Source organism: Cajanus cajan, chromosome 6, assembly GCF_000230855.2.
Source record: "Cajanus cajan strain Asha chromosome 6, NIPB_CcT2T_4, whole genome shotgun sequence".
In the NCBI taxonomy this organism is placed as follows: domain Eukaryota; kingdom Viridiplantae; phylum Streptophyta; class Magnoliopsida; order Fabales; family Fabaceae; genus Cajanus; species Cajanus cajan.
In genome coordinates, this window is record NC_138522.1 from 13927460 (window position 1) to 13993184 (window position 65725).

The 65725-nt window shown below is 36.1% G+C and overlaps 2 protein-coding genes across 13 annotated transcripts; one reads left to right on the forward strand and one right to left on the reverse strand.

Annotated features, from left to right (window-relative positions):
• Positions 1-10838: 10838 nt before the first annotated feature.
• LOC109814484 (hexosyltransferase GAUT11) lies at positions 10839-15172 on the forward strand. Of its 2 annotated transcripts, none has more exons than XM_020378924.3 (2): positions 10839-11316; positions 13373-15172. In XM_020378924.3, exons 1-2 carry the CDS (start codon positions 11161-11163, stop codon positions 14822-14824), a joined length of 1608 nt encoding a protein of 535 aa, XP_020234513.1. In that variant the 5' UTR covers positions 10839-11160; the 3' UTR covers positions 14825-15172. The 2 variants fall into 2 exon arrangements, with proteins under 2 accessions (XP_020234513.1, XP_082932910.1); XM_083076784.1 differs by lacking the exon at positions 10839-11316 and adding an exon at positions 11346-11653.
• LOC109814480 (isoaspartyl peptidase/L-asparaginase) lies at positions 14948-41609 on the reverse strand. Of its 11 annotated transcripts, none has more exons than XM_020378918.3 (28): positions 41335-41604; positions 40611-41267; positions 40188-40296; positions 39992-40089; positions 38112-38267; positions 37714-37782; positions 37363-37485; positions 37125-37274; positions 36867-36998; positions 36711-36790; positions 36506-36600; positions 36354-36421; positions 36052-36153; positions 35871-35944; positions 34892-34999; positions 34634-34709; positions 32370-32506; positions 32101-32260; positions 31831-32007; positions 31562-31678; positions 31289-31444; positions 30807-30974; positions 30575-30687; positions 29147-29270; positions 28850-28945; positions 28642-28704; positions 28453-28558; positions 19808-19945 (listed from the first exon to the last, which is right to left on the reverse strand). In XM_020378918.3, the coding sequence occupies exons 1-27, from the start codon at positions 41491-41493 to the stop codon at positions 28535-28537; spliced, it is 3591 nt and encodes a 1196-aa protein (XP_020234507.1). In that variant the 5' UTR covers positions 41494-41604; the 3' UTR covers positions 19808-19945; positions 28453-28534. The 11 variants fall into 11 exon arrangements, with proteins under 11 accessions (XP_082932909.1, XP_020234507.1, XP_029130414.1 ...); XM_029274581.2 differs by lacking the exon at positions 19808-19945 and adding an exon at positions 28028-28249; XM_083076778.1 differs by lacking the exons at positions 19808-19945; positions 37714-37782 and having other exon boundaries at positions 28255-28558.
• Between the last annotated feature and the right edge of the window lie 24116 nt (positions 41610-65725).

A 65725-nucleotide genomic window follows, 5' to 3' on the forward strand; every position in this document is an offset into this window, starting at 1 on the left:
AATCTTAAGTAAGTTTTTATTAATTTTAGTTTTGAAAAACTTTTTTTAGCTTATGCGATAGTGACAGACACAGTTAATAAAATTTTGTAAGAAATTGAGGCATTTGGATAACTATCTACTGTAACGCCATGGAAATATAGGGCTATTTGGTAAATATACTTTATGTATATATATATGTATATATATATATATATATATATATATATATATGTATGTATATGTTGTTTATATTTGGATTGGATTATGGAGGTGTGGATTTGAAATGTACTAACCTTTGTGTATGTTGTATATTTAGGTGGTTTTGATTAGTTATTTGGATTCAGAAGTGATTTCACAGAATGAGATGAGATATTGTTGTTTTGAGATTATATACGCATGTGTATGCATGAGTGTGGTGAATGATGCATTGTACATCATTATACTGAATTGGTACTAAGAGGGAAGAAGACTGATCACGTTCCTTCTCATCTTAGTTAAGTTAAGTATTGTGCCATGCAACTCATTATTCCAAGAGTATGTATATGAATGTGATGTTTGCTTGTATGTTAATACATGTTGCATTTCATATGGTGGTGAGTTGTGAGTATTGCACGGAAAAGAGTAGGAATGGTAGGCAATTGGAGGATAGGAACATAAGATAAATTTGGTCTTTCTGAGTGAAATTGATGTTGTTTTAGAGCATAGGAAGTTGAAATACTTCAAGGCGTAGGATATTTGAGGTGAATAGGTGCTAAGGGTAAAATTTGGAAATTTTTTAAAATTGCTATATATAGGGACTTAGGACTGGACGATTTCATTTGCCAGACAGAAACAGTTTCTAGAGAGAAAGTAGAGAGAGAAGCTCTGGTCCAAAGGGAAGCTGAGGATACATTTGGGAAGTTTATCAAGCCGGGATCCATCTTCACAACTGGAGTTTCGAGAGATTTAGCCTCTAAAACCTTGAAAAGTGAGATTGAAGTTTGAGTTGGGATTTGATGATCTTGTTCAAATCTTGCATTTTTAAGGTTTCTAAGGTAAGGGTAGTACTTATAAGACTTAATCTAGTATGTATGGATTTGAAATATCACATTGATTCCATGTTTTATGCATGATTGGGGTTAGATTGAGCTGGAGAGGGTTTGGTTAGGTTTCTTCATGATTTCCTATGATTATTATGGATTAATGGTTAATACTTGATTTTATCACTTAATATGTTGTTTTTGAATGGTGTTTTTACCCTATAATGGTTTGGAATCGTGTAATTTGGTATGGGATTCAAATTTGGAGGATTTTAGGGTGAAAATTGAAGTTTTTGAACTTTTGACGCGCTGTCTGATGCATGCACGCTGAGCACACTGAAGAAAAAAGCTTTCTGTCTAGAGCGCATTGAGCGCATATAGCCATGGGCTGAGCACATTTTGAAATGGGTTGGGCGCACGGGTCTACACGCTGAGTGGGTAGCTTCTAGTGGCTCTCTGTCTCAAGCACGTTGAGCGCATGAGTCTATGCATTGAGCACATGTAGCCAAGGGTTGAGCACATGTGGTCATGTGCTGAGCGGGCAAAGCCTGATAGGCTCCTAGTTTTGGTTGCACTAAGCGTAAATACCATTACACTGGGCACGTGGTCTCTTTGAGGAAAACCCTTTATAATTGTGTTTTTATGAAAATTTTAAATGTTGAATCATATCTCTTTTGATGTTATATATTTGGTATGGAATATGGCATAGTTATAGGAAAGATTGTATGTAATTATGGAGTATGTTTATGTGTGTGTTTGGTTTGGAAAGCTAATAGGACTTAGAGGAGTAAGGTTATGGTATGGATTAAGAGATCTCTTGGTGAGATCAGGATATATAGTCTTTGGGAAAATATGGAATTTGGGGGTCCCATGGTGAAGATCCCAATATAGAGCTTTTCCAAAGATTATATAATAAACCACTTCAAATGTTAGGTGGATTCTGAAGTACTCCTCTAAGCATTCTATTTGCTACCGGTTTGGGACAAGGTAGAGTCATACCGATGGATGAAGTGGCCAGGATCACCAGGATTACGTGACGACGTAATCCAACTGTATATCTTCCATGAGAGGTTAGGTGTGTGACATGGGCATGTGACATGTTCACAAATTCAACACTTGGTTTGGATGTGTTGATGCCACCATTTGGTTTGGATGTGTTGGCTACTTCATGGGATTATACAGTGGTGTGACTTTGGTTTGGATATGGAATATGTATGCATTTGGTATGGATTGTATACATTGGTTATGGATTCTTTATTAGTATGGATTATCTATGCATTGGTATGGATAAATGTCGATGATAAATATCTGGTTTGATGATATTTCAATTATATGTATTATGGTTGGATTTATACGTGCTAACCCTTATATTTCCATAATGTGAACTGTGATAATCGCACTATGTGGGGGAGCAGATCAGGTGTGAGGCTTTGGAATGGCAAGGAGTCTTTTGGTAGCTGCTTTGAGAAATGGCTAAACTTAGAGCTTGATCAGTACCTAGGGTGTCTTATTTTGATGTTTCCATGATGTTGTAACTATATTATCTTTTTGGATGACTGTATAACCTTATGAATGATAACTCTCTTATAAAATTACGTTTTATATGATGAAAACAACTTATACATTTTTAGCTATTTTTCATCTTTTTGTAGAACTCGAAAATAATGAATATATGCGTTGAACAAATCCAAGAAAGGAAACAACCTGAACACAAGAATGTGTCATATCACTAAGCGTAAGATTGAGACTATGACAAGCACAAGGCATATATGATGCTCTTGGATTTATTCCAAGAAACCTCATTTGAACTCTTTGGTGTTTTCCTGTCATATTAGAACCATTATCATAACCTTGACCCCTCACATCATCAATATTAAGATCAAGGGACTTTAACGCATCTCATAATTCATTAAAAAGTTTTAATCCAGATGTGTCATCTACTTTTAAAAACTCTAAAAAAAGTACTCTTCAATTTTTATTTTATTATTTGACATATTTACATATCGTACTATTAAAGTCATTTGTTCTTGGTAACTTAAATTAGGGGTACAATCAAGAATTACAAAAAATATTTTGCTTTCTTTAATAATTTTTATAATGGAACTTCTAACTATGACACCCTCTACCCCGACATTATATACAATAATTATAAGATAAAATTAGAATGAATAAAAACTTTCTCAATTACATAAGTCTCAATTAACAAAGAGGTAAAGGATTCACATTCACATACATAATCATAATTCACTTGCGAAAATTACAAAAAAAATAAAGTTAAAGGTTTTCCAAAATAAAAGAAAGAAACTAAAGTCCTATACTAGTCCTAAATATGCCCTGATGTCACATATCATCAGAGCACGCCCAACCTAAGCCTAAGTCTCATCACCAACATCTTCATGTTGATGATCACCTGCAACATAATTTAAACACATACAAAGAGTAACAAGGGAGTGAGAAACATCTCACTTAGGTTCAGGTGCAAAAATAAATGTTAGACAGCACACACACAATAAACATAATACAAGTCACAAGCACAAATTACATATAAATAATACACATACACAATCAGTATCACATGCACATTCATTTATCATGCAATGATGTCATGGACTCCACTCATAAATGCATGCATGTGGCGCCAGTCACATATCTCATCACATATCACATGGTATGCTATCGAAGCAACATACCTGGAGTAGTCTAGGAGTACTTGTTGGCTTAACCACGCACTCTCAACTAGAAAGATGTACTACTAGGGTCTCGTCGGGATAGCGAAGCTGTGCAAGATATGTCCTATGCACGGACACGAGCAGAAATGGGCCTTCCAAACCACGCTATCCCCTAGGACTCCTCCAAGATGTTTCACACTTAGAGGGTCTTCCCTAACGGTTTACTACATATCATACCCCATCACATAAATGCATACGATGCATGTCACATATTCACAAACTCATGGACTCAATATTTCACTTATCATATCACATCAGGTCTCATGTCACTTGTTCACATTTCACATTTCTCATACTCATAGTCACAAGGCCACACATAAGAGATTCTCATCCTCTTCATGCTCATAGGAAACACATCACTTGCATTAACATAATAATAAGAAAGTTCTCACACCATTAGCACCTTCAAACATGGCTTAAAACTTATCTATTTTTGAAATTAAACACATATTCACACCCAGCAAACATCAAGGAACTCAATAGAAAACTCAAACATTAAAACAGAAAATATTCATATTTTGCCTGTTTCTCGTAGGGTTTCCCGTAGGAACCCATAGAGCACTCTAGTCCCTATCAAAACATATTCAAACTCAAAATTAAACACATATTCATACTTAGTAATCATCAAAAAATACAACAAAAAACTTAGAACTCAAAACAAAAAACATTCAAAATTTGTCTATTTCTCACGGGGTTTTCCGTAGGAACCCATAGAGCACCCTAATCCATATCAAAATTTATCTATTCTCAAAATTGAACACATATTCAAACTTAGAATCACACAAGGAACGTAACAAAACAATCAGAAAGTAAAACAGAAAGCTTTTATAAAGTGCATGTTCCTATACACATACATCGGGCAAAGGATTAGGGGTCAATCTGACTATCCAACAATTATTTCTACACTCCCGAGTGAGGTTTCTCACTCCTCCCTTACCTTGATGAGCAAAAGATAAAGCACGGGCAAAATTTGTTTGGTCTCCTTCTCTTGGTTCTCTTTAGTCTTCAGAGTGTAGAAAGAAAATGAGTCATGAAAAGTGAATACATGAAATGACTTGGTAACTTCTGATAACCTCCCTTTATCCCTTTTTTTCTCAATTAATAAAATAAATATTAATAATAAATATCAAAAGACCTCCACGTCCTTCCTTCCCTTCTTATCACATAAATAATAGCCTAATATAATTAAAATACAACTCTTCCCTTTTAATTAAATAACATAAGCATCATAAAATAAAATACATTTCACAAAATTACCTTCATAATACTAATCAAAATAATAATCATAAAATCTTGTCTCGTGCATAAATATAATTTATATAATAGATTAAATAATATTCAAAACTCTAAAATAAATACATTAAAAACAATCAAAATACACTTTCTCTATTTTAATTAAAAATAACACATGCTAAGCCTTTAATAAAATACATTTCATAAAACCTGTCCCATATCAAATAATCAAATATTAATTAAAAATCATGTTTTATATTAAAATAGAGTTCACATAAAATAGATAAATAATATAAAATATATTTCTCCCTTTTGATAAAAATAACATATGTTTTATATATAAAAAAAATAAAGCTCATATCAAATAGCTAAATAATATTAAAATTCATTCTAATAAACACATTAAAACATTAAAATAAATACTACATATTATTAATATAATTTTTATGAAAATCAGGGTGTTACACTAACACTATTGGCCAACAATGAGATCAATTCATTTTGAATTTCATGCCCAAGATAACGATAATGAATTTCACGATTTTGAATATGTTTAAATGATCTTGCATTATCAAATCAAATTCTTTAATCATTTAAATTAATCCCAAAAAATTACCATTGCTATCTTGATATAATTTTTCATTGGATCCTCCTAAAGTCAAATTATGTTTAGCAAGACATTTCACAATAGATAATATTCTAAATAAAACTTGTCTCCAACGTTCTTTCTCTTTATGAACCTCTTGTTGCAAATTCTTATCAATTGTTGATTTTTATCCAATCTTACTCTCATTTCATTCCAAGTATTCATGTTAGTCATATGCTCAAAACTATTCTCATGTTGTTTAAGTCTATCACTAATACGTTTCAAATCTCTAAAGCCCTCATTTGCTAATGAAACCTTTTTATTATCATATTAGAACAACTTACAACAAAAAAAAATATACACAATCAACATGTTTCGAATAAACTAACCATTTCCTATCACTAGTTTCACCATTACTCAACTTTCTAGAATAATAAGTATATAAAAAGTGTCTAGAGAAGTGTTATCTAAGGGAAAAACAAGATCCATTTCTCTTATAGGCCCCTTTTCAACAAAAATATCCCTTGCTTTGTTGTAAGATTACCTCAATTTCTAGAATCATAAATTTCTAAAGGAGGAATTAATTGTTCTTTGTCAATTCCAATATTTTCAATATTAGATGATTCATTTGGTACATCATTAGGTTCACTTAAAATCATTAACTTCATCATTTTCACTTTCATTGTTTTCATTATGCAAAATATTTTATTGATTAAGATTTTCATGAGAACCTACCTTTTTAAAAATAAATTTATCAAGAGCTCCTTGATATGATTTTATTAACTCTTCCTCTTGTTTTTTCCTTTTTCCTTTTTTCACTTCCAGAGAAAGATATTTTAGGAAGCATACTATAAAAGATAAATTAAATAGTAAATTAACACAAAAATGAACAATAGAACCTGTAAGTAGAAGTTGTGACACCCTTTACCCCAACATAAATATAAAATGACTATAACATGTAAATTTTGAGTAAATAAAACTTCCTTAATCAAAATAATGTTTCAATTAACATAAGAGTAAAGGATTTACATTCACAAACAAAAATCATGGTTTAAATGCAGAAATTACAAGGGAAATAAACTAAAGGTTTTTCAAAATGACACAATGAAATGAAATTATAAACTAGTCCTATCTATACCCTTATGTCACATGCCCTATCAGAGCACGCCCAAATGAAGCCTAAGCTTCATCACCAACATCCTCATGCTAATGATCACCTACAACACAATTTACAACATACGCAAACAAATAGGGAAATGAGAAACATCCCACTCAGGTACAGGTGCAGAAATAACTGTTAAGCAACACATATACAATCATAACAAGTACAACACGAGTTACACCTTAGCCAAGCACAACACAAGTTACACATAAAATAGTAACACATGCAAAATCACTTATCATGCAATGATGTCATGGACTCGACTTATAAATGCATGCATGTGGAACTAGTCATAAATATCATCATATATCACTGGTATGCTGCTGAAACAACACACTTGGAGTAGTCTAGGAGTACATGCAGGGAGCTACCCATACACTCTGATGGAAATCTAATCCCCAAGGATCCTTTGGAAGAGGTAAGACCAAGAAGGGTGAAGGTTGATCCATAGGAGAGCTCACACTTGAAGACCATTGGGCCTTTAACTATAGAGGAGGCTTCTATAGAGTAAGTGCTTCTTAGACCTATGCTCAATATGAGCATCGAGTATGATTCATCTTTTTAGTCTCATAGTCTCTATTGTACATACCTTGTATAGTTTGAGTTCTTGTACCTTGTATATAGTAGATACTTGTATAGGTGTATTTTGCCTTTGTATTTGTAAGACACCTTTTCCTTTTCTTATTAGGTCATTCCTTTAGGATTTTAAGGTATGTTGTTTGGAGACTTTTGCTCTATTTGACCTTGTATTAAGGGTCATTGATTTTCATAATTTTAGTAGTAAAAGTGGGGTGACAAATAGTAAAGTGTGTAGGTGAAGCTAGCAATTGGGCCTATAGTGGACTTAAGCTAATTTTTACACATTGGGCTTGTTTTGTTCCATTTAATCCAAGGAATTGATTTAGTTAGGTCTCACCCTCATTAGGTAAACCTAACTAAAGCAATTCCAACATTTTTGGACTGGATTAAGTGAAGGAAAACAAGATGGCCACCCAACTCTTCTAGCTTCTCCCACACACTTGGTTAGCTTGAGCTATAAGCTTCTAGCTTAGCTTGCTCCACAAGCTTTAAAGCTTAGCTTGTTTCACAAGCTTCCAAGTTATTAGATCGATTAGCTTGAGTGTAAGAAGGCTAACCATGGTTCTCCTTGAACCATAGTTAGCCTATCTTGCACCACAAGCCACCTCTCCACTATATAAGTCTTTTTCTTCACTTTGTAAACACTTTTAATGCAATATATGAGAGAAATCCGAATTTTCCTCTGAATTTTCTCTCTTCCAAAAGTTCCAACCTCTTTGATATTTATCCATTCCTCTTATCCTCTTCAAATAAGACTGTGGTGAGGATTGAAGTGGCTAATCTTCCTCCAAGGAGTGGCACCACTTGAGAGTGTTCTTCACCTTCTAAGGTAAACCTTAGAGCTTCTACCTCCATTGGAAGCTTCAACAAAGCTTAAAGAGAACCAAAGAGTCGAAGATATAGGGAGGAGCTTGGAGAAGACACCAACACCAATCCGGTTCTTCAACAAGTTTTCCATCACACTCTCAATTAGAAGGATGTATTTCTAGGGTTTCGTCAGGATAGCGAAGCTGCGCAAGTTACGTCCCATGCATACAAACAGGCAGAACTAAGACATCCAAACTGCATTATCCCCTAGGAATCCCACAAGTTGTTACACAAGGAGGGTCTTCCCTAATGGTGTACTCAACATCGTACCCCATCACATAAATGCACATGATGCATGTCACACATTCACAACGTCATGGACTCATCACTTTACTTGTCATGGAATTTCATGTCTTATCTTATTTCATCTCGTTTCACATTCTCATAGTCATAGTCATATGGTCACACACACATCAGTTCTAACATTCATAGTATTCACAACAGCACATAATTCACATCAGATTAGTAGTTGTACATCACATAGTCAATTAACCATTTATAAGCATATAAAACACGTAAAACATCAACTGAGGTTGTGCCTGGCGCGCCTCAACTTGCGCCTAGCGAACTACATCTCGCACCAAAAGCAAAGCAACATGCCCAACATGCCCTTGAGTGCGCCCGACGATTTTAATGCCACGTCTAAAGCAGAGAAACATGCCCGACGCAGCTCCATACGCTAGTGTAACTTTTTCGCGCTCGGCTCAACTTTTTGATGCTCAATGCGAAGAATTACGCTTGGCGCCCCAACACAAACATGCAAAATCAGATTTTGCAATCACGCAATTTTTCACATGTAAGCACATATTTAAACAATTTATTCAGTACAAATACTTCAAAGAATGTCCAACACACAAATTCATACTCAATTTCACATTAAACACTTCAATTCTTGTCAGATGATCATGTCCTAAATTATTTCTCATAAGGTTTCCCACAGGCACCTATAAAGTACTCTAATCCATATCAAAACATATTCAAACTCAAAACTAAACATACATTCATGCTCAGTAAGCATCAAGGGAACATAGCAAAAACATCAAACATCAAAGCAAAAAACTTTCACAATTAGCTTGTTCCTATAAGCATACCTTAGGCAAGGGATTAATGGTCAATTCTATTATCCAACAAATATTTTCACACCCCCGAGCGAGGTTTCCCACTCCCCCTTATCTGGATGAGTAGAAGATGAAGTACATGTGGTTTCCTGGTGATCTCTTCCTCCTGGTTCTCTTGAATCTTTAGAGCGCATAGAAAAGAAATGCAAGAGTAAAGTAAGGGGAAATGATAAGCGTGAAAATTAATCCCTAACAACTCTTTTTTACTTAATAATAATAATATTATTAATATTAATATTAATAAATAAAAAAATTACCACTACGTCCTCCCTTCTACCTTTATAAAACAATTAAAAACAATCAAAATACACTTTCTCTTTTTAATTAAAATAACATATACTTAACTTTAATAAAATACATTTCATAAAAACATGTCTCATTTCAAATAATCAAATATTAATTAAAAATCATGCTTTATATTAAAATAGAGCTCTCATAAAATAAATAAATAATATAAAATATACTTTTCATTTTTAGTAAAAATAACATATTTTATATAAACGCAAATTGATTTGGTTAATCACACAGAATGATATTACAAAAATACTAAGGTACATTGGTAAGTAAAATCTCTCAATTACTCATTAATACATATGATTAAGGGTGTTCATCAATCTACAAGAACCTTAACTTACAAAGTACATCCTAATGAATTTAACTATCATCTAGATCACAAATTAACCAAACAATATAACAACTATATTTATAAATTAATATAAAACCTAATTGAATTGTCAATTTCAGTGCTAGAACAAAAATGGACAATTTAGGGATTTCTTCCACTACCCAATCTCTATCGTAATCCCACATATGAATGAATTCATTTTCCTCCTCGTATCTTATTGCGATGATAAGAATAGTCTAATGCAGTTTGAGACAATTCTAAGTACTTCTCCCCAGAGCTCTCCCCTTCTTTTCCTTCTTTCTTTCAGTCCTTCAGAACATAAAATGAGGCAGAACCTAACCTCTCTTTTAAAAGCTCATTGAACTGGGTCAACCTGACTCATTTCCCTTTTCCTATTAAATCAAATAAATTAATATAATAAAATAATTCTCCATGTATAGAAATAAATAATAATTATGACCATAAGAATGAAGTATCAAATCATCTTAGATTAATATAAAATTTTATATATATGATCTAAGAGATATGAACTTTCAATCTAAGGTTGAATTTTCAAAATTGACATTTAATATAAAATTATTAAGCGGTGTAACACTTAATAAAAAGGTGTAACACTTAGTAAAAGTTACACCGGTATCATTTGAACCCTCCTCATATATATATATGAAATTATTTAATTAAAGAGAAATAAAAGGTAATAAATTAAATGATAAGTCCTACCTTCTTATTTATTTATACTTATTTATTTATCTCTCGTCTTTCTTACATATACTTATTTATTTATTAATCTCTCCTTTCTTTTACATATATTTTATTTCTTACATCTTTCTTTTCAACCAAACAATTAAATTTATATTCTATTTCTTATATATTTTTATTCATTTATTTATTTATTTTTATATTTCTGACTTATTTATTTCCTTTGATTTATGTCTTGTACACCAAAGAGAAGCAAAGTGTAGGCGAAAGTGTGTGATCACAGTCACATGCGATCATGTGCCGGCGCTTCCTCCCCAATCTTTTTTGTCTTGTATTCCTTATTCCGTCGGTTCTCTAAATCCGAAGCAACCAACTTTGCATAGTCTCAATATTCTGCACTCTCTGCCGTTTCACTGTCACTCCCTACAAAGCTAACAACAGATCACCAACTGCCTTCTCTCTCTCTTTTCTCCTCATTCTCGCTCCCAGGAGCCCCAGGCACGTGCATGTCACGTGCATGTCACGTGCGTGCGTCTCTCTCCTTCTCCCATTCGCCGGTCATAAATGCGGCGGCGCCCCGCCGAGTTTCGCCGCCCGGTGCGGCGCCGGTGGTTCTCTCATTGGATCTGCTTGCTTCTCGCCGCTTTCTCTCTCGCGGCTTTGGTTCTCTTCCTCGTGCAACACAATCACCGTGAAGATCGCCTCCAACACCCTCTTATGGTAAAACGACGTCGTATTTGGTGCACTCTCTGCTTTTAATTTTTTTTTCCCTTCCTTTTAATCAATCCGTTTCAGTGAATGAATGAACGCTTCTGTTGTTGTAGTTTTATTAGTTTCTTACAATTTGGTGTGCGAAGAGTGATTTTTGTTTCGTTTGCATTGGCAATTGGCAACCGTAGCAAGATCTTGAATGTTTCGTTAGCAATTGCGAATTTTTAAGCAATTGAATTGGCGACTGTCAATGTGCGTCGAGCGCGATCTCGAATCTCGCTGTTCGTGTTTCACTTTTTTGCGTGCACATGTTGAATATCCGTGGAACTGGAGATTCTTTCGCTAGGTTTGTTCAATTTGTGTTGTTGTGTTCCTTTTACTGTGATTACTTCCGGTTTTTGTTCTTTTGGGTGAAGGATTAAGTGCCACGGGGTTGCTGCTTGGAGAATTATTTCTTGTTTCTGATCGTCTATGTAGGATGTAGAGCAGAGTGAGTTGAATTTAGGTAGTTACTTGCATGATTGAAGTTTTGGGAGTCAATTGTGGTGGTTACTTTTGGATATGATTTAGTGGTGTATTTGTGAAAAATCACCTTTTTTTGCTATTTGTTGTTCTGAAGTCGAGCTTAACCTAGGTATAGATGGATCTTCCTGTGGTTCGTGAAGTTATGTATGCTATATTTGATTGATGCTAAGGCAATTGTCTAGTAGTTAGACTGCTATTTATGTTAACTCCGGCTATTAGATGTGCTATGTAAACGGAAAGAAAACTTGTTATTTCCTTTGTTCCAGAATGACTGCAGTGTAAGGTTTTTGCACACAGATTAAGAACAATTAATATATTAGTTTTTGATACAATTTTACTAAAATAACTGCACTTTCTCAATATATGCATTGTTTTTAATTGTGGTGGTTGAAGTATTTATGAGGGGGCAAATTGGCAAAAAAAAAAAAAAAAACATTGAAAAACTGAGAACATCAGTCATTTTGAAAGTTAATTCAAATGCTAAACTGCAGTCATTTTGAGATGGAGGGTAGATTAAACTATGATTTTCTAATTGTGCATTGTTTTGGGCATAGTACTATTGTCTATGGGTGGATGAACTATTTCCCTATTGTAAGAGGAAACTTTTCTTTCTAATATATTTTGTTGACCTTTAATGGAAAAATGACTGAAGAACAGATGTTGATATATGGTAATTAAACTCATTTACTGTTGGCTACTGTTCAGTGTGTGTTTGGACACACATCCAATAAGCATGTAAGATAACAAAATAATATCAAATGTATTCATTTATACAGAAGCTATAGTTTATAGCTTCTGATGGACATGTGTTAAGTGCGCGTCAACACCAAAACAAATATAGTTTTCACTCTCTTATTATTCCACTTGCAACCGTTCACTTAGGCATTGCCTCTTTTGCCAAAGTTGTTATTACATTGCCAATTCCTTGTAGAATCCAGTCATCATTTCTTATGTCACCAGTTCTTGTGGCTAATTCCTATAGTCATTCTGCTCTTCAGTATTAAACTAATAGATTTAGTCCATTTCACTAGTTTGTGGTTATATATCTATTTATGTTGCATAGAAAATTTGCCTTTCAACATTGTGTTGTTAACTATAATCTTTTAAATTTATGTTTATATTGCTGTCTTCATAATTTTGGTTGTTCATTAGTTATTCTTTTTCAGTCATCCAACATTGAGGAAAATATCTAAAACTTGTATTTTTTTTTTTTTTTTTTGTGAAAGCTTCTTCATGATTATGGTGTTAATTTTGTATCAACAAATGGTAACAAAAAAAGGTTAAAAAACAATTGCACACTCAAGTTTTTGGGTAAAATTATAAACAGTAATTGGTCATTTGAATAGTTAAACATGAAGTGTTAAACATGGCAAGTTTGCCTCGGTTGCAATGCTAGAACAATTTTACATTGTTGTGAAGTTATTTTTGTGCTCCATATGATTGAATGATTGTTGTGCTTTAAGTGACATTTCTATTTTTCTGTTAGTTATTTCCTTCCCCCACCCCTGGGTACTTACAGTGCAAGCTACTTACTTTGCAGGAGAGAAATGCTAAAGTTGAACATTTTCCTAAGAAATTGAATTTTACTGAAGAAGTTTTAAGTGCAACATCCTTTTCACGGCAATTATCAGAGCAAATGATTCTGGCCAAGGCTTATGTGATTATTGCCAAAGAGCACAATAATCTTCACCTAGCCTGGGAGCTTAGTTCAAAGATTAGAAGTTGCCAGCTTTTGCTTTCAAAAGCTGCCATGACTGGTGAGCCTGTGACCATGGAGGAGGCTGAGCCAATCATTAAAAGCATGTCTTCTCTAATTTTCAAGGCACAAGATGTCCATTATGACATTGCAACCACTATAGCAACAATGAAATCACATATTCAAGCACTTGAAGAGCGTGCGAATGCAGCAACAATTCAAAGCACTGTGTTTGCTCAAATATCAGCTGAAGCATTACCCAAAAGTCTTCATTGCTTAAATGTGAAACTTATGGCTGATTGGCTAAAGATGCCATCACTGCAAGAACTCTCACGTGTGAGGAGAAACTCCCCCCGGCTCACAGATAACAATCTATATCATTTCTGCATTTTTTCAGATAATGTCATGGCTACATCTGTAGTTGTTAACTCTACAGTCATCAATGCTGACCATCCAAAACAGTTAGTCTTTCACATTGTTACTAATGGTATCAATTATGGAGCAATGCAAGCATGGTTCCTCAGTAATGACTTTAAAGGGGTTACCATAGAGGTGCAGAGTATTGAGGATTTTCATTGGTTGAATGAATCTTATTCTCCAATTGTCAAACAGCTACACAGTCCAGAATCACGGCCCCTTTATTTTGGACCTTATCAAGGTGTAAATTTTGAGCCAAAGTTGCAGAACCCCAAGTCTTTGTCTTTACTAAATCATCTTCGGTTTTACATCCCTGAGATTTATCCACTGCTTGAGAAGGTTGTTTTCGTTGATGATGATGTTGTTGTCCAGAAGGACCTAACCCCACTTTTCTCACTGGATTTGCATGGAAATGTGAATGGTGCTGTTGAAACTTGTCTAGAAGCATTTCATAGGTACTACAAGTATCTCAACTTCTCAAATTCAATTATAAGCTCAAAGTTTGATCCACAGGCATGTGGATGGGCACTTGGTATGAATGTTTTTGACTTGGTTGCATGGAGGAAAGCAAATGTGACTGCAAGGTATCATTATTGGCAGGAGCAGAATGCTGATGGGACACTCTGGAAGCTTGGTACACTTCCCCCTGCCCTTCTAAGTTTTTATGGTTTGACAGAACCACTAGACAGAAGATGGCATGTTTTAGGATTGGGTTATGACCTAAATATTGACAACCGCCTGATTGAAAGTGCAGCAGTTATTCACTTTAATGGGAACATGAAACCGTGGCTCAAGTTAGCTATAGGCAGGTATAAGCCATTATGGAACAAGTTCATAAATCAAAGTCACCCTCATCTTCAAGATTGTGCCACAGGTTAAAATGCACTACTTCTCAATTGCTTATGGATTACGCAATTTCAGATTATTTTGATCCCTTGATCTGTGATTGCAGTAGCCATTATTGTAGAGTCAAAAGTAGAAAGTTTTGACTTTGCTAGGAACTTTCTTTTGTTTTTTTTTTGTTTTTTTTTTTCCTTTTATTTTTCAGTGTCTTGAAATAGAAGAGAATGATTATTATACACTAAAAAAGTTTAAACGCGTTAGGTGAAGAGGTGGGAGAATTCATTCTTGGCTTTTTGGGCTATCTTTTCTTCTTCTCCAAGTTGTAGATTTATTTGTTATTTCAAATAGTGATGTAATTCAATGGAAACATTTTTTTCCCTTTCTCGTTGGTTATTTCTTAATATCAAATATATTAATCGATTGTTTATTTGCTAAGCGAGCCATATTTTGTTTCATGTGGTGGTCCTTTAGAAACTAAAACATGGATCTAATATATGCGTGTTGTCATGTTACTCTCTTTGACAACTAGAGAAGCAAGAAAAGGATTAAGGAACAACTAGTCAGGAAAACAAATTACCACTATACTATGAAAAATGAGAGCCCAGGTTTGCATGACTTTAATGTTATGATGTTTCCATTTTCTCAACCAGGTGATGCGTGTAAACTGCTGTGTTTTGCTTTCAATTTAAGTATGAGTTGTAAGAACTAAAGCGAAGCTTTTGCTTTGCTGCTGATGTTCCTAACCAGTTCCAATTAGACTGTTTTTGGTAATTTTATATTTAAAAAATTGAAGCTTTTGTCTTGAGAATTAACATGTCCGTTATCAAATTTTTCGATGATTTATATAGACCGTTACAAAATTAAGGATGCGAAACCAAGTTTTTGACTTTTTATTTTGAACCAAGTTAAACAGCAACTAGTTTTGTTTGATAAAAATATTTTGCCTCTAAAAATCAATTTTATTGAATCACAAAATGACAGAAAATCATGATAGCATTTGGACGGAGATGACCTTTGAAATAAACACACCATGATGTTGCTTGCAAAATCATGAATTATAAGGTGATTAAACAGGAAGATAATAATCTGGAACACATTAATCACAGAAAACAGATTAGTGCCTTGAAAAATCTGAGACAAAATCTAGGAAGCAGACCAAATTGCAACCTCTGAATATCCATCTTCAGTAGCACAAGCTCGGAACATGCCTGCTGTGTTATAAGGCATAGCAAGTTCTCCTGCAGCAGACACAGCAACCAAACCAACAGTGCCTTTCGGTGTGCGTTCATGCACAACACAATCAGCAGCTTCTTTTAGAGAAACACCTTTGAATTCCATCAATGCTGCAACGTCTCTTGCAACAGTGGCACGTAGTATTGCTTCACCTTTGCCTGTTGCAGAGACAGCACAAAGCTCGTTGGCATATGTGCCAGCACCTATGATGGGTGAGTCGCCAATTCGACCAACCATTTTGTTCACTAGTCCACCAGTGGATGTAGCAGAGGCTAGGTTCCCATTACTGTCAACAGCCACACACCCTACAGTTCCTAGTTGACTATCACCATTAGCAACAATTGGTGTTTCTCCCTTGGTACCATTTTGGAGGGGTCGAGTACTGTGATCAATCTATATATTTTGAAACACAGATGATATCAATATGACAATATCTTAAGGTGGAAAATAAAATAAATTGCTGGTGATTGATGTAACAAATAACCATAGGATAAAACTTAAAAAGAATTTGTTAGAGAATTTTATTATTGTTCTCTAATTAGAATTAGAACTTCATCTCGGTAATATACATAGTAAAGATTTGACCAATAAAGGTTGGTTTAGTTAGTAATAAGTGGACTCATCACATAAGGACATAAGTTCAATTGATGTAATAACTTTGTTGGTAGGTAATATGTAAATATTTGGCCAATGTAAAACTTTGTTTGTAAATTATATAAGCATTCCTGTAAATGTTCTTTGCACCTTGAGATTTATCCTAACTCTAATGAGAAACTCCATTCATCTAATTTTTTTTTATAAAAATAAAATAAAATAATAGAGATTTACATTGAATTTAAAGGTCAGTATAAATTATCGAAACAAAATTTCAATTCTAATGAAAAATAACATAAATAGTACCTCAGGAAATAGTGTGTATAAGCTTTGTCCATCAACTACTCTTTCTTAAGGTGAAAACTTACAAACTAAGCCTACTCCTCGGACATAGAAGTAGGCAAAATCAAATACCTGGACCGTGTTGGATTCTTTTGCTTGCTGTAGTCTCTCAATATTTTCAGCAGTAATGAAATGGGTTGAATCTAAAGTCTCAACACCCTGAAAATAAGAATGTTATGATCATCGATGAAGGATGAGCCACAAGCAACAAGTATTCAATGTAAAACCAGAAAGGCACCAGCAACAATTGATGGTTGGTTTGCTTGTTATTCAAGTCATAAAAGCAGCTTTGTGTATATATATCATCTTGTTTATGCTTCATAATGGTGAGAACCTTGGGTATCCAATTGTATCTTCTTTCTCCTTTTCTTAGCTTCTATTTTACTATTTTCTCCCTCAAATTTATGATTATTGAATGTGAGACAGCAGAAAAAACTATTCATTATAATATGCCAATGATGTTTCATAAGTACCTCAATGGAAGGAAAAGAGAATTTCCCACAGAAAAACCAGATTTTACCTTAAATTATGGATGGTTGAAACTGGTATCCAAAGCTAAATTAATTTAGCATCAATTCATTTGCCTAATGAAGCACAAATACAAGATCCAAAAACAAAAGCCATACTCTAATTCTAGAAGCTCTGAATGACTCTGATGAATCATCTATCATTGTTATTAATTAAAGGAATAACTTATTCAAACGTTTTCATCAGGAACATGTTAATTTTCTTCTTCTTCATAGAAACAATAACACTGCACACAATCACAAACTTTGGAGAAAGTTCAACACAAGGGATGAGTAAACAGGTTAAAATCATAAACGAAACTCACTTGTTGTTTTGCAAATTCCTCTGCTCCATCAAATGCCAGATATACATGAGGAGTCTTCTCCATAACCAATTTTGCTAAAGAAATGGCATTGACAACTGTTTTGAGACCAGAAACAGCTCCACATTTTTTTGTCCTGCCATCCATAATAGAAGCTTCCATTTCAACTGTGCCTTTGTTGGTCAGCACAGATCCCCTACCCGCGTTGAATTGAGGAATATTTTCTAATTCACGTACCTAAATAGAAGAAGAAAAGTACAACAAACATGCTAGAGAGTGAAAATCATTGGAGTTCAATTAGGATAGCAATAACTCTAAAATACTCTGAAACTCGATCCAATAATTAATTCGTTAACATCTTTCATAAATCAAAGTACTCAAATTCAAGTTAAAAATTGAGTTTCATGAATAAATGAATTAGATTTGAGCAATTCGATTCGTTTAATTCATAAATAGAGTCGATATATAAATATATAACATATAATTAACTTTCTATTCAATTTCGGCTAACTAAAATTTAAAAAAATCTTAAAAATTTTGTTATGAGTTAATAATAATAAAAGAAGTGAACAATTTAGAATTTTATAGTTATGGATTAAATTTTTATTATTTTATGTAAGGTGAAGTAGATTTTATTTATACACTCTTTAATTGTAATTATGTTTCTTTAAAATCATACCTTGTAACCTTGCAAAGTTAAAAGAATAAATTATGTTTTCTTTTAAGAAAAATTAAACCATCTTTTTTTTAATCTAAAATCTATTATTAAATTAAAATTTTAAAATGCAAAAGATTATAAAAAATGACTCTTGATTCATGTGATTTGAATTAACAAATTAAACTGAACTATTAGTAGGCAAACTAAGTTGTATTTAAGTAAAAAAAAAATATCAATATTAAACAACCAAATATTATCAAGACAATTTAAGTTAAATCGAACATAGCTCAATTTGACTCATTTCAAATCCTAAGTGCAATGTTGAGAATTATTAAAGAATTAAGTACGAATATTTTAAGAGTCCAAAAACAAAGAAGGCCTTTTTTATTTCTCTCCATGAAATGTATTAAAATCTATGGAAATATGTGTTTGGATGGGAAGATATATTAAAGATGGTTATTCAAGTTTTCTAATAGAAATTAATTATCAATAAAATTAATAGATATTTTATACTAATAACATGATTAAAAAAATCTATGAAAATATGACTATAAATATTGTTTTGCATTCCCTTCTTATACCGTGCAGAGAAAAGAAAAAAAAAAAAATTGGTCTACCAGAAAACCAACTTAACACCACATTTGATCCAAAATCCTAACATATTAAGCTTATACATCTTTCACACTATATGCTGTTCTAACTTGCTCACTCCTACCGAACATGAGACTTTATATTTATACTTGTACTCCAACACAAACTCTGCTGCATTGTTGTGACATTCTAATTCTTATATCCATTTTTCTATTTTTTTTTCTTTAGAATCACTAGTATTTCCATATATTCAGTTCATATTAAACAGCCCATAAAAAAACCTTTCAGATGCGAAAATGAGAGTGTTGTACATGTATGGCTCACAGTAATAACTTCTGCCTCAATACCAAAAACATAATAATAATAATAAATAACTTATGCTCAAGATTCGAACTCATTCCAACTTTAATAATAATAATTAATAAGTGTCTCAAAAGTGATTGTTGCGTTATATTGTTTCTAAAAAAAATAATTATAAAGAATTTTATAAAATTATTAATTTCTTTCATTTATTTGTTGGTTTCTCTCCATCTATGTAAAAAAATAAAAAAAAAATGAGACTATTATTATGAAACAGAAAAAGATATATATCTATATATATTAACTACTAAAAGGAAACCTGATATAATAAAGTTTAGATCACATCTTAATCATTGACTATTTTTGTTCATAAAAGGGACTTGAAATTGACCACTTACCACAAGCTCTACTACATCCAATGGAGGCATGTTGGCTTGAAGAGCCTCAACCCCGATTTGCAGGCAGTGGCGGAGGGCTTGCTCTCGGGGTTGGCGGTGCTCCGGCGGCAGTGAAAGTGGGATGTCTCCGGCACCGCCGTGTAGAGCTATAGCCCAACCCATCTTCACCACCACACAGCCTCTCTAGCAATACTTGTTAAGTTACTCTTTGCCTGTTAATATAATAATGTGCAGCCCTATTAATGCACCATTACTTGCATGAAACCCAAAGATTCCCTTATTAAAGTAATATATAAGGGGAAATTTTCCATGATCTAATAAAATGTACATCATGCACTGACAGTTCAATATTAATTAAGATCATGTTTGGAGGACACATGCACGTGCCCATTAATATTTAGAGAGACAAAGAAATGCAGAGAGAAATAATAGTTATAATGGAAATATTATGTGATAAAAGATAAAGATAGGAGGGTCAAATGAGTATTGTAATAAAGGGTGTGTTCATGTATCTTTGTCTATCAAGTTAACTTTTGATAGTATTAGATCTTTATCTGTCAAAAATCAAACTTATTATAGTTTTGTATTAATAATATCATAAGTAAACAATTTTATTGATATAAAAATTGATATATTTTCTATTATATTTGTATTAATAATTTAATTTTGTTAACATTGACCTTTTTATACATTAAATGAGAATATTTTAGTAGCATGTATGTTAATTTAAATGATTTAAAAGTAAAGCAAAATTATATATATGTTAATCAAACAATTTACACGAGTACACGAGTATTAATTTTACTTTTGTTAGATCAATTAGATGTTTAATATGTAATATATATATATAAAGGTAATTTATTATTTTTGTGTACATAATTTTTTTAAGATGTTTTTTACTCTTTATTTATTGTGATAATTGTACACTTCTTTCTTTTAGAGTAGAATAACTCAATAACTTTATTTTATTAATTTAAATAAAAATTATTATTTGTCAAAAATAAACTGCATATCCCATAACTGTTTTGTAACTTTCACACCTTAGAACATTATTAACAAGGCACATAATGCCTTTTTTCACTAGTTATTTATTGTTTATATTTCACTTAATATTATTACCTTATTTATAATTATTTATGTATATAATAGACTGTCTCATTATTAAAAGTAATACAAGAAACTCTCTATTCTCTCTCTTATGTTGTTTCCTCTATACTTTCTTTCCTCTCGAAGCTCAAGAACAAGTATTCTTTTTCAAACAAGTCTCTACAGGCTCAACCTTATAACAATGGTTATGAAAGTTATAAAGAGATTGTGTTCATCTCACTAGAATGTTATTCAACCAATTACAGAGTAATGAATGTTCAAGAAAGAATAGGTTTACATAGAGTGAGTTTCTATACAAATGTATCTATGTAAAATTAGCATTTCTATCTTTCTTGTACTTTGAAACTTCTTATATAATAGCTCAGAGAAGATGATGTTGCAATATTTTGAGTCCAACTCGCAAGTTACTTTCATCTATCTTCATCATCTTTCCTTGTGATAGTAGGTGACCATTTGGCTCATTTAATGCGAACATTAAATGTATTTCATCAAATGGTACCTCTTACTTGATCAAAGAAGCTACTTATCAACGTTTCATACCAAATGAAATTTGCAAAAGCAATGTCAATGCAGAGTAGCTCTAGTAGTACTTTATATGCTTTTCTTTATGATTTTAGAGATTTGGTTTTGACGGAAAACAGATTTGTGAGTTTCGAAATGGTCTTTTAATTTGATTTGTTAAGGATGAAGCATTCAAATCAAACTTTATCATTAGTCTTAATAAATAATAAATATTCAATGTATATGAGACAAATCGTATGTTTCACCTTATTAACAATATCTTACAAACGATCTTCATCTTACACTTTATCTAATAAATCTTTCAAAGATATGTTTCAAAGACATTTTTACAGACGTTTTATCTATATAAAAACGCTTTTTTTTGTAAACATTAAAACTTTGAGGGAATCGTCTTTTGACTTAACAATATCCAAACTCCTCTACAAGTGTTTCTTAAGGGCACAAAGTGTTTAAAGAGACAAACAGAAAATATGAGTAACAAATATGTTAGACTAAATAGTCTCTCTTTTGATTAATCATAGGCTTCTTGAGCAAATAGGGACAAAAAGCTAAAAGCTTAAAACCTTTTATATCATAAAAGCCATTTTATTATGTTTTCATCCATTAACCATTAATAACCTTTAAAAAATTGAGTGCTACATACTTTAACCCTAATCCCATGTGTGGATAGAGTTAGGTTCATATAACAATTAGACATATGACTTCACTAATTTGACTTGGTGTGACTAAACTTTCAAACTAAAAACCACATAGTAATTTAACATAAGCTGGCAATAATAACTAAAAGAAAACATTGGAAAAATGTAAGGTAAAATAACAAAAAGAATGTAAGAACTATAAAATTAGTCGATGTTATATTTGTAAGAACTTAAAATATATTAATTAATTATAATTTATTTATTATAAATTTTATTTATATAAAAATAAAATATTAAAATAATGATTAATGAATATAAATATAATATTTATGCAATTAGATCTCCCACAAAGACACGTAGCGTGGTGTTGGAGTGTTTCCACATCGAGAAAAAACTCTTTAATATTTTTTTTAATAAACTACTTCGTGTTTCCCGTTTTGTTTTCAAATACATTGGCACTCTTGATTTCTTTAATTGCAATGAAGAAGTTGAACCAGACCAACTTATTTGTCAGCTAGTCCTGCGTCCTGTTTGGAAGAGGCCTTTCTGTCTGTTTAGCTTAAAATTAGTAAAATCAATTTTAAATTATTACATGTGATTGAAATATGTATTTAAATTAAATCACAAACATCGACAAATCTATTTAGCTTAAATAAGGTCTCTAATTCGAATCTTGTATTTGTATGAAAAAAAACATAATTAAAAAAAGAAAATTCTTCTAAAAATTGTCAGTCAAATTTTATGAATCTAATAAATACTTGTAATAGTAATTTAGTTAAAAAAATCAATCATTCTTATTGAAACACATGTATTGCCTCCCACTTCCACCACAGGCCTTAATTTCCACATCAAGTTTGTCCCCATACAGGTATTACAACCTATGAAAGTAGCTTTGTTGAACTCGTCATCTAATAAAATTATCTTTAACCTCAGTTTCCCATATATTTATCGGTCCAATTTAGCACAAAGAATATATACCTTAATATATTCGAAATACAAAGCCTAGGTACTCGATCGGCATAAGCCGGCAATTTCTATTATAATTATTTTCTTTCTAAAAAAATAACATTTACTTGCAAAACCAAATCTATGAATCCTCTCCTTTAAGTACCATTTAGTCTCACCACGATCAGCACAACTGAAGTGAAGATAACCAAATCAAAGGTGAACATGTCTTGTAAAGGTAACATGCGTATACGTTAATTTATCGTTGTACTAAATTACCAATTGATGTCGCCGTTACGCATGCAAAGATTGAAAAGGTGAAAGATTATAAATAGTGTCTTAATTAAGTGTAAAAAATGGATGCAGGTAAAAGCTCGTGGCAGGAATTGATTGGCATCAATGGACAAGCAGCAACACAAATCATCATGAAAGAAAATCCAAGAGTGAAGGCCTTTACTCTTCCAGAAGGATCAGTGGTGACAGCTGATTTCAGGTGTGACAGGGTTCGAGTCTTTATTGACTATAAGGAAAATGTGACTCGGGTGCCCAAAATTGGTTAACTGAATCAAGAGTCGTTCAAGTTTGACATGGTTTACTTTTAATGTTTGTGTTTGGATTCTGAAAATGTGATAGCTAATCAAAATAAAAATGTTTAATAAGTAGCTCCACTTTGTGCCTCTTCTATTGTGTTGAGCATGTGTTTAACTTAAGTATTGTTTGATTGATAATGGATTTACAATCGCTTGAATTTGAATTTTAGTGTAATTATTTGTTGTCTTATAGGTTTAATGATAATGCAATGTCAGGAAAAAAATTTACAACATCATCAAATCATAAATCATTGTTCATACAACTTTTAAGATATTTATTATAAAAGTTAACAAATTTAAATAAATAGTAATTTACAATTAGATGACAATGTAAAATTATTTTACACTATCAACACATTCCCATTAAACCTTAATTATTTGTTATCTTATTCTACATTAAAAATGAGAATTACAAAGTTTGCATATATCTTTTTTAAAATAAAAAAGATAGAACGCATGTTCAATCAATTTATATCTATATAACAACGACAATATATAATTTTTTTACTCATTTGTCGATTTTGTAGCGCCTTCATTAATCTCATAGGAAATATCCAATTATTTTATGTTACACAAATTTTACCATTAAAGCATAAATTTGCAAGAAAACATAATTCATCATTGTTGTTTAACCATTCTATTGTCATCATTATTGTTGTTTAACCATTAAAGCATAACACTTCTCTCACCACTATCATCATTGTTGTTTAACCATTCTATTGTTATCATCATTATTATCACAATTAATATTGTCATTAATACAAGCATTACTACTGCTGCCAAAAACATCATTATCACAATTGTCAACACTATTGTAAAACAACAATTACCGTCATCGTTGTCATTATTACTATCATTATAATCACTATCACCACTACCATCATTATAATAACTATCATCATTATCATTACTTCCACCTTGGAGGTGGGTTACACGCCAAGAAAAAATTATAAGTACTACTCCCTCCGTTTTTTATTCATAGTTATTTTGTCAGAATTTGTCGTTTTTTTTCATTGTTATTTTACTAAAATCAATGACATTAATTTTTTTTTCTCATTTTTACCCTTGATAATTAATGTATGTTTATTGAACAATGTGCCTATTTATTTCTAATGTCTACTTATTTTTTCTCCAACTACTTATGTAAAGTTAATGTTACATTTAAAAAGGCAATATGTTTCCAACGAACTACTATAAAAAAAATAGAAGGTAGAATAGGAAAGTAAGTAATAAATATTTTTGAAAACTAAAATATCAATCATTTCCTTAAGTCTCGTGCAAAACCTTAAACGACTATGAATAAAAAACGGAAGAAGTATTTCTTAAGAGTTAATCATCCTTATACTGCCAGTGTAAAATTTTTTACACTGACAACCAATCATATCTTTTTAAAGTTGCTTATTTTATTATTATTTCATTAAATAAGTAATTGATATGTCACTATTAAAAGATATGATTGGTTGCCAGTGTAAAAAAACTTTACACTGACAGTGTATAAGTGATTAACTCATTTCTTAAACACATTTGACATCTTTCAAAATTTTCAATCCCAAAACACGTTTACAATCTTTCAGTTCCGGTATACCGGAACCTTTTCAAAGGCATATATTTCTGTTGTGTACACTTTTCAATCAATATTTCTCTTTCAAGAATGGTAACAAAATTGATTGAATTTGACTCCTTTGAAATTTATTACTTTCTCAGTTGCTCAAGCATTAACACTTGATTCCGAGAAGAAAATAGAGAGAAAAACACAAGAGAAAATGATAAGAAAGAATAATTTTTTATATTGTTTGGTACTAGAAAAAAGGGAAGAAACAAGAAAGTAATGCAAGAGAATGTTGAGTTCTGTAGAAAAGTGAAAAGAAAAAAAATATGTAAAACATGTTAGGTTGTAAATTGTGAAACACTGGACATTTCAGTTCACTAATAAGATTGTTTAATCACAATAAAAGTGTTTTAGTTTATTACTTACTAGTATTTTTCAATTTTTATCCCCAATGTTTTAATAAAACTCTGTCTATATTCTCTCTTAATTTAGGAAAGAAGCCATAATTATTATACTATTTTTTTGAAATTTTTTAAAACTACATTGTTTTTGTATACAAAATAAAAACAATTTATATAAAGATTATATTAACATGTTCTTTTATGTTATTTAATATGAGTTAATCACTTATACACTGTCAGTGTAAAGTTTTTTTACACTGGCAACCAATTATATCTTTTAATTGTGTCATGTCGCTATAAACACATTTACTTTTAATAGTGACATGACACAATTAAAATATATAATTGATTGTCAGTGTAAAAAAACTTTACACTGGCAGTGTATAGGTGATTAACTCATTTAATATATCATCTATTTCTGAATTATTATATTCACATTCAATGTAATTTATTTTTAATATTTTGAATTACTAGGATTGACCTAGTCAAGGGTGGAGGGAGGGGTAGACCTGGATGGACCATGGTCCCCCCATTAATTCAAAATGTATTAAAATTACTTTTAAAAAAAATTGTCCCCCCTCCTAAAACTTAATAAAAAAAATAGGCTAAAACCCTATTTTAGTCCCTTATAATTTTTTTTTGTTTCAATTTAGTCCCTCATTAATTTTTGGTCTCAATTTGGTCTCAAACTAATTAATTGGTTTCAATTTAGTCCTAAATTAATTAATTGGTTTCAATGTGGGACTTTCCGTCCAAATTGCTTTAACGGTGTTAACTTTTGGCCACGTGGACGCCACGTAAATGCATACGTGACATCCACGTGGATGAGAATTTTTTTGAAAACACCTGGACCCAGAACGCCCCGTTCTGAAACCGGAACGGGCCGTTCTGGGTGCACTTTTGGTGTGTTAATTTTGCATTCAGAACGGCCCGTTCCAAGTGCAAAATTAACACACTCAAAATGCACCAGAACGGCCCGTTCCAGTTTCAGAACGGGCTGTTCCGGTTTTATTTTATTTTTTTATATATAAAATATTAATAATTTTATAAAATATATATTATTAATTATATTTTAATTATGTTATTATATCCAATAAAATAAATATATTAATATTTTTTTTTATATTTTTTTTTATTATGTTTATCTTATTAATTTTTATCATTTTATTCCTTTAATCTTAAATAAGTTGCAAAAAATTATAAAGTGATATTCCTTTTATCTTATTAATTATTATATTTTTTAATAAAATTAATTAAGAATATTGATTTAATTGCATTTTTTATCTCTCAAGTATTACAATTGTGCAGTTTTATGATCTCCAAGATTTTAATTGCATAATTTTAGTCCTTAAAGAATTGCAATTGCGCGATTTTGGTCCTTCAATTTTTAATTGAACAATTTTAGTCCCTCAAATATCATAATAGTATGATTTTTGTTTCTCCCATTAAAAATTAATAATTTTAATATATATATATATAATGTTTTAAAATTAAATAATTATTTATCTATTCAAATTAACGTATATTATAATTTTCGATATTATATCAATAATATTATTAATATATTTATAGATAAACTAATAATTTGATAAATATAACTTGTTATATATTAATATATTTTTACAAAAATATAAGTATATTAATTAGAAATATATATTTGATCTTATATATTTATATTTTTGTAAAAGTATATTAATATATATTAAGTTATATTTATCAAATTATTAGTTTATTTATAAAAAGGGTAAAAACATTATTGATATTAATTTATCAGTAATATTAAAATACTAATAATATATAAATTTTATTTATTTAGCAATAGTAAATATATATCATTTGATACATTAAAAAAAATAATATACGTTAATTTAAATAAACAAACAATTATATAATTTTAAAACATTATATATATATATTAAAATTTTAAAATTATTAAATTTTTAATGAGAAAGACTAAAATTCTACAATTATGATATTTGAGAGATTAAAATTGTTCAATTAAAAATTGTAAGACTAAAATTACACAATTATAATCTTTTAAGGACTAAAATTACTCAATTAAAACCTTAGAGATCAAAATTGCATAATTATAATATCAAAAATACAATTAAGTAAAGAATATTTTATTCACAGTTCTGGAACGGGCCGTTTTGAAAGCAGAACGGCCCGTTCTGATTTCAGAACAGCCCGTTCTGCTTCACTGGTGGTGTTTTAATTTTGCAACCAGAACGGCCTGTTCCGGTTTCAGAACGGGCCGTTCCGGGTCCAGGTGTATTAAAAAGAATTTTCTCATCCACGTGGATGCCACGTATGCATCTACGTGGCATCCACGTGGCCAAAAGTTAACTCCATTTAAATAATTTGGACGGAAGTCCCACATTGAAACTAATTAATTAATTTGGGACTAAATTGAAACCAATTAATTAATTTGGGACCAATTTTGAAACAAAAAAGATTATAAGGGACCAAAATAGGGTTTTAGCCAAAAAAATATTATAAATTAATATATGAAAATTATCATGTTAGTTTGCACTTAGAAAAAGAAAAGGAGAAAAATATGTAAGATTGATATAATATAATGTGATAGAAAGAAAAAAAAAAGTGTAAATGATAATAAATTATTTATGATGTTAGAATATTTACATTTAAAAAAAATTGATCCCCCTCAAGCCAAATTTTGGCTCCACCCCAGGGCCTAGTGATGAGATATTGGAGTAATATGCACAAGATCTTAGTTCAAACTTTGTTATCATCGTTGAAATTCCTACGGATAAAAAATGTAATTTATTTTGAGAGAGAAATGATGAGGTACATTTAACTGTTTTCCTAACTAACCACAAAGAAGACAATAAGAACAAGTTCAAAAGTGAGAGTGAGTAAATACCTTATTTAAAGCAAAATAAGGCACGCGTACCTTAATTTAAAGGGCATCGTAATATTAATTCACTAAAATTTAAGAGTAAATACCTTATTCACTTTTAAGAGGAAAACTTCATAAGAGCTTTTTCCCTACTTGCCTTCAGAATAGACGAGCACATTCTTTCAAGCACTAGTTCCCTGCATCCAGAATACCCTGAAAGGATAACTTCCCGGGTCATCAAAGTGGAGTTTGAAATGCAATTATCCACTAAAAATCATGAGGTTCAATCAAGTCACCTTGATGATCACGATGGCAGCATCCTTGTGTAAAACCTCGTTATACTCTTGGCAAGCAAAGCTCTACAATATGCAAAAGCTTTATGAAAACTAGATGCCAAATTTGGATGCAATTTAAAAAGAAATAAAACTATCAAGCAATTGTCAAACTAATTTTCTTCTAAACTAAAAATAGCCGACAAGTTCAAATTGAAAAAACAATCCAGACCTGAACACAATTAGGGCAACCTACTTCCGCTGAGCAGCAGCAACATGTGAGAAGCTCTAGTGCAGCTGCCAGAAACTTTGTGAAATAAGGTTGAACCTATCAAAAATATTACGAGGTGAAGTCTGGTCATTAATTGGCACTAAGAAAGATTGTTAAACCATAAACTGGTACTACCAATCTATTATAACAGGTTAATTTAATACCCAAAACCACAAAAGCATCAGATAAGTATCAAGTATTAACGGAAATATAAAGGAAACAACATATCTAAATTGCTAGACTGGTCACGTTATAAACCTGTACTGAAATTCCACACCCTCCAGGATGTTGATCATATATTAGAATTCTTTCAGGGTAATAACGGCTATCATGAGGGTTTGGACACTCAGGAGCCAAGTCAGACAAGTTGCATGTGATATGTCTGCAAATAAAAGCATAATAATATTTAGACATAAAATTTATAGGAAATACATGTCATGAAAAAGAATACCAACGTCATGTAGTAGAAACAGAAAAAAGTTTTAATGTCTTCGTATAAACCCAACTAATTTAGCATGAAAGAATGTAGTAGGGGGACTGCCAGGCTAGCAAATTTTCACTTTTCATGTTAACTTTAATCAATACAAGGTTGAGTGCAGAAAAGAGTATAATTTGTAGACTCCGACGTCTCAATGAGGAGAAATTCTCAGCCACATTCCTTACTTCAAAAACATGCATAAACAAACTCAAGAAAATGGAAGAATCTGAGTACACACCAACAATCAATTATAAATTACTTCCGGTCCTTTATATAAGACCTAGTTATCTAATTTATCAGGATTAAAAAGTTAGTTAATTTGATTGATAACATTAGATTTGTTTTAAATTTATATTTTTTTACAAAACTAACCTTAACATCATTGAGATACTCCACCAACTTCATATAAAAATTAAGACAAATGACTTTAACTAAGGGTATATTTTGTAAAAAAAATAATTAATGCAATAAATATTTTAGATTAGTTCTTATAAAAAAGACCAAGGAATAATTTTGATTTGGATCTTACAAAAAGGAATGGGGAGAGTAATTATTTCTTATAATCATATTTCATCTACAGGGTACCAACAGGCAATTAATGAGAAACCAACATCTTGCTAGGATCAGAAGTGGCATTCAAATGATTGAAACTCCTAATGCTAACAATATGATACATTAACATGGAGATCTAAAGCTTTTACCAAAACTTATGTATCTGCTGGAATAATATGACTAATAACAATGAACATTTTTAAGATTTGCTCAAATTACACCCACCTTTATTTCTTTCAAAAATTACACTAACCTCCCCTGTTTGTCATACACCTTGTTTAAAATTTTGTCAATAGGTAAATCCACACTGTAGCTTTACATACAGGTGAAAAATAAAGATAAGGAACATCATTGTAATTCATGAAAAAGTGGTGAGCTGTGTGTAATTGAGAAAAATAAACCCAGGAGAGGTATCGTAATTGACTCTAGCAATAATATTGTTGATAATAATTAATGTGAATGGGTGAGAAGGAAAATTACAAATGCTAAATGCCATGATATTTAAAGCAAAAACAATTTAAAAAGGGCTCAGCATATCCAGCCACACCAAATACAAAGTTTATGCGCAACAGAACACAGAACTTGGATCGAAGAAATAAGACTTTTGTATATCACATGCAGATTCCAAAACGTCAAAATTAACTCAAGAAGCTTACAAAGGCACGACATGTAAAATTGCATGTGAAGCAGCATGCAAGCCTCCTCGGAAATCATAATTTTGCTTGGTTACTGCTTCTTTTATTGGCTGTGGCACAGGAACCCAAACTGCCTACATAGAGGTATAGAACATACCAACGTTAAAACAAACACAGATGCCACATGAGAATAACTAAAAGAAATTCATTACAAAAATAATAATATTAATAAACTATAAAAGAACTCATTCACCTGTGACTCGTACGAGTATTGAGGAAGTGCAAGGTCAACAGTATCAAAGATTTGATTGCTTCCTCTCCAAATACGATAAAAGCCAAACCAAGTAGTTGTTACTTTGCATACATCAGCCCGGGCATTTGATTTCAGAAACATGTTGGTTTCTACCTTGATTGGATAAGCCTGGCAATAGAAGAAACATGAGCTTTGGAATACATAAACATCATTATTCCTAGTTTCTGGAATTATATAAACTACGTATTATTCTACACAATTTATGCAGAACATTAAGCTGGTAGAGTTTTACTTTACTGACAGGCAGTCAGGCCTGAGCAATAAGTTAACAATAAATCATAATTTTCCAAAGGATCTGTGTACATGAGCTTGCACAAGTCTAAAGAACAAGAATCAATAGTGTCCAAATTTTAACTATAGTTATAAGCTATAAAACTAATAAAGATAACCCAAAGATCTCTAGGGAACGAGAGATTACATACAATATTACCCCCAATGACATGAATATCAGTGTAATCTCGAGTCTTTGTATAATACTTTAGATCAGCCTCTTTGCAGAAAGCAGTTTTGTTGGATAGATCTAATTTTTCAACCAAATAAGTTTTCCCCTGGCACATATACACAGCACCTTCATATACCTGAATCAAGTTAAATACACTTTATGAGATAGGGACAAGAAAAAAGAAGCCAAATTACCCATTCATCAAGTAAGCAAAATCCTCTTTTCACTTGTATCATTAACTAGAAGTCACAACCTGAAAGAATGCCTTGCTTTCCTCTATCTCTTCAAGGACTTCATTTTTTTTCAGATCTACAACACTGTATCTTACAGTTTCTATTGCTCGGATATTGACAACATGTGAAGGTAATTTCTGGAACCAAGAAGGCACCATGAGTAAACAAGAAAAAATAGTAATCTTAGAATCTCCAAATATTTTATAGAGCTCAATAATGAAGAAGTCAACTAGAACAGACAGACATGAAACCTATTTTTTTTTTTGTTTCCTTCAGAAATCACATATACCTCAGGACCAATGTAGTTCCATATTTTAGAAGAATCAGATGATAGAGCAGAACTCAAGTATCCTCTAGCTTTTAGAGAAATTATAACACTCTCCAAGCAAGGACCAAAATATTGCTCATCATAGCTCACATTCAGAGGGTGTTCATGAGCTGCACAGGCCAAATGTTGTTCAAGAACCTGAACAAAGCCTGTCATAATTAGCGTATAACCTTCCATTCATTCAAATTCAAAATAGATAATTTTAAAAAAGAATATATCAAAGTTAAGAACCTGCTTGTTTTGGGAATCAACATGACAACATTCAATTGGTCTTTCAAAAAGTTTCTTGGGATGTTTCATGAAGTATTGATCAAGAGGCCCACCAAATGCAACATAGACAGCAAGTGATGGTCTATTTCTCCTCCCACCTCTACCCGCTTGTTGCCACAAGCTAAAAGTATAAATGATTTAAAGGAAATTAGATAATTCCTCAAATACAAAGCTATTAAAAACATTTAATTAGTCATGGATATTGGATATTAAAGTAACTGGGCAAATACCTTGCAATACTACCAGGAAATCCTAGATGCAGAGTGGCATCAATTTCTCCAACATCAATGCCCAACTCAAGAGCATTAGTTGCAGCAACACCACATATTTTACCACCAAAAAATGAACTCTCTATTTTTCTCCTTTCCTGTCAATGTGAAGCAGCCAATATGAAGTCTTGGAGAACCATGTGATGACCAAAAATTGATCAACCCATTAATCAAACAAAACAAAAGAATTAGCCCCACAAACAGATTGAAATGATAAATGGTTAAAATAAGAATCTAATTTACATGGAGGTTGATTACTTTTATTAAAACTACATTAGTAATTTAGTATATAAAAAAGATTCAACTAAAGAGGTGTTTGGTATACAAGAAGTTTTTAGTTTCCCAAGAATTTGAAAATGCGAATGTTAGCTTCCCATATTTGATTTATATTATTTAAAAAATAAGATTCCAAGGAAACATTGTTTCTTAGGAATGTTTTTTACTTAGGTTTCCATGAAATTGTTCCCATGGAAGACGTAAAAATCTAACTTTCCTAAATTAAAGAAAAGTTTTACTGCAGGAAAAATATCACGTTACCTTTATTTACTAATTTAATGTAGTAAAAATCTTTAATTCCCAAGTAACATAAATATTTCCAAGAATATTTATGATCAACCCAACACATTTTAGTCATTCCTAGCAATACTAAGTTTCACATTATAAAAATAAAATAAAATAAATGGTAACTTCCACGAAAGAAAACATACAATAATATGCTGATAATGTAAGAGGACATAAATCCCTACTGAATAAAAAAACAAGAACCAAGTTTGAATAAAATAAATGGTAACTTCCTAAATGTCCATTTCTGGCATTTCATTATTCTAATCTTTGCTAAATATATTTTGATTTAGTTGGCATTTTGCCGCCTAACATTCACCGCTATAGAGCGTCATTGGTCTAGTAATCATATGGTAAGATTTTCTTTTTTTGACATAATGGGATCATAAATAATGTCTAAAGAATTTCTCCACTTCATCCATCTAGTTTATAACATATGCAATACAAGCTCATTAATCTCTACATCACTTTCTAAATTGAACCCAAGATGCCTAAACCTTGCAACTTGTGGCATGACTAACAGCTATTTATGGTCTTTAATGGTAGTCTACTAATCTTCATCCATGATAAAAGAGAAACATAACCTCATAATAGGATTAGCCATGTTACTCAATAACATGAGTTAAAGAGTGTGAGGTGCTCTTGTAGATCGATAGTCCCAACATAGAAGTTTATGGATGGTGGTTTGAAGTTTTCCGGTAGTGGAACTGTCATTGTGAAATCAGAACTGGTGTGATATGTGCAGCCTTTCAATGTTCCATCTATCACTGCATGAAATGCTAGTCTCTAACACTCCTTCCTTGTCATAATCCCACCTCTTTTCCTGATCTAAGTTTGAGGAAGTTGGACAGATGATACTTATTTGTCAAATGTGATAATAAGACAACCTTGCAAATGGCCTCAAATCCAATATGCAATGAGAAGACCAAAAATATTGAAATAGATTGTCATTTTCATTAGAGAGAAGATTTCATCAAGAGACATCACCACTAGCTTTATCAATTCAAATGATAAACTGGCTGATGTTTTCACCAAGTCAATGAGAGGTCCTCAGGTTAGTTACGTGTGCAACAACCTTGGTGCATATGATTTAGATGCCCCAACTTGAGAGGGAATGTTATAGTAATTATCTAAATAGGACAAATTACACTTGATGCAACTATGTTAATTAACTAATTGTATATTCTAGTAACTATGTGTAATCACCCTTGTTTTTGTGACTCCTAATATAAATATATGTTCCACTGTGTAATTCTAATTCATACACATGGAATTCATCTCATGTCTCTCGTTCTCTCTTTCTCAACTGTTTCTATTTAATTATTTATCCCAGCTTACCATGAGATCAATATCAAAGCCAGGCATATAATATATGAAATGGTATATAATGGACAACAGCAATGATAACCGTCAGGCAAAAGGTCAAAATGAAGAGCTCAAAGGATTTTACAAGTGATGAAATCATAGCATCTTAGATGCTTGTTCCTAATGTTATTTACTTTGGAAGTTTGGAGTTTTTATGTATATAAGCGCAACATGAACAAGGTATTAAATTACGCATGACAGTGTTATAGACAGGAAAACAGATTACATGTGCCCATAGCCCCACACACATTAAATGCCTATTTTTAAACCCAAAAAAAAAAATAAATAAATAAAAATACCTCTGCAATGTAGCCACCACGATATGCACATATGGAATCCACCAGATGTGGGGCTGTCTCATGAAGAATCTCACGTCTGTGTCATTTTACAGCATTCAAATTGCATGAGCATCTTCCTTTTTAACCACTAAATAACCATAAACTTAAATTCCATAATGGATATCAGAGAACCAAAAGAAAATCTAAGAAAAGTAAATTAGCCTATTACAATATTGATTTGACTAAACTACACAAGTACATGAAACTGATTTGACATACGTATAGGATAAAACAAGCTCACAAAGTTTCCGTGATTTACAAAATGCAATACAGCGAAGACCATGCTGAACCATTTCTGCAAAAAGGCGTGAAACATCCACAATTGGGCTGCAAAAATAACAATAGAGCACACAATGGCATTCAAACTAAAGATACTTTAGAATGCTACAAACCCTAAAATGTATACAATTCATAAAAATATTCAGTATTCAACACTCTTCATTTTTACACAGCATGTTAAGTTGATTTGGCAGTATGCATTGAATCTAATATGGAGGAAAGTTTAAAAAATTATATAGAAATCTAATTGTTTACGAATATAAATTTGAATATACTGTTCTGAAAAATCTAAAAGAGGTTTTGTCCATTAAAATGAAAATAAATTGTTAGAAAAAAAATATTTTTTACCACGACTATGACATATTAAATCTGTCCAGGGTATGGACAGGTGTCGGATTCCAATAAATTCTTTTTCCACCAGCAAGTTTTATCAGTTTTGCTTTTCTTTTTCTGCATTGAGATTGAACTGTCGTTCTCTCCTCCATGCCTTGCATAGGTATCTTTTTCTAGTTACATATAAAACAATTCCAAGGCTTTCACATAGCAGGTTAAGTTTTTAGGAAAGTTGATGTTGAATATGGTATTGGAATCTAAGACCAAGGGTCAGAAGTTAAAGCCATGTTGCCTCATTCTTTAATTTTCATAATGACATTAAATATCAGCCCAAGGTCAACCAGGCCCATGCATTGACCATGCTTTAAGCCTTAAGGGCTCTTGAATGACATAGAATATAGGGGGTATAAAATCATTCTAGGGAATCCATATAATAACAACTTGCTTTAAGAAGAGTTGGAAAGTAACACATATTATTCAAGCTGAAACTGCAATGATTAAAGCATGCCCGTCAACTTAGCATAAGGCTTCATACATCAAAATCAATACTTGTAATGTTTTTTTCCATGCATACGAGGATTATCACCTTGAACGAACAAAATTAACACTTTCATCTGCAATCTCATCAGTACTCATAGCAAACTGAGCTTTTTTAATGATCTGTGGAGGTGTAGCAACAGAATTTAGCTCATAAAATGTCTTTAGTTAACAATATAAGAGCTACATAACATTTTACAGTTTACATATAAATTAAAACTTCAACTCACAGCTTTTGGACGCAATGCAGGATTCCAAAGGACAAAAAGTTTCCTAGCAGATGGACTTCCATCATTTTGAAATAGCTCCAGCGTAGATAAATTTGCTAGTTCCTGGGACAGACAATTTATGGTTTAATTTGAGTACTGTAGTATAGCAATTCCAAGAAATTTACAGATAACCTTACAACTCTAACAAAAGACAGGAAAACATGCATGCATTAAAAATCAGCTACATATGTGACTAACAGCATGCTAAAGAAGATTTAATACTAAGTGTATGCAAAATGTGACTACTTCCAAGAATTATTTACCATGGAATGCTCCCGAGGATTTGCAGAAGTTGCGGTAGAAAAAACAAAAGAAGGAACAGATCCATATACTGCAAGTAGAAGCAAATTCATATTTCCATTTAAAACTTAAATAGACAAATTTATATGAAAATGTTTCCTGAAGCTCCACAAACCATGTGAACAGAGTCGTTTTAGCCTCCTCAATATTAGCGCAGTATGACATCCAAATGCTCCCTTGTAAGTATGAGTTTCATCAATTACCACAAACCTAATTCATAAAGACAGAGCAAACCTCAATACAATAACAATCCACTAAGCAATAATCCATATAAATACCAAATCAATGTGGTTTAACAAATACTGTATATAACTAACTACCTTAGGTTTGATAAAATCCGACTAAATTGTCGATGGTGGGGCAAGATTGATATGTGTAACATATCCGGATTTGTGATCAACTGCAGTATAATATAAAATGAAGCACATTTTGCTAGAATCTGTCTGGTCTAGAGGAAAAATTAGTTCATAGATTACCAATCTAGAATTGTCACGTAGCCACGTCCTCTCACTGAGAGAAGTGTCACCATCATATATACCAATATTGAAATCTATATCAAATCCTTTACTCATGCGTAACAAAGCTCTTAGTTGATCTTGAGCCAATGCCTGCATGGAAATATTTTAGCTATCTAATTACAACAATCCCCACAAGAGAAGAGAAAGAGATATTATGATTCTCAGGAAGCATTTAGAATTTAGAATAGAGAAGTTGAAGGATAGACTGCAACAAACCTTTGTGGGAAATATGTATAGAGCACATGAAGATGAATCCTTGAACAAAACCTCAAGAACTGGTAGGTTATAGCAAAGGGATTTACCACTAGATGTCATTGTAGCCACCACAACATTTTTGCCATGAAGGGATGCTTGTATAGACTCTGCCTATGTAAACCAAGCAGCAGAAAATATTTGATTCTGAGTAAGACACTATTAGCTTGGAAGACACCATTTCCATGTATTCAATTTGTACCTGGTGACTGTAAAATTTGGAAACTCCAATACACTTTAGTGCAGATCTCATTTTCTCAGATAGTTCAATTGGGAACTCACTGTAAATTGCTTTTCTGGCACATATGTCTTCGATATGCACAATCTGCATTAACCAAACTTTCATAATGCAGCATTATACACCAGTAGAGTAAGACATGCCTCAATACATAATCATAAGTGAAACAGGAACATTAAATTTGTCTATAAACAAGATTGATCGTGTTTACTTGACAATGCATTATTGTCATCATATGCAGCCAATCATGGTGAATTGAAGATTTCACATATATTCCAAAAACCAAAAAAACTATTACAATAAAATAGAAAAGACCTGTCCTTCGGATCCAATGCCTTTCTTAAGATGATCAATCATGTCTAGAGCTAGTAAAGACTTTGTGTCCTGCCAATCCAAGAGCAAGTGATATAGCAATGAAATATGCTCTACCCTAATGGTAGAATTTCAGCAATAGATACATCTCTTTCAGCAATATATTTCAACATGCAATAATCTCTCACAACCATCTCTTTAAACATCAAACACATTCTGTCAGAAATTTCAGCAACACATACTGATTGAATTTTTTTAGTAATTTTTTTTTAACTTATGAAAAGGGACATTTTATTTTTTTCCAATGCTTTCAATCATTATCCCCTTGCATCAGATAAATTTTGGCTATACACAGAAGACTAAAAGTTAAAATTAAATATGCAACATAGATGAGTGCATACATGACACCCAGTATGGTTTAAGTCAGGTTTTGAGGTAGTTTTGCTTCTCTTTACACGCTTTGATTTGTCTTCTTTTCCAACAAAATCACAGCCCTTGACTGCTGCTAGAAGCTCTTCCATGGAAATTCCCACAGTCATCTCATCTCCAAATTCAAACTGCAAATAAGAATGCACATTATCAGCATCTTTAATATTACTGATACATTGTTCCTAATGCAGGGGGATTTTAAAATATTCTTCTTTTATGTTATTCTTCTTTAGTCATCATACTACAATTTCAAACTTGAAAGGTTTTTAAACACTAGGTCTAGAACCCCTCCTTTAATTGTTCCAATTCAAATTATCATACTTCTCTTCCCAAATTCTATCACTTTAGTTTTTGTCTACCATCTTTTACTGTATCAGTTTGTTAAACCTGTATTTGTTGATTATTAGTCAGGTATTTTTTATTTAAGTTTTGCCCAATTATTGCACAATTGTATTGGAAGAACTCCCTTTTTTGTCTAACTATGCAACAGACAGGTGATCAGGAGTTCAATAGGAAAAAAGGGTCAGAAAAGGAGGCTTCCTTGAAGAAAAAGAGCTCTTAATGAAGCATGGGTGTGCTTATGTTAAAATGGCCATGCTGAATTCTTGAAGCTAGCATGCCCTGAATAGATGAGCACGATTGTGCTCATCTGGCACAACCATACTTGAATTTTGAAGTCTCCATTCCAAAAAGTTAGCATGCCTGTGCAGAAGAAGCACAATGATGCTAATCCTAGCATGACCATGCTAAAAAGTTACGAGTCTGTAAACTCTGTAAATAGAAATGAGGGTGTAAGTTTAGGAGACTTCAATTTTTGCCTCTTTTTTTAAATATCCTTATTTTGAGTTCTGAGGAGAGAGAGTGTGATTATGGGAGAAAGGAGGAAGCTTGAAGATACAGGAGGCTTCCTGTACAAATTGGATTGTCTTGCTATTTTAATTTGTGCAATGAACATGATCACTCTGATTGATTAAGTTAATTGATAGAAAATGACAAATGCCTGTTAATTTTTGAAACTGTAAGAAAATCAAGTTTGGAGGATTGTATGATCAAATAAGTTTTCTAAACTTTCTTTTAGGTTAATTATTTTAACCAACCTCATTGAACATCATGTTTTCCTTAATATGAATAATATTATGAACCATTAGGAGTTCGTATTAAGTAAAGACTGCTAAATACCATGATAAAAAGTAATTAGTAACCTAAGAGGCATAATTGACAATCAAAATTAGGGTTCAGCTAAATTAGGATTGGAGCATTGAAGTTGTAACCCAAAGTTTTCTTAAGTCTTGTATAAATTTTAAACCTCAACTCTGTTAAATTGAAGATTTTCATAATCAGGGTAGTACAACTTTCCCACTGAAAATTTGGTTGCCTGAACAACATATAATCTCTGAAAATTAGTACTTATCATTTAGTCCTTTTGGTCCGTCCCTCCCTTTGTTACTTTTGATATAGGGTACACTTGCCCTTGAGTGTATTTTTAGCGCAACAAAGTTTCGTCAGCAAAGAAAGTTGCATGCCTAGACTACATAATAACTTGGATTTTATGAATTAACACCATACTGACATAATCATAATGCTATGACTTATTATAAAAAAAGCCACTATTTGCTAGTGAAATTTGTGAATTTAGAATGGGAAAATACAAATTCACACTATTAAGTGAAATATCCGTCAAAGTTAAGCCATATGGATATATCGGATACAGTGCAAATTCTAAGATACATAATCAAAGTTTGGTTCAGAAGTAAATGTTTACCCATTACAATAAGGCCAAATGCAAACTTCCAGTAGACATAAATAGGTCCACAATTGATCATTCATGGTGGTTAGTGTTAAAAAAACATACCGGCAGCTGCTCAAAAGCCCACCCGACATGTTTCCGGAAAGAACTGTCCCTTCTCTTCAATGTACTGACAATCTTTGAAACATACATCCACTTGCGCACTATTAAAAAAGACATGTAAACCAAAAACAGAAACAACTCTCTTAATGGGGGGAAAAACAGTAAATATCAGAGACAACAATCCACATCTTCAATATACCTCTTTTAGGATTCTCTTCACTTTGATCTTCAATGCAAGTTGAACAGTTAACAATCACAATAACATCACCAAAACTAGTCTTGTCTACATCATCACCAAAACATACCAGCTGCAAAAGAATTCAATCCACATATTAGAGCAGGAAAAAGCAATACACTATAAACGTTTCACCTCTGCAGACAAGTACAATAGAACGCATTCAACGTGGAATAACTACTTCAAGAAACAATCCCCATTCCTACAACCTCACCTTTACTTCATAATAATAGAAACACCACCTTCAACAGAAAAAACACACATTCCGATGCAGAAAAAGTAAAAGCTCGTGAGTGTAATTTTTTTTCAATCCCAGTTGAATTCAACTCAACTGTTTTCCAAACACACCAGAAAACTGAAAATGCTAAACAAAATGAATGAATTTACATGAGGACAAAGAAGCGAAAGATGCTCTATGTCACCAACGCCAAGTTCAACCCCAAACTTCGCAAGCTCATTAAACGCCTTTTCCATGAGAATCGAGGTCAGCCTCCGGCGCTGCAAATAAAGAAACGCTGAAAAAACATTAACAAAAGCAAACGCCTTCACTGCAATCTTCAGCCACGGTGGACACAAGCACGCGGCACCATCACCAACACATCCTCTCCCTCCTTTCGAACGAGCTCGTCTCAACAGCTTGCAGTGTCCGAGAGGCAGGTCCGATAAACAACTCACCGACTCCAAGACCTTCGCGAAAACCTCGCAATTGTGGTCGCCGAGAGCGCCGTCGCCGCCGCCGTCGTCCCGCAGCGTGTTCAATATGAGATGATACGGAAGCTCTATGGGCTTCTCGGGGCCCAAACGCTTTTCGGTTGGCGCCTCCGACGCGTTACCGGAACTCCCGGTGGCGTGGCGCAAGTGCGACAAATCGTCCATTATGGAGGACCAGGTGGAGTCGGCGAGAGAGGAGGAGGCTGGAGCGGTAACCGGTTGGGGCGGTGGAGGAGGTTCCTTCTCCTTCTTGGCGAAGGGAACGAGGACGAGAAACTCGGTGCGTTGGATGGGGAAAGTGGCGAGTTGAGTGTGCGGTCGCAGTTTGTGACCCTGAAAGAAGAAATGTGTTAGTGAATGTGGGAGAGTGTGGAAGGGGAATTGAAGGGAGAGAGAGTGCCTTGAAGAAGAGGTGGAAGTTGGGGGAGGTGGTGGCGGGGGGGAAGGAGTGGGAGAGGAGGAGCTTGAGGTGGTGGACGGTGGTGGCCGGAGTGATGGGAACGGTGGTGGATTCGCCGGTTAGGGTGCGGATTTGGATTTGGATTTCGTTCTCTGCCATCGTGATTCTACGCGGGAACTTGTGTTGTGTGCGCCCTCGATCGTTGTCTTGCTATGCCGTTTTGTTTGCTATCATGTGATGTGAGGCAACACCTTTTTCAACATGGATGACAAATAAACATGAATTCATAGTGTTCTTATTGATATACTTATAATTAGTTCTTATTTTCATGAAAAATATTTAGTTTTTTTTTTAATCACTAGGGTTAGCCTAATGATTGGGTGTGGAGGGGTTGGGAATAATTAGAAACAAGAGGACCTTTCAATTTTCATTACGACTATCTTTATTTGATCTCACATGAATGAAAAATATTTAATTTGTTAAATGGGATATATTTGGTGATTGTTAACATATTCTTGACTATTTGTTAGTTGGAATATGTCATTAATTTATATTAAAATTTTAGGATAAAAATTATTTATTTCTTTTACAACTTATTTTTATCTTCTATTAATTAATTTTTATTTGTTCAGAGAGAAGAGCGATATCACGAGAGGTATAAAAGAAATGAGTTGGAGAAAGAATTTAATAGGAGAGAGAAATGAGTTAGAGAATGAAAAAAAAATTGAGAGAGAGAATGAAGTTAATAAGAGAGAGAAAATGTTTTATTTTCCTTTAAAATTTAATTTAATTTAATTAATAGAAATGAGAAATGAGTTGGAGAATGAAATTAATAGAATAGTGAAAATATTTTTATTTTATTTTAAAATTAAATTAAATTATAATAATATTTTTATACAAATTAACCAAATCAAAATAAATGAATAATTTTCTTGTCTTAAAATTTTGGTATAGGTCACTAACACACTCTAACTAAAAAATAGGTGAAAATATGTTAGTAATTGTCTTGTATGTATATTTTTTTTAAAATTTTAAATTTAAATTTATCTTTTAAAGATATTTATATAATTTTTATTTTATTTTAAATTTCTTTAAAATAAACTTAATTAATATAATTATTTTTGTATGTTGAAAAATTATATATTTTTTAAAATATATATTAATTAACTTTTAAATTAATATGAATATTCTCGATACTCGATGAATAGGAGTCGAAGATTAATTTAAATTACTTGAAATGGGAATTAAACCCATACTTTGTACAACAGTTTTTTTATTTTCTAAATAATTTTGAGGAAGTACAAATGATATCGGTATAACTTTTACTAAGTATTATACCGCTCAATAATTTTATATAAATGTAAATTTTGTAAATTCAACCGTTGAATTATAACTTTTTATCACTTTATATGTTTATATCAAATTGTGTTAAAATTAAACAACAATTTGAAGGCAATCAAAATGTTCGTATTTTATTATATTTTGAAATGTATATATTAGTCAATTTTATTTTATAAGAATCAACTATCAAATCATCTTATATTAATATAAAATTTTGTATATATAATCTAAAAATAAAGAATTTTCAATATAACGATTAGATTTATAAAATTCATATTTAATATAAATTTTTAAACGATGTAATACTTAATAAAAGTTACACCGATGTCTTTAAATCCTTCTCATAATTTCCATAAGTTTTGTTCGAGTATGAGTAACCGTGATCAAAATTGATATACACAAATTCGAATTTCCTTTTCTTTTTCATTCTTAAATTACTTTCTTTTAATTTGTGTAAAATATGGTGTATTAGAAGAAAAAAAATATATATATATATATATATTCATTTCATAAAAGTCCAATAATAGTTCTAAAAAAATTCAATGATATTGCAATCACCAAAATTACAGAGAAAATATAAAGTTTTAATTTTGTTTTTATCATTCACGTGTTATAATTAAATAATTTTAATCCTCTAGATTTTAATTGAGCTTTGCACTTATATATTTTTTTATGCTTCATATTAAATTTAAAAAATAAAATAAATTTTGATCAATGAAATGTTTTGTAAGTGTTCTTACCGGAGATCAGTTGTAGGGGAAGATCGGCTGGGCAAGATTGGTGAGCCTCCTTCACTAGGTACGCTTGCTGCTCCAAAGTGGGGGTAGTACCTGCAAAAGAGACTCCGATACTAAAGTTAGTGTTTGTGGGTGTATGGATCTCGTATAAGTAATGCACGTACCTTAGTGTGAATTAGGATTTATCTAGGCCTTGGGCTTGAGATCGATTATGACCTGTTCAGATAGTGGGCCTTTGTCTTGGCCGATGTCATGTGGTGCATATCCGATGTCAATCTTCGCTGTGATGCCGAGCTCAAGCTCAGCTTAGCGGTACAGATAGTACACTAGCCCCCGAACTCCGAAGACCATGGGTCGAGGAGTTAATACCGAGCTCAATGAAGGGTCATGACTCTTCACGTACGCTTGACGTGACGCCATGTGTCATAAGTGTCACGGACTTTTTTTTTTCCCTAGATTCCTAGATTCCTCTTTATCCTTAGGTTTCACGGACTTTTTTTTTCCTCTTTTTTCCTCTTTTTTTTGAAATCTTTTCTCACTCTCTCTTTTGAGTTTCATTTGTGCTTGATCCTCAGCCACCTGTTGAGGAGAAAGAGGATGAAGCACAAATTTCTTTTCTTTATGGGTAAAGGTAATCTCGTTAGTAAGGTCATTATGCATGGTTTTCTTATCAAATTGTCATGGTCTTCCTAATAAGATATGACAAGCTTCCATTGGTACTACATCACATAGCACCTCATCTTCATAATTCCCAATGGAAAGTTTGACCTTTACTTGTTGGTCAACTGCTAAGTCACCATCCTCATTAATCGAATGGAGTTGATAAGGTTTAGGATGGGGAATAGTAGTTAAGCCCAACTTCTCAACCAGCCTAGTGCTACAACAGTTGCACCATGAACCACTATCAACAATGAGAGAACATGCACTATTTAAAACTTTGCATCTAGTATGAAAAATGTTCTCCCTTTGTGATAGAGTATCACTAGGTTGGTTGTTGAGGAGTCTCCTAAGCATTAGGAGCTCCCCTTCATAAGGAAAAGTAGACTTTACACCTTCCTCTTGCTCACTTGCTTCTTCCTCACTATTACTAGAGGAAGTAGTAGCCTCATCTTGGCTACTATAAATGTCATGCCCCCTCATAATCACGACCATCTTTGTGGGGCATTGGGAGGCAATGTGGCCTCTCCCTAAACATTTAAAGCATTTAATATCACTAGTCCTAGAACTAGTGTGTGTAGTGTCTTTCCCCTTTCCCTTATCTTTTTCTGTTGCTAGACTCTTGGAGGGTTCAAAAGTTTTCTTTTTCTCAAAAGTTTTTCCCTCCTTCTTGGAATCTTTCTTTAGAAATGAAGAGTGGGAGCTATATTTTTTATAAGATTTTCTCATTTTTTGTTGTTCTACCCTTACACAAAGTTGGACCAAGTCATTTAGGTCCCTGTAGGGTAGTAGCTCCACTTGGTCTCTTATTTCTAAATTAAGACCACTTAAGAATCTAGCTACAGTTGTAGCTTCCTCTTCCCTTATGCATGCCCTCATCATTAAAAGCTCCATTTGTTGCCTGTAGTGTTCTACAGACATATCCCTTTGTTGGAGCCTTTGGAGCTTATTCATAAGCTCCCTCCCATAGTAGGTGGGAATGTGCCTCCTTCTCATAACACTTTTAAGATCATTCCAATATTGAATTGGAGGATCATTGTGGAGGCGTCTCTCTCTCTCTAGAGCTGTCCACCAATACATGGCATGCCCTTGGAAGCTAAGGGTAGCCAGAGGGACTTTTCTCTCTTCACTCACCTTGTGGCAAGCAAAGAGTTGCTCAACCTTCATTTCCCAATCTAAGTATAATTCCACATCATCTTTGCCAAAGAATTGTGGGAGGTCAACTTTGACTTCCCTTGGCCTAGTGGTCCTCCTAGGAGTATGTTGGTAGTGATCCCCTTGATTCATGCTTTCATTAGGGGATGTATATTGGGAATGTGAGCTCCTACTCTTTTTTCTATGTTTTCTCATGTCTTCTTTCAATTTTTCTTCCTCTTGTCTTAAAATTCTCAATTCTTCCTCAAGGTAAGCAAGTTGTCCTTCTCTTTCAATCTTTTCTTTTTCTCTTTGAATGGACTCTTGCTTTTTCCATAGCTTAAGTGATTTTAGCTCTTTAGTGATATATGAAAGACTTTTTGGAGAGCCATCACTTTCACTATTGGAGGAATTTTGAGACATTTTATTTCAAGAAGATTTTTCCACACAAAAATAGTTTTTATGAAAATAAGATTTTTGAAGTGCTTTAGACTTGGCACTTGGAGGTCTAAGAGTACAAATTGAACTTTGGAGGGAGGTGAGCTACTAAAGAGCCACTTAATAACCAAGCCTCTTCAAGTAAAAATCTCTAAACCCCCTTGTACTTTTATCTTGCACAAAGCAATTTTCACAAAGATCTTTTCTCAAAGAAAATAACAAACAAGTGCCTAAGTGTACAATTATATGATGCTTGAAAACATAAAGGGCAAGAAAACATAAATTGCTTGAAAACTTAAATTGTTGAAAACATAAATTGCTTAAAACATAAATTGCTTGAAAACTTAGAGACAAGAAAACATAAACTAGACGTGGAAAGCAATTAAACCTAGGTGAGAGCTTGAGAGGCACCAATGACCTTCAAGGACCCTCTCACAAGTACTACACGAATTTTACTATGAGAACACTTAAGGAGAGATGGAGATACACCAAAGGCACTCCAAGACACTCCTTAATAAAGGCCTTGTACAAAAATTTGGAAATCAAAAATTACAAGAAAAATTGAAATTCAAATTTTCTTCAAATGAAATGCAAATTCACACTCCACATGAAATGTAAATTCACATTCAAATGAAATTAGTGGTTGCACTTAATTTCAAAGAAAAACAAATTAGCCACTAATTAGAGACAAATTTTAGGGACAGATTTTGTAAGGAAAACAAGTTTTAGAAACTAAAAATTCCGTCACTAAAATTAGTTTCTAAATTTTCACAAAATATTTCACAAATAATTTGGTTCCTTCTTGCTCCAATCCAGCCACCAAACTGCAATCTCACAAGATGTTTCACTCCTCTTTTAGAAGCAACCTTGACTTGGTCACTTCTTGGTGTTTTCAAGAGTCTTTCCTTCAAGAAAGAACAAACTCCCTAAGCAACCACCAAATCCTTCAAGTTGACTTCCTTTGGCTTGGCCTCCTACACCTTTTAAGAAGCACTCAACCACCTTCAAGACTGGAATATTAGTGTAAAAACTGAAAAGGCACAATTTAGAATAGCTACACCAATTGGTGGAATGAAAATGAGACAAACTAGAAAGAGTTCAACAAAAATGACAAGCAACAATAAAGGTAATTTTGAAAGCTAGTACACAAAAGAGATCCTATCAAAGGCACTAGAATGGATTACAAAATCAAAGCTAAGATTAGAAACAAAAATAAGACACAAATTATGTGGCTGGACAAAAAATTTTATAGGCAAAAATGTTACCAAAACCGAGAGCTACATATACCAAAATTTCACTCCTTTTTGGCTTTTTCTTTTGCTATTTCTTTCTTTTCTTTTTGGCAAAATATTTTTCACTTCTTTTTCTTTTAATGTTCAGGAGTTCAAATGCCTTTTAACACATATAAGTCTCGGATTTAGGCTACTAAAAACTGCAGCAAAAATTTCACACAAAACAAGAGGTATTCACATGCATTTTGTAACTAGTGCTTCACAATTTTGTAGTGTTTTTAGGTCAAATTTTTAAGCACTCATTCTTTTGTTTTTCTCATGCATTTAGAACACTTACACCTCTGTTTTGTCTCTGTTTTAATTTTTTAAAAATTGCAATAGGTTTCAGCCACACAAAAGACTCAAAGAAAACCTAATAGGAATTAGTGTTTATGAATTTTTTTGACAAAACTTTTAACAAGACATCATAGAAACCTAACTCTAGGAAATTTGCTAGAACTAATAGCAAATTATGAACTCAAATATGTAAAACAAAAGCACATATAGGTAAGGTTCAGATTCAATAAGAAAATACACAAAAATTTCGGACACAATTAACACAAAGAAAAACTAGGTCAAACAAGCTAGTCTAGGAATTTTCAACAAGCAAAAGGACTACACATGACTTCTATGACAAAACAAGAGATTCAAAAACAAAATCTATGCTCAATGAATGTTGTCCAATCACGGACACATGTGAATGAATGGAGAAGACTCAAGCAAAAACAAAAACGCACAAGTTCAAGAGTCCTTGAAGCACAAAACCGAAATTGATTCACAAGAATAGGAAACAAGCAAAATGAATCAATTAATTCATACTTGACATATAGGATCCATGAATCATTGTATTAGAACTAGATCCATGCAGCAAACACAAGTTTAAGACATAGAAAAGGAAGATTAGACAACACTGATTCAAGTAGAAAAAGTTAGAAACAAAAACCTCAAGAGCACTAGGCTCTAGATGCCAAAAATGATGGAAGTCACTTGGAGAAGATTGTTGTTCTTCAAGTACTCCATGCTTAGGACCGTGAATACTCTTGAGGTCAATCTTCCAAAGAATCTTTGAAGCTCCACGAAGTGTTCTTCAATGGAGAAGAAGCCTTGAAGTGGTTCGATTTTCCTTAGCTTGCATAGGAAGCTTAAGGAACCAAGCCAAAGGTTGAAAACCTTTGGTGAGAAACCTAAGAGAGATAGTTCCCTACGGTTTTGAGGAGAGACTTTTGGAGAGAAATCTGAATTTTATTTCTCAAAATACTCAAAAGTGAATACAAGAGAAGGTTTTACAAATATATAGGGAGAGGTAGCTTCTAGGAGAAGCTAACCTTAACCATGGTTCACTAGGAACCATGGTAAGGTGTAGCTAACCTTCCATGGTTTCTAAAACTTGTAGGAGAAGCTAACTTTGACCATGGTTCACTTAAGAACCATGGTAAGGTCACCCAAACCTACCAAGGTTTAGAAACTTGGAGGAGAAGCTTAAAAAACCAAGAGGTGTAGCTTAGAATTTCGGCCAAAGAAGAACAAATGAGCTAGGCGGCCTTGTATCCATTTCCTCCTTTGATTTATTTCAAAAATTGTTGATTTGGTTTAGTTAGGTTCATCAAATGATGATGAGACCTAGCTAAATCAAATTTATGAAAAATTAGGAGTGAAATGAGTCCAATATGCAAAATTTTGCCTAGGCCCAACTCAGGCCCAATTTCTAAGCACACTCCCTAACTTTGCTAAATGCCACCCCTTTTTCCCTACTGAAAAAATACAAAATGAATACATCAACTAGGGACGTTAAATGGAGCTAAACTCTCCAAGTAACCTACCTTAAAATCAATATACAAACACTAGAAAAAGCAAGTAAAGTGCCTCACAAATACAAAGGCAAAAATGACCTATACAAGAGACTATGTAAAAACTATACAATATGCACAAGTAGAACTAGGCCTTCTCTTTATGATTGAGTAGTCCAAGTGAAGAATACCTTGGGCTTGGAAAGCCCACTAGTCTTCAAGAGGTCCAACTCTTCTTGGATTCTTCTAGCCATAACTCTAGTGACTGGGCCCTTGGCCCATGATCTATCACCTCTTTTCTAGCAGCAGAATCCGATCAAGTTCAACGGGTCAAGCGGTCTCCAACTGTCAGATTTGGATACTGCTACCATTGCTGACCTAACCGCGTTCCCTCATCCCCTGGATTACAAGCTCGTCCTGTCGCTTGCTAAGTTGGCAGACAAGGAGAGGAGTTTAGAGAGTGAGTATTTCGTCCCCTTAGCTTTAGATTCTCTATCTTTTTCCTTCTGCTTATGTGTCGGGTTCTTGTGTTAGCATGTATAATGGGAAAAAGCAAGTGGCATGAGCTGAAAGCCCGCTACAACAATGAGGAGATTGAGATCCCTGAGGCCGGCGAGGAGGAGGTCGCTCCCCTGGAGACTCGCCAAAAAAGAAAGAGGGCGAGAAGAAGGTTGGTGAGACCTCAACCCCTCGCGATGTTGAAGAGGTAACGTCAAAGGCCGCCGACACCAACCCGGCCGACCTCACAGAGTCCTCCACCTGCGGGGTCTTCCAGAGTGGCCGCAGAAGAGGTCGCTCATGATGGCCAGGTTTGTGTTTTTTCCTTGTGACTTTTCTTCCGCATTGAATGATTTTTTTGTTTGGTGACTTAGGAAATTTTCCGTGTTTTGTGTAGGCGGGGCCTGTGCCGACTTCCGTCGAGGCTCGCGTGGAGCCGAGCTTAGAGACACCAAGGCCGAATGCCTCAGCTGCTGCGCAGGCAACTCATACTTCAACTTCCTTTGAGGCCCGCGGAGAGGGGCCGAGCTCTGGGGCACCGACACCAACTCCTTCGATCGCTACGCCACGTCCTCCTCCGCCAGGGGTTCCAAGGCCCAAGTACATTATATAGCGGTTTGACGTTAACCGCCCCCTAGCGAGGCTGGATCATGTAAGCATGTCGCTGGATGTGGACTCACTGTGGAGTTCAAAGGTGACTGCCGAGACCTTCTACAAGGGGGATTCGCTCCTTGCCGCTGACAAGGCGATTATCGAGAAGGTTGGTCCAGTGAAGGGCCTAGACTCTATGGAGGTCTTTATGCAAAGGTCTATTACCATTGTGGACCACTAAAAGCATAAGTGGTCAAGGCTGCAGGGGGAGCTTGAGAGCGCTAGGAGTCGAGTTCAGCCGCTGGAGGAGGAGAATCGGGCCCTGGGTGCCGCTCTGGGTGAGGCTATGAGGAAGAATGAGGCCGAGCTGCAAGCCACAAGGAGGGATCTTTCAAGGACTCAGAAGTCTTTGGAGATTGCTTTGAAGGCTAATGAAGTTTATGCTGCCCAAGTGGGCAATCTGCAGGAGGTCGCCAATTCTGCTCGAGGTCGAGCGCGCTCTCTGGAGGACGAGATCTCGGCATTGAGGGCTGAGCTGGCAGAAGCAGCCGAGAGGCATCTCTATGACGAGGTGTTTTTAGCCAGCAAGGAGGAGGAGGCCAGTGCCTTGAAGGTTGACCTTGACGCGATGACAGCAGCGAGAGCAAGCTTGGAGGAGAAGCTCGTCGAGACCGAGAAGGCTGTCTTGAGGGAGCACAAGAGGGGGTTCGCCAAGGCAGCTCGTCAAGCTAGGTTGTTAGCGCCGGGGGTCGACCTCTCTGCTATGCACGTGGAGAAAGAGGTGCGAGGTGGCCAGCTGGTGAACGAGGATGACCTGCCTGATAGCTTGAGCGAGAACACTGCCACTTAGGCTATCTGTAATAACTTAGTTTATTTTATTTGCGTTCTGTATTAAACTCATTTTGTTGATGAACTCGTTATGTATATAATTTGTTTTTCTCATTGTTGTTCTTGTTTCGTTCCTTTGATGACACTCGTTTTGATTTGCGTTTGTCTCAAGGTTCAATTTTGACCTTCGATTGTAATCCAGGAATCAAATTCGAATTTCTAGACTTAGTTGTAACCTATTTTTAAGGTTCGAAACATGTCCTGTATTTTGCGCTTTGAGGCTCAGACTTGGCCTGTGAAGGTTCAATCTTGACCTTTGTTTGTGATTTTGATCGTGTCAAGGTTCGAACTCGACCTTGGCTTAGAATAATATAACTCGCGCCAAGGTTTGAATTCGACCTTGGCTTTGAGTAATATAACTCGCACCAAGGTTCGAATTCGGCCTTGGCTTGTAATAATATAGCTCGCGCCAAGGTTCGAATTTGACCTGGGCTTAACATGATATAATTCGCACGAAGGTTCGAATTCTACCTTGGTTTAACATGATATATAACTCGTACCAAGGTTCGAATTCTACCTTGGCTTAACATGATATATAACTCGTACCAAGGTTCGAATTTGACCTTGGCTTAACATAGTATAGTTCGTGCCAAGGTTCGAACTCGACCTTGGCTCAACATAATATAATTCGTACCAAGGTTCGAATTCGACCTTGGCTTAACATAGTGTAATTCGTACCAAGGTTCGGATTCGACCTTGGCTTAACGTAATATAATTCTTGCCAATACGGTGTAAAATTAAGAAGATATGAGTCGAATGAGTCATATTTATTAATGTTGTGGGTATGCCTCGTTAAAAACCCTCTCAGCCAAAACCCATTTTTCTATTTTTTGGGACAAAAGATTGAGTCGGGAAAAAAGTGCACAACCCATTTGTACATTTCAACTGAAGTAAAACTTTAGATACGTGGCATTCCAAGTTCGTGGGATGGCTTTGCCGCTAAGCTCTTCTAGTCGGTATGCCCCATTTTCTAAGTCTTTTGTAACTCGAAATGGGTCATCCCAGTTAGGTGCGAGTTTCCCTTCTGATGGGTCTCTCCGTGCTTCACCTTGAGCCGCCACACCAGGACGCCGACACGGAAAGAGCGAGGTTAGACTCGTGTATTGTATCTTCTGGAGGCTTGAAGTTTGCAAGCTTCTTCGTGAATCCGAGCCTCTTCTCTGAGCTCGTCAATCAGGTCGAGGTTAATTGTCGTCGCTTGAGCGTTTTGCTCACTATCGAAGACATGACGTCGATGAGACATTTCACCGACCTCTACTGGGATCATGGCGTCGGTCCCGTAGGTAAGCCTGTAAGGAGTTTCCTGCGTTGTTGATTGGGGGGGTACATTGGTATGCCCAGAGAATGCTGGGGAGCTCGTCGACCCATTGTCCTTTGGCGCTTCCTAGCCGCTTCTTGAGTTCCCGGAGTATTACTTTGTTCTCAACTTCAGCTTGGCCATTGGTTTGAGAATGCTCCACCGAGGTTGGAACGTGCTTGATTCCGAGCTCTCGGAGGAAGTTCACGAAGCTCTGCGCGATGAATTGTTTGTCGTTATCGGTGACGAGGGAATGTGGGATGCCAAACCTGCAAATGATGCTCTTCCAGGTGAACTTCTGCACATTCTCGACGGTGATCTTTGCGAGTGGGCATGCCTCGATCCACTTGGTGAAGTAGTCGATTATCACTAGGAGGAATTTGAGTTGACCTTCCGCAGGGGGAAATGGTTCGAGGATGTCCATTCCCCACTAGGCAAAAGGCCATGGTGACATCATCTGATAGAGGATTTCAAGCGGTTTTCGATGTGCGTTACCGAACTGCTGACATTCCTTGCACCTTTGTACATAGGCTTGGCAATTCGACTTCAATGTGGGCTAGTAGTACCCAACTCGGAGTACCCTGGTCGCCATCAAGCGTGCCCCGAAATGCATCCCACATATCCCTCAATGGATCTCTTCAACGATGTAGATGGCTTGGGACTCTGCTAGGCATTTCAGCAAAGGGGTGGAGATGCCACATTTGAATAGCTCATCTCCAATGATGACGAACTTAGCCGACCTTACCCTCATCTTCCGTGCTTCATCTTTGTCCTCGGGTAGATTACCTTCCTTTAAGTAGTTCCATATTCCTTTCATCCATCCCTGACCATCATTTTCGTTGGCGTTGACGACTTTATCGTCTAGGCTGGGCGAGTTCAAAGTCTCCTGGATGATGGTCCGATGTTGCCCGGGGCACTTTGTACTGGCGAGCTTGGACAGGAGGTCAGCTTTGGTATTCTGTTCCCGGGCCACATGGTGTATAGTGAACTCATCAAAGGATGAGATCCTCTAGGATGCGGCATGGAAATACCTTTGCAGTAGGGTGTCCTTGGTCTGGTATGCCCCGCTGAGTTGTTCTACCAAGAGTTTTGAGTCACTATTGTAACTCACCCTTTGCGCTCTGAGGTCACGGGCCAACCTTAGACCCGCTAGCAATGCTTTGTACTCTGTTTGATTATTGGTGACTTTGAAGCCGAACTTGAGAGATTTCTCTATGGTGACTTTATTTGGTCCCTCCAAAATGATACCTGCACCACCACCTTTAGAGTTGAAAGATTCATCAACGTGTAAAGTCCATACCTGTTTCTCTTCAACCGAGGTTGGGGTGAGTTCAGCCACAATGTCTACGAGGCATTGGGCTCTCAAGGGGCCTTGGCTTTCATATTGGATTCCGAACTTAGATAGCTCCACTGACCATGCTATCATGCGCCCAACAAGTTCTGGTTTTCTCAGTATCTGCTTTCTCGGGTAGTCAGTTTTGACGACCACCTGGTGACTTTGGAAGTAAGGTCAGAGTCGCCAAGTTGTGGTAACGAGTGCCAATGCCAACTTCTCGATCATTTGATATCGTTTCTCTGTGTCTTGAAGGACTCGGCTGATAAAGTAGATGGGCCTTTGCATTTTGTGATGCTCCTGTACTATTATTGCGCTGATTGCGCCTTCTTCCACGGCCAGGTAGAGGAGGAGGTCGGCGTGATGATCTGGCCTCTGAAGGATTGGTGGAGTTGTGAGGAAAAATTTGAAGCTTTTGAAAGCTTCTTCGCATTGCTCGGTCCACTCGAAGTTCTTTGGCTTCCGTAGTAAGGTGAAGATGGGCCCTGCTTTCTCTGCCAACCTGGGGATGAAACGGGAGAGAGAGACTAACCTTCCTGCCAAGCGTTGGACGTCCTTGACAGTCTGGGGACTCTGCATCTGTATGATGGCTTTACATTTCTCCGGGTTGGCTTCAATACCCCTGCTGGTGATCATAAAGCCAAGGAATCTACCTCCCTAGACGCCAAAAACACACTTCTCTAGATTGAGGCGCATGTTGTGTTTTCTGATTTGGTTGAACACCTCGGCCAAGTCGGCGGCATGAGCCTTGGCTGACAGTGTTTTGATAACCATATCGTCTACGTACACCTCCATATTTCTCCCAATTTGATGCTGGAAAACTTTATCCATCAGACGCTGGTAAGTGGCTCTGGCATTTTTTAGGCCAAAAGGCATCACGCGATAGCAGAATTTGGCGTGATCGGTGATGAAGGCTGTGTGCTCCTCGTCTGGTGGGTACATCATGATCTGATTGTACCCAGAATATGCGTCGAGGAAGCTGAGGAGGGCATGACCGGAGGCGCCGTCAACCAACCTGTCGCTACTCGGTAGGGGGTACAAGTCTTTGGGGCATGCTTTGTTGAGGTCGGTATAGTCGACACACATGCGCCACTTCCCCAAGTTCTTTTTTACTAGTACCACGTTTGCCAGCCACGTGGTGTATCTGACCTCGCGAATGAAGCCCGCGTTCATCAACTTCTGTGTCTCAGTGATGATGACGTCGCATCTTTCCCTTCCGACTTTCCTCTTTCTCTAAGCAACTGGCTTGGCTTCCATGTGGATGACTAACCTATGGCAAATGAGATTAGGATCAATACCTGGCATGTCGGCACTCGACCATGCAAAACGATCAGTATTTTTGGAGATTTCTTCAATGAGACGCTGCCACAACTCTAGGTTTAGCTGCCGACTTATCTTCGTACACTGTCCGGGGAGCTTACCGACTTGAAGGTTGTCAAGCTCGTCAATCGGGCTTGGTCGTTCATCATGGGATTCTGACCTTGGGTCCAGGTCAGTGATGTCAACCTGGGCTATGTGAGCCACCGTAGGGGGGTCACCTCGGTGGCGTTCCTTTGATGGCGAGACTTTCAGGCTTTCGGCATAGCATTGTCGAGCTATCTTTTGGTTTGCCCTAACTAAGATGATCTTGCCATTGCTCCCTGGGAATTTCATCGTCAGGTGCGGGGTGGCCACCACAGCTCTGAGTTGGTTCAACGTCGTCCTTCCGATGATGATATTATACGATGTGTTGTCTCAATAAGGAGATACTTGACCATGATTCTCCTTGAGTCAGGAGGGGTCCCGAAGGTTGTCAGCAGATCTACGTGCCCTCGAGTGTGAACTCGCTCTCCTGCAAAACCGACTAGGGGTTCTGTGTGAGGTTGAATGAGGGAGTGGGGGATATCTAACCTTAGGAACGTCAGCCAGTACAGGACGTCGGCTGAGCTTCCCTAGTCGATCAGCGTCTTGTGGACCTCCCAGTTTTCTACTTCCACCGCGATGACCATAGGGTCATCCTGGTTTGGATAAACGCCGTTGTAGTCGTTATCCGTGAAGGTGATGGGTGGTGTGTTGCGGTGCGGGGTTGAGGTGTCAGCGTGGATGTTGTTGATGCTCCGCAAGTGCCTTTTACGTGCCGAGCTACTAGAGCCTCCCCTTACGAAACCACCTATAATTATATTGATGACTCCTCGTAAGGGAGTCAACCCTGTATCCTAACTTACCTCAGCCTGCAACCGCTCTGCCAGTGTTTTGCTGAGATCCGGAGGGTTAGTCTGTGCGTGCGCAGAACCTCGACCTCGTCCTCGTCCGTGTCCATGGTAACCTCCTCTATGAGATTGTTGCCTTTGGACGTACTGTCCGAGATGCCCTCCTTGGACGAGTTCCTCAATACGGTCTTTGAGTGTGCGACATTCCTCGGTTGTGTGACCATAGTTTCTATGGTATTGATAATGCTTAGATTTCTCCGCATTGTTGGGACTGTGCCCAGGCAGTGGCAGAGTGATCAGATTGGTGTTACTGGCCTCCTCCAGGATGTGTACTCGGGGCGCGTTCAGGGGGTGTAGAAGCCGTATCACCCCCCTTTGTTTACCCTAGCAACTTTCTTGAATTGGCTATCATTGGTGACTTTCACCTTATCTTTGTGGCCGTGCTCCGACTTCACCTCTGATTTTCCACGAACTTGATCGCGAAAAACGGTGTGCTCTTCCATCTGAATGTACTCGGTAGCTCGGGCACGGAATTTGTCCATGTCTGGGGGAGGTCGCCGACATAGGCTGTCGATGTCCAGGCTTGAGTGCCATGAGCATGGCGTGCAGGGCGACCTCGGGATTTAGGTTACGGATTTTAACCGAGGTGCTAGCAAAGCACTCAATGAATGCCCTCAGTGGTTTGTCGTCGCCCTGTCTGAGATTGGCCAAGGCAGCTGACGTGATGTGATGAGGTCGGCTCTTTGCGTATTGCACCGTCAATCGTCTCACCAAATTGTCAAAGTTATCGATCGATCCCACCGACAATTGAGTATACCAGGTGAGCGCTGATCCCTTGAGCGAGGGTCGGTGGTGCCATCATAATGGTCAATGTTGAGAGGCTTACATCCGAAAGGAAGGGGCATCTCCATGATGCCATCAACAAAGAAATGGCGGTGGATGTTGGCCCTGTGTCCTAGAGCCTGGGCAGGTGCATTGATGACTTCATGGTCCGACCTATTCGTTGGTACGTGTGACCGATGCGCAGCGGACCTATGGGTCGCCACCTTGGGTGCATTCGGTGGTTGGGAAACCGAGTGCTTGTCTTCCTCATTGTGGTTGCTTGGTTGAGGGGGCTGATCGGAGGGGCGCCGAGGAAGCTTGGCGCGGATGTGCTCATTCTCAACACGCAGCGCCGCTAGGTCAGCCTCGTGTCGAGCACGGATGTTCTCCAGGTCTGCGACGTGTTGCTGCCGCATTTGATCGACCTGCTCGATCAGTCACCTCAATGTTGCTTCGCCGTCCATCCTTGTTGCGTGATCTTGATCGTTTGTTGCTCGTCTACTATGGCTTCGGGTGAAAACCATAAGCGTGGCCGATAAGAGGTGATCTTGATCGTTTGTTGCTCGATCAGTCGTAGGGGACGATCTGTTAGGCAAGATTGGTGAGCCTCCTTCGCTGGGTACGCTTGCTGCTCCAAAGTGGGGGTGATACCTGCAAAAGAGACTCCCATGCTAAAGTTAGTGTTTGTGGGTGTATGGATCTCGTATAAGTAATGCACGTACCTTAGTGTGAATTAGGGTTTATTTGGGCCTTGGACCTGAAATCGGTTATGACCTGTTCAGATAGTGGGCCTTTGTCTTGGCCGATGTCATGCGATGTATATTCGATATCAATCTTCGCTATAATGTCGAGCTCAAGCTCAGCTTAGCGGTACAGATAGTACAGTAAGATTTAAATATGTTTATAATTTTGTAAAATAAATGAATACGTTTTAATTTTAATCTTTAATGAAATAATTTTTTTTTCATTTTCTAAAATTGAAAATTATTATTTTTGGGATATATTGTAACACCCAACTTTTCTAAAATTATTAAAATGATATTTAAATTAATTAAAGAGGTTTTATAAAATATTTTATAAGTTTTTAATAATATTTGAGTGTTTTTAATTAAATAATAAATATTTATGAACTTATTTGTATAATACTTATTGGAAGAATATGTGCTTTTATAATATTTTGATATATATATATATATATATATATATTTTGTTACAGAAATATGAGTTAAGTTATAAGAATGTATGTTTGTTTTGTGGGTATTATGTATTATTTTATTTTATGTTTTTTTAATTAAAAGAAAAAGGGAGTTAAATTTTTAAAACATGGATTTTAAAAAGGTGAGTCAGTTTATTATTTCTTTGTTTTTCCTCTCTCACTCATCTTCTATTTTGTCTTCTCTCATCCCAATCTCATCTTCTCTCTCTCTAACTCTCTCTCTCTCTATCTCTGTCTCTATCGTGCCTTCTCTACTCAACTTCACACTCTCTTTCTTTTTTTGTTCTTCTCTCTCATTTATTTGTTTTTCTTTCTCTCTCTATTTTTTTCTATCTTTTTTTATCTATCAATATTTTTTTGTTACATTTTTATTTATCAATATTGATGTATAATTTATTAACCAAATAATTACGAACCATCCACTAACCTTTACCACCTTAGGAATGTAGTTCACTGTCTAATTCCCTTTTAAGCTTTAGTATATAGGGAGTTCTAATTCAATTTTTATCAACAATTGAGTCAAAATTCTAGATACTTTTTTATTGGCATTGGAATTATTATTGCCAATTTTTGAAAAAAAAATCTAACATATTGGAGAAAAGAGAAAAAGACAAAGAGAATGAAAAAGATAATAATATTTGGGATGTTATAAAAGAGATCCCAAATTTGAATGATAAAACTCATTTTATGGTTATTGATTTGCTTAATACTTAAGCGAAGAAAGACATTTTCTTTAAGATGTCTTAAAAAAGAACGTTCATCTTAGATAAACTTCAAGTTAGGATGATTAATATTTTGTTGAACTATATTTTTTAAGTGTCATTTTGATTGTATTTTGGTTGAAGTATTTGATTTATATTTTGGTAAAACTATAATGATTGAACTTTAATAATATATAAATAAAATTTGGATTGCATCAGAACTATTGATGATACTCATATTCTAATAACAATGGTGAAGGGATAAGATGTAAGCAACTATCGTAATCATCATGGAAAGATATCACAAAATTTATTAGTAGCTTGTAACTTTGATTTGAAATTCATGTATGTTCTTAGTGGGTGGGAGGGTTCAACTCATGATTCCATGTTATTAATTAAGTGATGCTTTGACAATGAAAGATGAACTTAAAGTGCCCCAAGGTAAATATTTTTTTAATAATAAATACACTTTTTTTTATACTTTTCATACTAATTTTACATGTGTTGCATATGTAATTAGGTAAATACTTTTAGCAGACTATGGATTTCCTAATAGATGTTAGTTTTTATATTAGTTCCATTTCGATGTATGTCATATCATCTCCAAGACTTTAAAGGTCATGGTAATGACCTTCAAAATGAAAATGAAATATTCAATTTACGTCATGCATCCTTAAAACATCTGATAGCGAGAATATTTTATATTTTAAATCACGCTTTACAATTTTAAGGTCAATGCCTCCATTTTTTATTTAAGAGATAGGCTAAACTTGTATCAACATGTATAACAACACTACATAACTATTTTTACAAAGAATATCATTCTAATGAATTTTCATTTGAATCAGTAGATGAATATTTATTTTTAGTGCTACCAGTTTATGAAGATCATAATTTTGAACATATTATTCAAACTCAAGAGCATGAAATAAAATATATAATGCATGGAGAGCTAGTATAAATTTAGATATGTGGAGAAATGTTAGTTATGAGGAAATTAGAGTCAATTATTTGTTAAAAGATTGAAAAAAATGTGTTGATTTTACTTTTCTTTATTATTTATATTATATTTTTTTTAACTCTTGTACCATCAAATGTGTTTTACAAATTCATGTTTTCCTGTGAAATCCATAAAATTATTTTAAAATCTTATGATATAAATCTATCAAAATCTGTTAAAATTTATTAAAATTTGAACTATAAAGTCTTGATTAAAATCCATGTATAAAAGTCTTTTTAAAAAAATCTTAAAACTCACAAAATTCCTTCAAAGTCTTTTGAAATCATTAAAATTTACAAGACTTTTTCACATTAAAATAGTCTTTCCCAATCCAATACACCCCTTAGTTTATTTCACCTTGTTTGGAAGCAATGTAAATCCGTTGATTCATGTATTGTTTTAAGATAACCATTGTAATCTAGTCACTATTATAGAGACATTTATGTTTTGAATCTATTTTATCATGAACTAAATTTGAATCCTATATCCTTAGAAGTATTTTATGAACTATTTAGTTATTTTAAATCAAATTTTATTTGGATAAGATTCTTTTGTTTCTTCAATATTTTATGAGTATAAGTATGTAAAATAAAGAGTGTCACAAAATGTACCGTAATTTAAATCCTTAAAAAAAAATTGGTGTCTAGCATATTTAACACTTTTTAAGTCGTTCTATATGTCAAAGTTTTGATATTAGACTTTTTTGTTTTGCATCCTTTTAGGCACAAACCCATCGATTACAAAAGAAAAGAGAAAAAATGGTGAAATTATTAATTAAAAGTTCAAAGATGTAACCTGTTCTTACCGGAAATCTGCTGTAGAGCTGATCCGTCCAGTAAGATCGGTGAGTCTCCTTTGCCCGGTGTATTGGTGCTCTAAGATGGGGGAGGTACCTGCAAAAGAGACTCCGATGCCAAAGTTAGCGTTTGCATGAGTAATAGTCTCATATATATAATGCACGTACCTTGGGGTGATCTAGGTTTGCCTTGGACTTTTGGGCTTGAGATAAGATATATCATGATATGATATGATATAATTGAAGGGCGGATCTGGTCTGGGACGAGATCCTCGGAATCAGGTATGATTTGCTCAAATACCGGGCTGATGTCACGCAGCGCGTGCCCGGGGTTGTTTTGTATTGCTAATCCGGGCTCGGAGCCCGGGTGCGAAGTACGGTTAGTACACTAGCCCCCCGAGCTTTGAAGATCGTAGGTCGAGGAGCTGAGACCGGGCTCGCCAGTAGGAAGTAGCTCTCCACGTGCACCACCTGAGGGTCTGCCATGTGTCGCGACTGTTCATTTCCCGGAAACGTGCAAGTGGCGCATTAAGGGAAATGACAGTTATGCAATGATGGGTTGCAATTAATGTGTCATCAGGCGTTCCCCTCGGTCGACACGTGGCCTGGACGTTTTGAACTTTGGGAAGAGGTTTTTTCTTTTTCCCGCGCCTCTTCTCGTTTTCGCTTTACTCTTTCTTCGTCCTTCAGCTTCTTGTGCATGCTTCGTCTTCGTCTGCTCCCTATCTCTGTTTTCTTTGTCTTTCTTGTGTTTCTTTGAGTTTTCTTGATGGCTGGTGGTCATGGCGTTGGTTCTACTGCCCCTGCTAGGGGCAAAGCACGCGGTAAGGCGGTGGTTACCGGAAGGGGCGCCGTTGAGGGAAAAGAGGTGCCTCCACCCGGGGACTTAGAGTTGGGTGTCCCTGGCTACGAATGGGTAAAACGCGAAATGACCAAGTTTGCAAGCGTTTTTGACTCGAGTTTGGAGGTTGATGCGCTCTGGGAGACGCATAGGATTTGTGACCCCTCTATTTCTCAGATGATCCGATTGGAGCGTTGTTCGGCTAGTGATGGTGTGTATATGAAGAGGTCCGTTGGTTCCCCCTCCTTTTATATGTATCAGAGTTTTTTCAGGGACTTGGGTGTCTGCCTTCCTTTGACGCAGTTCGAATGCGACTTTTTGAACTACGTTAATGCGGCCCCCAGTCAGTTGCATCCCAACAGTTGGGGGTCGAGGTTTTATGCACGGTTCTAGGGGTGGAGGTGTCCCTTCGGGTTTTCCTCTCTTTCTACCAATTGAAGGCAGGCGCCCGCCGTACGGGACGCTTTCTTTGAATGGGGGTAAGGAAGGGGGTTTATTTACTCCTTATTCCCAATCGTATAAAAACTATAGGCAAGAGTTTTTCCGGGTTACTCTTGTCGATGTCGACCCTTTGGAGGATGGGGGGTTCTATTTTGGCGGGCTGCCGAGGTTTCCCTTCTACTGGTGTCGTGACCCGTCTGGGTTTCATGGGGTGGACCCCTCGCAGCTGATGCCCTCGGAGATGGCTGCTGTCGATGCTTTGAAGGCGCTTCCTCGCCCGCTAGACTGCAAGCTCATTCTGTCGCTCGAGCGTTCGGCGCATAGAGAAAGAGATTTGGAGGGTGAGTCTTTGGTAACTTTGTTTATGTGTTAGGGTTTTATGCTTGTTAACGTGCTCTGTCCTTTGCTTTCAGGTATATTGGGAAAGGACTTGTGGCGTGACTGGAAGCAGTGTCATCGCTACAATGTTGTTGAGCTTAAGGCTCCTAAGGCTCAAAGGGAGGTAGAGGTCTCTCCCCTGAAGGTCAATCGGAAAAGGAAGAGGGTCCCGAGGGAGGTTGGGGGAGCCTCTATTCCTCGCGAGGCGGAGGAGGTTGTTACTGGGGCCACCGATGTTGAGGTGGCGGGTTTGCCTGGGAGTCTCCTGCCTCAGGGGGGAGCTCGGGTGGTTTCTGAGGGGGCAGCGTCGGCTGCCGAGCCTTTCGTCCATCATGCCGGGGTGTCTATCCGGCTTCTGAACGAGCGGTTGGGATTGCTTGTCGATGACTTGCTCTTTCTTTGTACGTTCTCTTTCAGTTCCCTGAGTTGCGATTGTTTATTGTAGGTGGAGGCTGCCGTCGAGTCGACTTCCCGGGCTGCTGGCCAAGTCAGTACGACTTCTAGAGCGAAAGTTCCGACCGTCGGGCGAATTACCCGTGTTGTTGAGGTAAGCAGCTTGTGTTTGCGATCTCTTAATTTGCTATTTCCCGGGTTGTTTGTTGTCTGGTCAGGGCTTAGACCTTTTCCCATACTTCTTTTGCAGGTGGGCAGGGCCCCTGGCGTTCTAAAGGTTCCGAGGTCGATGGCGGCGGGGGCCGATGTCCCTAGGGCAGAGCCGGGGGCTTCTGCTGCTACTTCGGCCAGTCCTCGTGGGGAGGGTCCTAGCTTTGAGGTCCCAGCCTCTGCACCAGCGGCGAGGGGGCCTCCAAAACGTCCCTATCTTGCGTACCGCTACGCGCAGGAGGGCGCCCCGACGCGATTGAAGCATCTGAGCGCGTCGGAGGAGATTGACTCACTGTGGAGTGCTTCGTTGACACCCGAGAAATTTTTTCTGAGGGGGTCATTGAGCGCGGCCGACCAGGCGATGTTCGAGTCCGCCGGGCCTATGGGGAGTTTTGATGCCGCTCAGATCTTCTTGTAGAGGGGCACGACCATTGTGGATTACTGGAAGCACAAGTGGTCGCGGCAGCAAGAAGATCTGGCGAAGCTGAAGGGCCGAGTGCAGCCTTTGGTGGAGGAGAACAAGGTTTTGGCCGCCACCCTGTCTGAGGCGAAGATGCAGGGGGCTGAGCTCTAGGCGGTCCGGGGGGATCTCGCCGAGGCCCGGAAATCGCTGGAGGCCGCCTTGGGCACTAATGAGGGTTACGCTAGCCAGGTTCGCTCCTTTGGAAGAGGAGGTGACCTTTTTGAAGGGCGAGCTGGTGTCCGTAACCGAGGAGCGTCTCCGCGACGAGGTGGTCCTCAGTAGTAAGGAAGAGGAGGTGGCTGTCCAGAGGGTAAGTCTTTCGGCTTTGGAGGCCGAGAATGCGGCGTTGAAGAGGAGGCTTGAGGAAGTTGAACGTTCTGTGGTAATGGAACACAAGAGGGGCTTCCTCAAGGCTGCTCGGCAGGCTAGGCTCCTCGCGCCAGGGTGCGACTTTTCTGGCATGCATCTGGAAAAGGTTGTTCGCTTCAGGCGGTTAGTCCGGGAGGACGATGTCGAGGAGAGTTCTAGCGACAACGTCTCTGTATAGGACAGTTTTGTTGTGTATACATTTTTGTATCCGTGTTTATGTATGGATCATGACCTTTGCATACGAGTTTTGTTCTGCACCAGTGTTTGGTTTTGGTTTTTTCTCAAGGTTTGGGGTGCTCGTTCGGTGCCCGTTGCATAGGTGGTTTTATTTTGAATTTATTGTATCGAGACTCGAAGTCGGCTTCGGCTTTTTGTTTAATGGCGTGTTGCGAGGGTTCGAGCTTATCTTTTGCAATGCCGGGGTTCGAATTCGACCTCTACTAAGCGTGACGAGGTTCGTTTTCGACCTCTAATGAACGTAACGAGGTTCGTTTTTGACCACTAATTGAGTATAGGTATGATGAGGTTTGTTTTCAACCTCTAGTTGAGTACGAGTATGATGAGGTTCATTTTCGACCTCTAGTAATCACGACGAGGCTCGTATTCGTCCTCTAATAATCACGGCGAGATTCGTTCTCGACCTCTAATAGTCACGACAAGGTTCGTTCTCGACCTCTAATAATCGTGGCGAGGTTCGTACTTGACCTCTAGTAATCACGGCGAGGTTCGTTCTCGACCTCTAATAGTGACGACAAGGTTCGTTCTCGACCTCTAATAATCGTGGCGAGGTTCGTACTCGACCTCTAGTAATCACGGCGAGGTTCGTTCTTGACCTCTAATAGTGACGACAAGGTTCGTTCTCGACCTCTAATAATCGTGGCGAGGTTCGTACTCGACCTCTAGTAATCACGGCGAGGTTCGTTCTCGATCTCTAATAGTCACGACAAGGTTCGTTCTCGACCTCTAATAATCGTGGCGAGGTTCGTACTCGACCTTTAGTAATCACGGCGAGGTTCGTTCTCGACCTCTAACAATCACGACAAGGTTCGTTCTCAACCTCTAATAATCGTGGCAAGGTTCGTACTCGACCTCTAGTAATCACGGCGAGGTTCGTTCTCGACCTCTAATACTCACGACAAGGTTCGTTCTCGACCTCTAATAATCGTGGCGAGGTTCGTACTCGACCTCTAATAATTATGGACAAAATGATGAAAGTAAGAGTGTGAATAAAAGGGGACGAGTCATTTTATTATGAAAATGTGTGCCTCGTTAAAAACCCTCTCAGCCAAAGACTGAGGCGGGAAAAGAGTGCACGGCTTATCGGTACAAAGTTCAACTAAAATAGAACTTGAGATGCGTAGCATTCCAAGTTCGCGGTATGGGTTTTCCGCTGAGTTCTTCCAATCTATATGCTCCATTTTCCAAGTCTTCCGTGACTCGGAAAGGGCCGCCCCAAGTAGGTGCGAGTTTCCCATCTGACATGTCTTTCCGTGCTTCTCCTAATAGTCGCCATACCAGGTCGCCTGCTCGGAAGGAGCGGGGTTTCACCCGGGAATTATATCACCGGGAAGCTCGGAGCTTGCAGGCCTCTTCATGGATTTGGGCTTCGTCTCTAAGTTCGTCCACCAAGTCGAGGTCGGCTGCCAGCTCTTGGGCGTTCTGTTCGCTATTGAAGACTTGGCGTCGGTGGGACGCTTCTCCGACTTCAACTTGGATCATTGTGTCAGCTCCGTAAGTTAGCCTGTAGGGTGTTTCTTGTGTGGTCGACTGGGGGGTGCAGTGATATATGCCTAGAGGATGCTGGGGAGCATGTCGGGCCACTGCCCTTTTGCGTTCCCGAGCCGTTTTTTAAGCTCTCGGAGGATGACCTTGTTAGCTGCTTCGGCCTGGCCGTTGGTTTGGGGGTGCTCCACTAAGGTTGGGAGATGCTTGATTCCGAGTTCTTGGAGGAAGTTCTCGAATTCTTCTGCGATGAACTGTCGTCCATTGTCGGTAATGATGGTGTGGGGGATCCCGAACCTGCAGACTATGTTTTTCCAGGTGAATTTCCGCACGTTCTCGGTGGTGATTTTGGTGAGTGGGCACGCCTCAATCCACTTGGTGAAATAGTCGATTGCCACTAGGAGGAATTTTAGCTGACCCTTCGCGGGGGGGAATGGCCCGAGGATGTCCATTCCCCACTGGGAGAAAGGCCACGCTGACATCATGTGGTGAAGGGCTTCGGGGGGTTGTCGGTGTGCATTGCCAAATTGCTGGCACTTTTTGCATTTTTGGATGTAGTTTTGGCAGTCCGACTTCAGAGTGGGCCAGTAGTATCCAGCTCGGAGTACCCTGGCTTCCATTGAGCGCGCTCCGGAGTGCATTCTGCATATCCCCTGATGGATTTCCTTGACGACATAGGTTGCTTGAGATGTGGTCAGGCATTTAAGCAGTGGAGTGGAAATCCCACGTTTGAATAATTCATCATCGATATGATGAATTTGGCTGATCTCATTCTCACCTTTCGTGCTTTGTCTTTGTCTTTGGGCAGGGTCCCCTCTTTCAGGTGGTTCCAGATGTCCGCCATCCATCCCTGTTCTTCCTTGTCGTTGACATTGACG

Coding starts and splice junctions, on each gene's coding strand:
- LOC109814484 (XM_020378924.3), top strand. CDS start 11,161: ATGCGGCGGCGCCCCGCCGAGTTTCGCCGCCCGGTGCGGCGCCGGTGG. Junction 11,317..13,372: donor GCCTCCAACACCCTCTTATG/GTAAAACGACGT, acceptor CTTACTTTGCAG/GAGAGAAATGCTAAAGTTGA.
- LOC109814480 (XM_020378918.3), bottom strand. CDS start 41,493: ATGGCAGAGAACGAAATCCAAATCCAAATCCGCACCCTAACCGGCGAA. Junction 31,445..31,561: donor AAAGCAAGGCATTCTTTCAG/GTTGTGACTTCT, acceptor AACTTGATTCAG/GTATATGAAGGTGCTGTGTA. Junction 28,559..28,641: donor CTGCCATCGTGATCATCAAG/GTGACTTGATTG, acceptor TTATCCTTTCAG/GGTATTCTGGATGCAGGGAA.